The sequence below is a fragment of the Dreissena polymorpha genome, chromosome 15, assembly GCF_020536995.1.
Source record: "Dreissena polymorpha isolate Duluth1 chromosome 15, UMN_Dpol_1.0, whole genome shotgun sequence".
Lineage (NCBI taxonomy): Eukaryota > Metazoa > Mollusca > Bivalvia > Myida > Dreissenidae > Dreissena > Dreissena polymorpha.
Window position 1 is genome coordinate 44,302,543 of NC_068369.1, and position 72,089 is coordinate 44,374,631.

At 36.5% G+C, this 72,089-nt stretch overlaps 3 protein-coding genes across 5 annotated transcripts; all 3 read right to left on the reverse strand.

Moving 5' to 3' along the window:
- Positions 1–6,301: 6,301 nt before the first annotated feature.
- LOC127859904 (annexin A7-like) lies at positions 6,302–25,630 on the reverse strand. The gene is made up of 6 exons (XM_052397507.1): positions 25,540–25,630; positions 22,102–22,297; positions 17,774–17,835; positions 15,929–16,090; positions 13,899–14,043; positions 6,302–7,446 (listed from the first exon to the last, which is right to left on the reverse strand). The coding sequence occupies exons 2-5, from the start codon at positions 22,271–22,273 to the stop codon at positions 13,909–13,911; spliced, it is 531 nt and encodes a 176-aa protein (XP_052253467.1). The 5' UTR covers positions 22,274–22,297; positions 25,540–25,630; the 3' UTR covers positions 6,302–7,446; positions 13,899–13,908.
- A 1,208-nt stretch (positions 25,631–26,838) lies between these two features.
- On the reverse strand, positions 26,839–41,682 carry LOC127859891 (uncharacterized protein DDB_G0271670-like). 2 transcript variants are annotated; one of them, XM_052397477.1, is made up of 12 exons: positions 41,546–41,682; positions 40,104–40,205; positions 38,767–38,866; positions 36,389–36,602; positions 36,000–36,161; positions 35,621–35,747; positions 34,062–34,419; positions 30,283–30,648; positions 29,426–29,555; positions 27,950–28,049; positions 27,408–27,497; positions 26,839–27,008 (listed from the first exon to the last, which is right to left on the reverse strand). In XM_052397477.1, exons 1-12 carry the CDS (start codon positions 41,595–41,597, stop codon positions 26,992–26,994), a joined length of 1,818 nt encoding a protein of 605 aa, XP_052253437.1. In that variant the 5' UTR covers positions 41,598–41,682; the 3' UTR covers positions 26,839–26,991. The 2 variants fall into 2 exon arrangements, with proteins under 2 accessions (XP_052253437.1, XP_052253436.1); XM_052397476.1 differs by having other exon boundaries at positions 35,591–35,747.
- Positions 41,683–53,181: 11,499 nt separating this feature from the next.
- On the reverse strand, positions 53,182–71,366 carry LOC127859901 (metallophosphoesterase domain-containing protein 1-like). 2 transcript variants are annotated; one of them, XM_052397504.1, is made up of 8 exons: positions 71,207–71,366; positions 68,425–68,473; positions 67,319–67,571; positions 64,798–64,911; positions 60,706–60,799; positions 59,179–59,294; positions 55,468–55,578; positions 53,182–53,823 (listed from the first exon to the last, which is right to left on the reverse strand). In XM_052397504.1, exons 2-8 carry the CDS (start codon positions 68,449–68,451, stop codon positions 53,648–53,650), a joined length of 891 nt encoding a protein of 296 aa, XP_052253464.1. In that variant the 5' UTR covers positions 68,452–68,473; positions 71,207–71,366; the 3' UTR covers positions 53,182–53,647. The 2 variants fall into 2 exon arrangements, with proteins under 2 accessions (XP_052253464.1, XP_052253465.1); XM_052397505.1 differs by lacking the exon at positions 68,425–68,473.
- Positions 71,367–72,089: the final 723 nt, after the last annotated feature.

Consider the following 72,089-nt stretch of genomic DNA (forward strand, 5'->3'; position numbering starts at 1 on the left):
CCGAAGGACGTCGAACCACTCTGAGTGATTCCCCTGATACCGGATACAGCTAGACATGTTCGTGTATATAGCACAGAATGCAAGAATATGGCCATTGTGTAGGTAGCCCAAAAAGCGATATATCGTGTTAAAAATATCGTGCGTCGCCGCGACTGTCTCGCAAAATATCGTGCGTCGCCGCGACTGTCGCGCAATATATCTTGTATCGCTTCGTGTGCCATGTGTCGCCCTTGATGAAAGAAGGGCGAGATTATAGATGGCACTATCCGGATTCTGTAGTTTAGAATGGTAACAAGCTTGTTCTTCAGTTTGATATATTAAACTAGTTTATGACCTCACGCAAGCCAGTTCCGACATCGCCCAAGATAGTGTGTAAACAAATGTGTTCATGAAAATTTGACAATAAATATGATATGTAGAGTGTTCCCGAGCTACATGATGACGACAAACAAAAGGCGATCCCAAAAAACTCTCATGTAGCTCCCTCTACAAGTAGGCCTACGGTCCCGATAGTGGAAACAACAATAAGTCAACAACATGTTTTTCGTAAGGCGGTTAGTTTGACCGACAGAATGATGCCACGTATTACGTCATCAGTTTGTATGTATACTAGGCACACGTACATCAACAACAAGCATACAGAATATATTGCAAGTATCGTTGATCTCAATATACAACAAGCATACAGAATATATTGCAAGTATCGTTGATCTCAATATACAGGGATACCGACACGCTGACACAACAAGCATACAGAATATATTGCAAGTATCGTTGATCTCAATATACAGGGATACCGACACGCTGACACAACAAGCATACAGAATATATTGCAAGTATCGTTGATCTCAATATACAGGGATACTGACACGCTGACACAACAAGCATACAGAATATATTGCAAGTATCGTTGATCTCAATATACAGGGATACCGACACGCTGACACAACAAGCATACAGAATATATTGCAAGTATCGTTGATCTCAATATACAGGGATACCGACACGCTGACACAACATGCATACAGAATATATTGCAAGTATCGTTGATCTCAATATACAGGGATACCGACACGCTGACACAACAAGCATACAGAATATATTGCAAGTATCGTTGATCTCAATATACAGGGATACCGACACGCTGACACAACAAGCATACAGAATATATTGCAAGTATCGTTGATCTCAATATACAGGGATACCGACACGCTGACACAACAAGCATACAGAATATATTGCAAGTATCGTTGATCTCAATATACAACAAGCATACAGAATATATTGCAAGTATCGTTGATCTCAATATACAACAAGCATACAGAATATATTGCAAGTATCGTTGATCTCAATATACAGGGATACTGACACGCTGACACAACAAGCATACAGAATATATTGCAAGTATCGTTGATCTCAATATACAACAAGCATACAGAATATATTGCAAGTATCGTTGATCTCAATATACAACAAGCATACAGAATATATTGCAAGTATCGTTGATCTCAATATACAGGGATACTGACACGCTGACACAACAAGCATACAGAATATATTGCAAGTATCGTTGATCTCAATATACAGGGATACTGACACGCTGACACAACAAGCATACATAATATATTGCAAGTATCGTTGATCTCAATATACAACAAGCATACAGAATATATTGCAAGTATCGTTGATCTCAATATACAGGGATACTGACACGCTGACACAACAAGCATACAGAATATATTGCAAGTATCGTTGATCTCAATATACAGGGATACTGACACGCTGACACAACAAGCATACAGAATATATTGCAAGTATCGTTGATCTCAATATACAGGGATACTGACACGCTGACACAACAAGATACCACCGATAGTAATATTTGTGAAGTTAGCCGATGTACCCGCGAGGAGAGTGCGAGGATACGGTATTTACACCCCTCTTTCTGAATTGTACGGCAAAGTCCACATTACAGGTTAGCTGATTGTTCGGACAAGAACATAATACCTTCCCAATCAGACAAAAGAAATAAAAAATGTTCGTCGAGCCTCACACAATTTATCTGTTAGGGCGACTCACAAGTTTGAGTGATCTTTTAAATGTTGGATCTTATCCTTTTATAATTAAATAACCAAGGGGTATTTTGATTGATTTTTGTGATTACCTTTTTAATCATTTCAGCAATCACTTAAATTATAATAAATGCTATCAGATAATCATTGTAATAACTTTCGAATTGTATCTTTGTCTTTTCTGTTATTCTGTAATCATGTGTTTCGTCCGAATACCGCGACAATATGTCCTACAGAATCTGACATCGCGACAACGTTTCTGGTAAATCTGACATCGCGACACTGTGTATGACAGAATCTGACATCGCTACAATCTGTCTGACAAAACCTGACATCGTGACAATGTGTTTGACAGAATCTGGCATCGCGACAATGTGTCTGACAGAATCTGATATCGCGACAATGTGTCTGACAGAATATAAACGTCTCTGAGTTTCAGACAATCGTTACATATATCATTAATCGAAAACTAACAAAGGAACGGAAGTGCAAACGCTTATACTTTACTTTTTAACTATACGTGTTTGATGAACAATTAAAATCAAAGCATGTTCATTTTTTACGGTGTAGAGGAGCAGTTGTTTGCAAAATAGTATCCTTTATTAATAGTTATCATTCAGACAGAGTTAAATGAGATATGTGAGCTAAATGATATATGTTAATTACCCATATCCGTTACACAAAAAACATGAATGAGTATAATCATTTTCAAATGATACCAGAAAACATTGAGGTGAGATTTTTGCAGTTTGTTTGTTTAAATAACCTTTCAATTTTGCTAGTTGTCTTCTTGTTTTACACCAACATTTAAACCTTTTATTTATAACAGCCTAGATACGTATACTTGTAAGACGCATTTTATGTATGTTCTGTTGCTGAAAACCCTTCAGCGCATTACCTATACACCTATGTTGAATGTACGAGCACGTAATTATCAAAAACATACAAATAAAAAAATAGCAGAGCCATTGATTTTCTGTTCTTTGCCACAGCCTTAGTACAATATATATTGCTTTATTATGTTGTTCAATTGTTTGTTATTGTTGTTTTTTCTCGCCACGAACATTTTGATGCAATACAGCAATTTATGAATTTATAAAGAAGTGGGATGAGGAATTTTAATAAATCCCACGGGACGTATAGAATACTTAATGAAATCCCGGGGTTGATAATAAGCGGTTACGGCTCATACAACCTCCGCCCTGGATGCGACCTGATGAAGACCTTTTCCCAGAGAGGACAGGATGTGTACATGGAAGAACTACTTAAACGAACCCGGGTGGCTTCTATGTGGAAATCGGGGTCTCAGACGAGAGTTATCGTCAAACATGATGCTTCTAGAACGCGAATGTGCTTAGTTCGGATTATTGATATGGTAAAACCTACATTTTGCCACTAGTAAATTCAGAGAACCGAAAGTGCAACTTCGTCACCTGCTGTCTAGGATACAGTGTGCATATTCCGAAGTTTATGTAATCTATCCTGGTATCCGGACAAACGGCACCCGGACAATCGACACTATGTGCTTTTTATTTGCATACCCGGACAGTCGGCACCCTGTAAATGTGTCGACCAGGACAATATGAGGACCCCGAGTGTTCCCCAGACCCCCAGCACTCCCACCTACCGTACTTAACGTACTTTACTCATGAACGTTGGAACGAATTTTGAATTATAGCTGCATTTTCCAACTACCGGTATTTCGTTGTTATTGAAAGATTTTCAATATTGGTGTGGTCTTGCGTTGTGGCTGGAAGATGGGTACCCGAAGGAAGCCCATCATAAGCAGTATGGTGACCCCAAACCAAACTAGCATGCTGCCAGGAACGTGGATCGAACCCGGGTTTCCTAGGAGAGACACGCGTTTATCAACCACTGCGCAAACATGCAGCTTGAACTATGATACAGCATGGTAGCGTGGCATTAATTTTAGCGACAGTTATGGTTTGTATACAAGATCACGGGTATCAGTGTAAGGCAAAGCTGATGTAGACGACATATTTAGGAGAACGAAAACAATTACGTTGGAAACTTCATTTTGAAACTTTAATCTGTTAAAGGGACTGTCCAACAGATTAGAGCGTCGTTCGACGCGAATCGATATTTTGGGAAACTACGAGGATTGCTTATATAGCTAAAAAATACCTACGCATTTGATGTGAACGTGGATGGTCGAGTGGTAAAATCGGGAGGCATTTTACTCCAAGCTTCCATGACTCTAGGGGTCAGTGGTTCGAGCCCTGTGGAGGTTAACGTTTTTTCTTCTTTTTTAAAATTGTATACTTATTTTTTACTGGAGATTTTTAGTTCAAATGTTTAAATTTATCAATATAAAGCATTTAAAGTAGTTAATGACAGGCTTTAATACATACCAAAATCTGTTGGACGGCCCCTTTAATACCTATACACCAACTATTACAAAAAAAACTCACAAAAACAATCGGTCTGATAATAATTTTAAAGGATGTTTAAAGCATCGGCAATTTTGTATCTGAATGCGCCGCGCGATTTCTATATATGCCTCTGTTTTGCCACAAACTCAAGCGGTCGTACGACAAATTATGATAACGTATTTCAAGCTGTTTAAGCACAAGTCGTCGGTCATGTGTTGAAAACTGACTTTATTTGGAAGGTAATCTTATTATGCAAGTCACCGGTCGCAGTCCGACAAAACGGTGGTCGAGCGGTGCCTCTGCACGAAATGCCCGACAACCTGACAATGACTGAACGTCTGAAGCTGCCTTTCTGAGCGAGAAACGGCGCCAAGGTGTCGGCACAGTCGTTGAAATGTGGGATATGTTGAAAAATACAAACACACGGACACTGTCACACATATTTTTTCTGATTACTTATATGTTAATTACAGATAAAATTTTAAAGTACAAATAAGATAATGCAAGTAAAAACGAATAATATATTATTAAATATGAAGGCATCTTATTTAAAACATGTCTATTTCAAAACCTTCAGATAGCTGAACGTTATTTCATAATAAATATAAAGAACGCTCCCACAGTGTGAATCAAAACCACGACACCCAATTCGCAAAACGGACACCATATCCACTACACCATGGCGACCGTAGCCTGTTACTTTTGTTGTCGCAAAACGTTTACATTATCAAACGGTGAATATTGGGATACGAATAATGCTCTAGTCATTTTTCAAAACCTACTTTTATCTAAATAAGTATATTTATGATGTTGGAACCAAAACACGATGTTTCTTTTCCGATCGGACAAATACTTTTACCGATGTGTTTTAGATAGGCTACCTAAGGCACCAGTGTTAAATCTATATACTAGTAAATCATGCACGGGAAAACTGAGCTTCGATTGCTCAAGTACAATTTACCCGTCTATCAAACTCGAATTTACTGAGCCACGTGTCCTAAGTACGTCATACGCATGCAATAATGCAGAAATAATGGTCACTTATACGACATATTAATTGAATCATGTTTTGTTTGAAGGGAACAATCAATGTCCGAATGGTTTACTAATATTACTTAAATTCACCAGCAATATTCGCAAAGCATCTTCAATAGTTTCTTTCATTGTCAAGCTTACGTGCAAACGAGAAATGTACAACTAATACCATTTGTATAATGATGTCAACTAATACCATTTGTATAATGATGTCTACCGAGACATTTACAACTAATACCATTTGTATAATGAGGTCTACTACAACTAATACCATTTGTAAAATGATGTCTACTACAACTTATACCATTTGTATAATGATGTCTACTACAACTAATACCATTTGTATAATGATGTCTACTACAACTAATACCATTTGTATAATGATGTCTATGCGAATGCTAGAGCTCAACTGGAAAGATACTTAAGACGTTGATGAAATCTCCAAATTTGTAGAACAGTTATGTTTTCTTAATCTTAATATTATTTGTGAATATCGTCGTTTAACACTTTTTCTAAATACATCATTTTTATCTGGTAGAAAATAACAAAAACAACAAAGCACAGTATATGCTAAATTCAAAATAATGTTTACTTCAATATGTTTCCATCATGTTTTTATTTTAATAATACAAACTGAAGTAAACAGCGAACTTGACCCTAAGGCAACAACTTAAGTTCAACAAGCTGTCGTGAATGGTATGCAGGGACCAAAACAGAGTGCTTTTAAGTTTGGCTGACTTTGTAATGCACCAGAAATGTCAATAAAATTACCTGCGTAATGAAATAAACAACAAATCCAACTAAAGAAATGATTTTTTATTGGAAACATTTAGTCACAAACACAACTACACTTGTGTATTTACAATTTTTAAAACTGCTTAAGATTCTTTTATGTATAATATGACGTTGTAACACATATTAGCGCATGGACAATAGACCAAAAAAGTAACGTAAACGTGATGATAATACTGACAAAAGGTCCTGCCTACATCCAAATAAATATATTAATACATACTTTATTACATTGCCATCACTTTTACCAGAAATAGTATGATACATAGCTTTTATCAGGCAAGCTGTTATGAGTAAGCTGGACTTAAAACAGTATAAGCCTAAACAATATTACACAGAATGAACTAAACACATAAATGGTCATATATCCTTTGTAAAAAATAACAGACAAATAGATTCATACGCTCATGTAAGAGGTATAATCCAGGTAAGTTTGTGAGTCATTTACTGTCAATGTTTTTTATATATAAAATATATGTAAGTTCAACCGACGAAATGGTCGGACTGTGGAATGAAAAATCAACACGGAACATCTACCTAGGTTATTTTGCTCCGTGGCTTTCACCTAGATAACACATTTCTTGAAGCAATTAATGACTTCGTTTGTTACAACGCGACTACGGTATACAGAAAACAATAAATTAACAGATGGTGTTAAAAACAGGTTTGAAGCTCACAGACTCAAAATTAGATAGATCAATCACATCTAGACATTCTCATGTTCAGTGAGTCTACACACATTCCATTGTCACAGAAACACCTACACCCTCAAACAATCTTTACAAAATAGAATTATAAATCTGTAAGTGATAAACAAAGAAAACTGAAAATTGCAGAAAGTTGTTGGAATTAAGAATACATATCAGGGAAGTTTTAAATGTAACGCAATTTTTATTTAGTCTGCCTAATCAAAAGAAAATAAACAACAACAAATAATTGACAAAAGTTAAACTTCATAAAGGCATTACGATTATCAAACCATGAAATATAAAGATAAATAAAATTGAAACCAGGTTAGTCAGTTTTGATCAATTGTGTTTTCATTGCCCATTACTGTGACGTTGCCCCTTTATCCATAAACTGAAAAATCTATGTGCACTTTGTACACTAGAAGCTGGTTGATTCTTGTTTGTTATCACAGATGCAGGATTATCCTGAAAAAGCACAAAAGTTTACAATTTTCAAGACTGACGATGCATAATTCACTTGTTCACCAACAAGCCCAATGTTTACACTTGGGGAAACTTGGCTTAGCCATGTGCGTACAGTGTCATCCCTTCATACCATGTGTGAATTGCACAGGCTAATCTGGGACCATATTTTACGCACATGCAATAAGCCCAATTTTCACAAAATGAGGCATATATTATTACACACACATACATCAATAATATGAAACGAGATGGATAGTTTGCTTGAGAAAAGTATCCAAATAATGACCATTCTTAGTTTGATGTCGAATTTTAACTTCACAGAGTACAATTTTTAGTATTTAAAATAACTATTGGTGAAGGATGGATTGATATTACCTCAAATAAGAACTTCTTAACAAGTGTCTACTAGAATGTTTTCTATTGTGTCGCTAATACCCATGCAACACTGTTTCAATGATGCCTTGGGGCACACAGCCCAAGAATGATTATCATTTAATATAAAATATAGCTTCAATTAATGAGTTAAAAACAAGGACTGTTTGTAAAACATGCATGCCCCCCATATGGGCTCTCCGTTGTAGTGACAGCCATTGTGTGAATATGTTTTTTGTCACTGTAACCTTGACCTTTGACCTAGTGACCTGAAAAATCAATAGGGGTCATCTGCCAGTCATGATCAATGTACAATTATGTTCGGGTCACTGTGACCTTGACCTTTGACCTTGTGACCTGAAAATCAATAGGGGTCATCTGCGAGTCATGATCAATCTACCTATCAAGTTTCATGATCCTAGGCCTAAGTGTTCTTGAGTTATCATCTGGAAATTATTTTACTATTTCGGGTTACTGTGACCTTGACCTTTGACCTAGTGACCTGAAAATCAATAGGGGTCATCTGCGAGTCATGATCAATCTACCTACCGTAATTACTCTATGTTTTCGGACACTTAAAAATAATTAATTTTTTTCGTGTCCGAAAAATTAGATACGAAAAATATTTACAAAATACAGGTGTCCGAAAACTTAGAGTCGAAAATTGAAGTGTCTGAAAATAGCGTCAGTTGTATCAACGACTACCGGTAATAGCACGCGCTTGTAAAATACCATGCCGTTTAGTATAAATTACAGTTATATATGTTTGCACTGCATTTTGAATACTGTTAAATGCTTAATTTATTTGACAGTAAGTTACTACAAGGTTGTACTTTGACCAACGAGTTCAAAGATGAGCATATGATGTACCAATACTCGCTAGTATGAACCTGTAATTAATGCAATAAAAATGCAAATTAAGAATTCTGTGTTTGTTCATTTCCGATAGTTGTTGTTACAACTTCCATTGTTCGTAAGACTTGCAATAGGGTGCATCACACTTTGAAGCGTTTAGTTTTTGTCATAGTTATTTTACTGAGAAGGGGTAGTACCATTGCGGTAGATAAAAAAGCAAATTACATGTAATAATTCTGTGTGTGTTCATTTCCGATAGTTGTTGTTACACCTTCTATTGTTCGTAAAACTTGTAATAGGGTGCATCACACTTTGAAACGTTTAGTTTTTGTCACAGTTATTTTACTGAGAAGGGGAAGTACCATTGCAGTAGATAATTGAACTGCTAATTAGCACTACCCCTGTCATAACGCTTATGCTATCGGGCCAAACCATTGTCTAATACCGGTTTACAAGGTTATTTACCCAATAACGCAAATGTAATGGTCCGTTGCCCCTGCCATGGTTTTTGATGTTAATCTGGTTGTAAAACCCCATAATCGAAGTGTCATTAGATATCGAAAACAGGACCGAAATTTGGTAAAATAGCGCTGAAAAATATACTGTCCAAAAACTTATAGACATTAATTATGGACTAAAACTCGTGTGTCCGGATATTAAGAGTCACGAAAAATAATTATTTTTGCTAAAAAAGGGGTGTCCGAAAACTTAGAGTGTCCGAAACATAGAGTAATTACGGTATCAAGTTTCATGTTCCTAGGCCTAAGGGTTCTTGAGTTATCATCCAGAAACGATTTTATTATTTAGGGTCACCGTGACCTTGACCTTTGACCTAGTGACCTCAAAATCAATAGGGGTCATCTGCGAGTCATGATCAATGTACCTATGAAGTTTCATGATCCTAGACCCAAGCGTTCTTGAGTTATCATCCGGAAACAACCTGGTGGACGGACCGACCAACAGACCGACCGACCGAAGCAATATACCCCCTCTTCTTCGAAGGGGGACATAATTAATAAATCGGGGACATAGCTCAGAAATGTTTCACATTAATATATAATCTAACTTCAATCAATGAGTTAAACAAGGGACACAAAATTGTCACAAAACCAGGTTTTCATTGTGAAAAAAAAATCTGATAAAGGGAGAAAACTCAAACTGAACTTTTGAAATGACCAAACAAAATTAACCCCCTTTCTAAGTTTTTTTTTTTTTAAATCTATTTTTAGTCGTGGCGACCTTGACATTGGAGATATTGACGTGATTCTTTCGTGCGACACACCGTCCCATGATGGTGAACAAATGATTTTAAAATCTCACAATGAATGACATAGTTATGGCCAGGACAAGCTCATTTATGGCCATTTTTGACCTTTGAACTCAAAGTGTGACCTTGACCTTGGAGATATCGACGTAATTATTTCACGCGACACACCGTCCAATGATGGTGAACAAATGTGCCAAATGATTTTAAAATCTGACAATGAACGACATAGTTATGGCCCGGACAAGCTTGTTCCGCCCGTCCGCCAGCCCCCCCGCATTCGCCAATCTAATAACCAGTTTTTTCCTTCGGAAAACCTGGTTAAAAAACAAGAGGGTCATGATGGCCCTGTATCGCTCAACTGTTCTTTTATGCGAAAAAAGCGTGCAATGTGCATTGGTTGAAATGTACTTCAGCATGTGACTTTCTCTTTCTATCCCTCGTCCAACAGCGCTTAAAGTTGGAAGGGTGAGCATTTTTATATATGGAAAACGTTACTACGGTGTTAACTAAACAGACTAAAAGCCTGGGAATAGTTGCACAGGTCCTTTGCTTATAACGTAGGTACATTTATCTCTCCAAAAGATATTGTCGTTCTTTCTATTTCACATATTTTTAGATGCTGAAGATCAAATCTACGCATGTTCTACAAGATTAATGAAAGTTCCTTCATTCAATCATGAATCTTTTCCAAAATTCCAAAAAGAGTTGGTAGGTTTCAAAGTGTCTGTTACTTAAATAGTTCATGACATATGCAAAATACCTAATGACGTAGATCACCTGAACTTGACTTCATTCTTGAGGCATTAGTGAGTGTAGCAGGATTGTTTACGTGGTGAAGAAATTGTTAATTGTACAAAGAAGATATTTGCCTGAGGAAACATAAAGTTACGAGTTTTTCAGGTCCATGAGGTGCCGAAAGGCAGTAGGAATGATCACTTTGTAGAGCTTGTTTGTTAAACTAAGTAAATGTTTATGAGACAAAAAAATGAATAATAATTCATCAAGATGTTGCGATCATGGCAACACTACTTGCATATGGCGTGAGGTTTAAAGAGAAATCGTGACAAACATTTAGCTTGACCTAACTTTCCTTTACTTTTTTCATCTGACGTTGGTTACCTGTCATGTTTGTTTTTAAAAAATACTAGGATTGCCACGTCTCTTTCAATTTGGGGCAGTCCAAAATGTGTCGTTTGGTAAAGGGTTAACATTTATGGATAGTTAACATGTTGGTCTACCTTTCACGCTCAACATGTATGCATTTATCTCCTATAATTAACAAGAGTGCCAAACTGTCACAAGATACGCCCGTTCGAAGGTTTTGGACACCATGCTCAATGCTTGAAAGTGTCTTCAAGACCTAGTTATTGACCCGGCATGACCCATATTTGAACTTGACCTAGATATCACTTAGATGTAACATCTGACTAAATTTGGTGAAGATCAGATGAAAACTACTTCAATTAAAGAGCGGACAACATGCTTAATGCTTGAAATGCACTATGTGACCTCGTTTTTGACCCGGCATGACCCATGTTCGAACTTGACCTACATATCATCTAGACACAACTTCTGACCAAATTAGGTGAAGATCAGATGAAAACTACTTCAATTAGAGAGCGGACACCATGCTAAATGCTTGAAATGCACTAAGTAACCTCGTGACCTAGTTTTTGACCCGGCATGACCCATATTTGAACTTGACCTACATATCATCTAGACACAACTTCTGACCAAATTTGGTGAAGATCGGATGAATACAATTTGAATTAGAGTCCGGACAAAGTGGCGCCGTTGAAAATGCACTAATTGACCCTATGACCTAGTTTTTGACCCGGCATGACCCATATTCGAACTTGGCCTATATATCAACTAGATGCAACTGCTGACCAAGTTTGGTGAAGATCGGATGAATACAATTTGAAATAGAGTCCGGACAAAGTGGCCCCTTTGAAAATGCACTTATTGACCCTATGACCTAGTTTTTGACCCGGCATGACCCATATTCGAACTTGGCCTAGATATCAACTAGATACAACTGCTGACCAAGTTTGGTGAAGATCGGATGAATACAATTTGAAATAGAGTCCGGACAAAGTGGCCCCTTTGAAAATGCACTTATTGACCCTATGACCTAGTTTTTGACCCGGCATGACCCATATTCGAACTTGGCCTAGATATCAACTAGATGCAACTGCTGACCAAGTTTGGTGAAGATCGGATGAATACAATTTGAATTAGAGTCCGGACAAAGTGATGCCTTCCGCCCGCCGCCCGCCGCCCGCCCGCCCGCCCGCCGCCAAGGGGTTTCACATAATACGTCCCGTATTTTATACGGGCGTATAAAAAGTTATTCCAAGTGTATTTTGATAAACTAATAGTTTGAGAAGAAAAATAAAAATAAATAGCAAATCAAATTTTCTTGAACAATTTTTTAATGGGAGCCTTCGAGGGATAAATTTGGCCCCAGGGGCATAATTTGTACAAATTTGGTAGAGAACTATAAGATGTCACTACATACCAAATTTGGTAGACCTAGGCCAATGGTTATGGACAGGAAGATTTGTAAAGTTTGCACAAAAGAGGCTTTATATAAGCATATGTTCAGTTTTGTGACCCCCGGGGCAGGGTCAAATTTGAGCCCAGGGGAATAATTTGAACAAATTTGGCAGAGGACTATATGATGTCACTACATAGCAAATTTAGTAGCCCTATGCTCTATAATTATGAACAGAAGATTTTTAAAGTTTGCACAAAATAGGCCTTATTTAAGCATATGTGCATTTTTGTGACCCCGGGGGCAGGGTCAAATTTGTCCCCAGGGACATAATTTGAACAAACTTGGTAGAGAACTATAAGATACTACATACCAAATTTGGTAGCCCTAGGCCCGATGGTTATGGACAGGAAGATTTTTAAAGTTTAAAGGACTATTAGATGTCAATACATAGAAAATTTAGTAGCCCTAAGCTCTATAATTATGAACAGAAGATTTTTAAAGTTTGCACAAAATAGGCCTTATTTAAGCATATGTGCATTTTTGTGACCCCGGGGGCAGGGTCAAATTTGTCCCCAGGGGCATAATTTGAAAAAACTTGGTAGAGAACTTTAAGATTTTAATACATACCAAATTTGGTAGAAATAAGCCCAATGGTTATAGACAAAAGATTTTTAAAGTTTGCACAAAATAGGCCCAATATAAGCATATGTTCAATTTTGTGACCCCTGGGGAACGGTTAAATTTGATCCCAGGGGCTTAATTTGAACAAACTTGGTAGGAAACTATTAGATGTCACTACATACCAAATTTGGTAGCCCTAAATTTTTAAAGTTTGCACAAAATAGGTCTTATTTTTGTGATCAAATTTGACCCCAGGGGCATAATTTGACAAACTTAAGTAGAGAACTTTTAGATGTCACTACATAACGAATGTGGTAGCCATAGGCCCTACGGTTATGAACAAAAAGATTTTTAAAGTTTGCACAAAATAGGCTTTATATAAGCATATGTTCATTTTTATGACCCCTGGGGCAGGGTCAAATTTGACCCCAGGGGCATAATTTAAACAAACAAAGTAGAGAACTATTAAATGTCACTACATACCAAATGTGGTAGCACTAGGCCCAATGGTTATGGACAGGAAGATTTTTTAAAGTTTGCACAAAATAGGCTTTATATAAGTATATGTTCCAATTATTGGCCCCTGGGACGGCTTCAAATTTGACCCCAGGGGCATAATTTGAACAAATTTGGGAGAGGTTCACCCCAGGAACATTTGTGAGAAGTTTTATCAGAATTCGACTTGTAGTTTAGGAGAAAAAGATGTTTAAAGAAAAAGTTAACACACACATGCACAGAAACACGCACGGATGCACAACGGACACAGGACCATGACATAAGCCCTGCTGGCCTCTGGCCAGTGGAGCTAAAAAATCAACAGGGCCAATTCATCCGTACCTATTGGTGTCTACCAGCCAAAGTTCATGCCTCCGTCATTCTTTCCTCCAGAGAACCAGTTGGCTGACTGCTGGGTACCAACCACATGATGGCCCTGCATGGCTGCCATCTGGGCATGGTTTGGCATCACACCTGGGGGAGGAGGCTAGATGGGAAAAAATAGACATGAGCTTCGCTTTGGCAGAACAGGGGCTTAATGCATGTGCGTAAAGTGTCCTCCCATATAAGCATGTGCAGTTCAAATCTGGGACACCACTTTTGTAAAAACGAAGTCTCTTCTTTGCGAAAAAATCATGTTTAGGGTGAAAGTGTTGACTCTGATTTACCAGTGGTACTGCACTGACTGATGTAGCATGGCACTTGAAGTACATGAAATAAACCCTGTTTTACAAGAGGGATGCTCGCATTGTTTCATAGAGAAATATGGATTTAAAATTTGAATTTCTCTGTTTGAAACAGTGAAAAATAACATAGAAAATTATGGATAAATTTTGTTGTTTTGCAGTAAAATGACGTTATCATTTTGACATCATGACATGATTAGTCAATCAAAGTTGCCAGTTTGACTCTTTTTAAAGGTAAACAAATGACTTAAGTGCATTAAAAACACAAATGGCCTATAAAACCCCTTGAGCGTTCACCTGATTTCCATCAACACCAATCCATGAAGAATTAACCTGGTCATCTAGTTTTCAATCACCAATCCATGAACAATTAACCTGGTCATCTAGTTTTCAATCACCAATCCATGAAGAATTAACCTTGTCATCTAGTTTTCAATCACCAATCCATGAAGAATTAACCTGGTCATCTAGTTTTCAATCCCACTTTACCAAGATTCAAACATGGCCTTTACTTTGGCAAGGTAAAAATTCTGACCTATTTTTATCAAAACTGAATCATAAAGGTAGCCTCTGGAGTGTAAGATGTCTTTTTAAGATTTGACCTGATGACCTTGGTTTTGGATGCATTTGACCCAGATTTAAACTTGGCCGATATATTGTCAAGGTAAACATTCTGACCAACTTTAATCAAGCTTGAGTCATACATGTTTCTACTAGAGTGGTGATATTTTTTTCAATTTGACCCTTTTTAGCCAAGTTTCATCCTGATTGAGTCACACATATGGCCTCTAAAGTGGTTACAAGGTTTTTCTAAGATTTCACCAAATGACCTAGCTTTTAGGAGCACATGATCCAGAATGGAACTCATTCTAGATATTTTTAAGATAAAAATTCTGACCAAATTCATCAAGTTTCAGTAATAAATGTGGTCTCTAAACTAGTTACAAAGATTATCTAGCATTTGACCTGGTGACCTAGTTTGGACACACATGACCCAGATTCCACTTTGGCCTGGACACTGTCAAAATAGAAAATTTGACTAGACTGAGAAAAAAAAGTTGGCCTCTAAACTTTTTTTTCAATAAGATTTGAACATGCAACCCAGTTTTTCTATGCACATGACCAAGATTCAAATTCTGTCTAGATATTGTCAAGATATACATTCGGAGCAAGTTTCATCAAGGTAGGATGTGGCCTCTAGATTGGTACATGTATAGAGCTTAAAGTTGACAACACAAATTGCATGTTTTTGGTATATTGTCAATTTTGTATCCACTTGCATACATAGAAAAAAGCCTTTTTAACAAGCTTGTACATTATCAAATAACTAAACTTATAAAATATACAGTTTTTTTATTAAGGATACTGTTAATTTTTGTATTTCTATAAAAAATGCAATTTTCATACTAAAATCATCTTGTTCTAAAAGAAGAAAAAAATAGAACATATGTGACATTTGAATTGTTTCTACTTATTTATAGAAATTACACATGTACCCACAAACTAATTATCCATTAAATATATGTGTCTCTCATTAATTATCTAATGAATATAATTTTATACAGAAAATACAGGTAGTCAATATTGGCAACTAGTTTTATGTAAAACAAAAAACTAAATAATTTCAAAGCACACCATATCTAAAAAAATGCAAAAAAACATTTTCAGAAAGATCTTAGTACTCACTGGAACCCGTTGTTGTGAAATACCATCAAACCTCGCCCCGGAGTCGAACAGCCCAGGAGCCAGGACAGTCTGGGGTTGGGGCATCTGCTGATAGGGGTAGTAGGAGGCAGGGGGAGGGGCCATACCGCTGGAGGGAGGGTACTGACTGCTGGAGGGCGGGTACTGAAATATACAACCTGCTGTGAACCAATCCTAGAAGGGTTGACCGTGAATTTTGTTCTCCAATCCTGAAAGGGTTGACCATGATGTTTGTGAACCAATCCTGAAAGGGTTGATAATGATGTTTGTGAACCAATCCTGGAGCGGATAACCTTGATATTTGTAAATCAATCCTAAAAGGGTTCATCATGATATTTGTGAACCAATCCTTGAAGGGTTAACCATGTTTGTGAACCAATCCTCGAAGAGTTGATCATGATATCTGTGAACTAATCGTACAAAAGTTTACCATGAGATCTGTGAACTTATCCTGGAAAGGTTGACCATGAGATCTGTGAACTTATCCTAGAAAAGTTTACCATGATACATTTGTAAATGTGAACTAATCCTGCAAAAGTTTACCATGACATCTGTTAACTAATCCTGGAACAGTTTACCATGATATCTGTGAACTAATCCTGAAAAAGTTTACCATGATATCTGTGAATTAATCCTTGAACAGTTTACCATAATATATGTGAATTTATCCTGGAAAAGTTTACCATGATATCAGCAAACTAATCCTGGAAAAGTTAACCACGATATTAATTTTGTGAACCAAATCTGGAAATTTTTACAATGATATTTGTGAACTAATTCTTGAAAAGTTTAGCATGATATCTGTGAATTAATCCTTGATCAGTGTACCACAATATCTGTGAATTTATCCTGGAAAAGTTTACCATGATATCTGTGAACTAATCCTGGAAAAGTTTATCATGATATCTGTGAACTAATCCTGGAAAAGTTTACCATGATATAGGTGAACTAAACCTGGAAAAGTTTACCTTGATAATTGTGAACCAATCCTGAAAAAAGTTTACCATGACATCAGTGAACCAATCCTGGAAAAGTTAACCTTGATATCTGTGAATTAGTCCTTGAAAAGTTTACCATGATATCTGAGAACCAATTCTGGAAGGTTAGACCGTGACATTTGGAGGTTAAATACCCTGATTTTTCTATGGAAACAAAGTTTCCTCGGAATTTGCTGAGAATGATAGTTTTATCATTTAATTGTTACATTATTTATAAACTTTAAAATTTATTGACTAACATTTTTATCCTGTTAAATTTTGTCAATTTCCCTGAATTGTCCCACTAATACTACCCACTGTCCGGTAGGGTGACAGTCATGCAAACTCACATGCCTCTCAACCAGGGATTAAAACCCGGTCACCTTGGCGAGAGTTAATATTTATTGACAAGATCACTTTCAATGTTGAAAGTTTACCTTATAGATTTTTTTTTAATTGGCAAACAATTAAGATTAATACTTATTTTTGCATACAGCAGGGATAATAGTAAATATTCACATAAAAATCTTCTCGCTTTCCTGATATATTTCACTTCTATAGGCTTTCTCAAAGTTTAATTTTTTGGGGGAAAAGAGCTTATAAGTAGGTATTTTCCCATTTTGTGACTTAAATTTTTTACAGCTTTAATTTCAATAGTAAACAAGCAAATTCATTGAATTGATATCGCCTGTCAAAAATAATTTTTTCTACAGACGGACGGATGGACAACACCAATTCTATATCCCTCCACCTTTGGCGGGGGATAGAAAATAAATTCCATTTCAAAACGGGGAAAAGGCTTTTTAGTTGTGAAGAACCCTGTACAATAATAATAATCAACCTCATTTACCTGTTGACTCTGAGCGTAGGGGGGTGGGGCCTCCTGATAAGGTGGAGGTGCCATAGGCTGATCTGTAAGAGAGATTACAACAAACTATATAATAGGAGTATCGCTCTTGGAAGATGGGGTTTTATCATTTAATGCATGTCTGTAATTTAAAGTGTTGTCACACATAACCCTGTACAGTCCGCACAGGCTTATCAGGGACAACACTTGTTGCTTTAATGAAATTTTTCATTTCATGGAAGTCTCTTCAAAAGAAAAATCCAGTTTATGCGGAAAGTGATGTCCACACAAGCTAATCTGGGACGACAATTTACTCCCGTGCATTAAGCCCAGTTTTCACATATAAAAGCTCAAATAATGTGTCACCTGAGGCTCAATCGTAATAATCCTAAATACATTTGTATTTCAGATGGACAAATGATGCCTTAAAATAACAAGCTTAGGCCAAGCTTAAACAAGAGCACCGCCTTGCGGGTGCAGACCGCTCATCTATTTTCTTTTAAAAGGTGAAGGGACTCTCATTTTCAATCACAAAGGAGGGAGGAGTGGAGTGAAGAGGGGTGTATAGTGTGGGGTTGTGGACATTTATTACATTATCTTCCAAAAAAGCGAAAAAAAAAAAAAAAAAAAATCGGGGGGGGGGGGGGGGGGGGGGGGGGGGGGGGGATGGTTGGACGGTATTTCAAACATAACCGTTTTAAAAAAAAAATGGGGGGGGGTATAGTGTGAGGGTGTGGTGATAATTTGTGAGATGATCTATTGTGGTATGTCAGGTAAGAGTAGTTTCATCAAAGTATCAATCAAATCTAATCATAAATAAAGAAGTTATGGCAATTTTAGCAAAATTTAATAATTTGACCTTGAGAGTCAAGGTCATTCAAAGGTCAAAGTAAAATTCAAGTTGCCAGGTACAGTAACCTCATGATAGCATGTAAGTATTTGAAGTTTGAAAGCAATAGCCTTGATACTTCGAGTGGATCGAAACACAAAATTTAACCATATATTAAAAGTTACTAAGTCAAAAAGGGCCATAATTCCGTAACAATGACAACCAGAGTTATGCAACTTGTCCTTTTACTGTACCCTTATGATAGTTTGTGAGTGTTCCAAGTATGAAAGCAATATCTATGATACTTTAGGGGTAAAGTGGACCAAAACATAAATCTTAACCAAATTTTCAATTTTCTAAGTATAAAGTGCCCATAATTCCGTCCAAATGCCAGTCAGAGTTACATAACTTTGCCTGCACCGTCCCCTTATGATAGTTCATAAATCTTGCAAGTATGAAAGCAATAGCTTTGATACTGTAGGAATAAAGTGGACCTAAACACAAAACTTAATCAAATTTTCAATTTTCTAAGTATAAAAAGGGCACATAATTCTGTCAAAATGCCAGTCAGAGTTACATTACTTTGCCTGCACAGTCCCCTTATGATAGTTAGTAAGTGTTGCAAGTATGAAAGCAATAGCTTTGATGCTTAAGGAATAAAATGGACCTAAACACAAAACTTAACCAAAATTGTCAATTTTCTAAGTATAAAAAGGGCACATAATTCTGTCAAAATGCATGCAAGAGTTATCTAACTTTGCCTGCCCAGTCCCCTCATGATAGTAAGTAAGTGTACCAAGTTTGAATGCAATAGCATTGATACTTACTGAGAAAAGTGGAACTAAACGCAAAACTTAACCAAAATTTTCAATTTTTTAAGTATAAAAAGGGCACATAATTCTGTCAAAATGCACGCCAGAGTTATCTAACTTTGCCTGCCCAGTCCCCTCATGATAGTAAGTAAGTGTACCAAGTTTGAATGCAATAGCATTGATACTTTCTGAGAAAAGTGGACCTAAACGCAAAACTTAACCGGACGCCGACGCCAACGCCGACGCCAAGGTGATGACAATAGCTCATAATTTTTTTTCAAAAAATAGATGAGCTAAAAAATTTTTGTTTAGGATAACCATACCCACTACTTGGCAGATGGAGTCTTTAAGTCTGTGTTTTTTTTGTATAAATATTTTTTTCATTAAATATGTAATAATTTATTGTGACACAACATATAACTTCTGATAACAATAAAAGTGTGCGTTAATAATCCTGAAAAAAAAAACATATTTGCTTTGTGTACAGCTTCACGTTAACGTTTCATTCCTGACATGTGACATTCACAAGAAAAGCTTGTCCATTCTGACCACGAACTTAACCACAACGATGTGCTCAAAGAACATTTCGTGCCACTATTTTTAAAAAAACAACCATCATACATAATATAAATGTCATTTGAGAAACTTACAATACAATTTTTTTTCATTCAAATTTGGGGCCTGTAAAAGGACCCATTCCCAATTGAAAAAGTACATGTATATACTTCTCCCTAATGGGACCTTAAAATCCCAATGGAAGGTTTCCAAAAAAAAAAAAGTAAGTTAGTCTCAACATTTAGTTTATCTCCTGTCAAGCTTTATAAGTTGAACCTAAGTTAATGTAATATTGAAATCTCTTTGATACTCAATTTTAAAGCATTTGTTGGTGAAAAAGTACAACACTTATTACCCCATTAAAGTCAAAACAACGCGATTTTTCCCTATTCGAAGGAACCCGGCCCATTCTAAAACTGGTGAAATGAAAACACTGCAATAAACACACTGACAGTTACATGTTCTGCACTTTTGAAACACTGTTGAATATCACTTAGAAAACTTGAAACTTGAGCATTTGATTTTACGCCTATTTCTACGTATAAAACCTATTCAATGGTGTTGTACAATAGAAATAAAAAAATCTAAACACAAATTAAAAACATACACAGGTACATCGCGTATTACCTTAAAAATATGCAAAAAAGTCACCGAACAAGTATGTCTTAAGTTGTTTTTTGAAAGTGTCTATTGAAGTACATTGTCTTAAACTCAAAGGTAGGTTGTTCCATAGTTTTGGACCTACAGTGCTGATCCTTCTATCACTGAATGATCTTTTTTTGTTGAAAGGTACATTGAAACAGCCTATTGATGAAGCTGATGATCTAAAATTGTGTTAAGAAATCGGCGTGGATAGAAGTTCGGTGAAATAGGCAGGGGCATTACCAATCGAACAGTTAAACATGTATGTAAGAATTTTGAATTCGATTTTAGCCTTGATTGGCAGCCAGTGCAGGTCATGAAGTGATTGTTTTGAACTGTCACTTTCTACGGCTCAAAACCAATTTTGCGCACATATTTTGAATAAGCTGTAATTTTGCCAATTCACTCTGGGAGATGCCGTACAAAATAACGTTGCAATAGTCCAAATGGGAAATGACTAAATAGAGAACTAGTGTTTCTGTGGCGTCTTGTGTTAAGTATTTACGAATGCTTTTTATTTTGAAATTATTCAGCATTGCAGATCTACACTTTCGCTTAATGTGTTCCTTAAAGTTCAGGGTTTCGTCCAAGAATGCGCCCAAATATCTTATGCTAGTCTACTTTGTCGCTTGATCTTGTCACCACATACATCAATGTCCTGAGTGTTACACTTATTTAATTCAGGGTGACTTCCAAACACTATGTATTCAGTTTTTGAAGTGTTCATTTTGAGCTTGTTACTATTCATCCGTTTGTTTATTTCTTGTGCACATTCTCAGAGTTTGTTGATGGCTTCAGTTTCTTCCGATAGAATCGGCTTGAAACGTTTGCTGGCAGTATGGTCGTCTGCGTAGCCATAGACAGAGATGGAAGGGGGTACTATGTCAAAAATTGTTCATGCATAGGTGAGGTAGAGCCAAGGATCCAAACAACTTCCTTGTGGGACACTGCATTTCAACTCACGTGGTTTTGACATGCATCCGTTCACACTTACACAACAACTTTGCGGCCGCAAGTGTGATTCCATCCAGTCCAGCGCCACATCACAAACGCCATATTGACTTTTCAAGACATCTAAGAGTATGTCATGATCTACGGTGTCGAAAGCAGCACTAAGGTCAAGTGCAACGAGTGCTGTTACCTCTTGGTTTTCCATTGCAGCTAGGAGATCATTAACAAGTCTTAGCAATGTCGACTCACAAGAGTGATATTGTGTGTAGGCAGACTGGTTCTTAGGGAGAAGATCATTTTCACTAGCATGTTTGTTTAATCTGTAGAGTGCTGATTTTTCAATTAATTTTGACAGAAATGGAAAATTACTCACTGGTCTGTAATTTGAAAAGGTCAGTTTAAGGCCAGCTTTTTTTTTAGATTCAGATTTTAGATTTTTTAGACTTAGATTCATGACTGACCAAAGCAATAACTATTTCCATGGGTGGTGGAATCTTAAATCAATCCACTCTGATAAAAAAAACTGTGTCAGTACTACTCACCATAAGGGGATTGCTGATAGGGATACCCAGACGGGTACTGGTTCTGTGGGTAGGAACCCCCAGGGTACGCCCCCTGCTGTGGGTAGCCGGCCTGTGGTGCCTTGGGGTAGCTCCCAGGCTGGGTGGGGTAGGACATGTTGGGCTTGCTGCACGAACTACTGGACGATCCCATACACTTCACGCTATTACCTTGAGACTGTTATTTGGAAGAAATATGACTGCCATTAACAAAAAAAAATTATTTGCATATTTTTTAAGCAATAAGCAGAGCATATCGGCAGTATTTGAACAAGAATATATACATTTATAAAAACAATGTGAACGATGTTTTATTACTGAAAAAAAAAATAACAAGAGCACTGCATAACGGGTGCCACTCTTGGCTGCAAAAGCTTGTTAGATTTTTTTTAAAGAGGTCCCAGTGACCTTGACCTTTGACCTAGTGATCCAAAATGGGTGTGGCGTGTAGAACTCATCAAGGTGCATCTACATATGAAGTTTCAAAGTTGTAGGTGGAAGCACTTTGATTTTAGAGCCAATGTAAAGGTTTTAGCATGACGCCGGACGGCGAGCAGGCTATGACAATACCTCAGGTTTTCTCCGAAAACAGCCTTGTTTATAAAATAAATATAATGCTGCAAATAATTTAAAAAGATTTTTGTGGATTGATCCTCTCGTGGGAGGCTAGTAGTCTAGCCTATAAATATTGCTTCACAACAGTCTCGTATCGCTAATGCTTTTGAGTAAAGCGGTACTTCATGTCTTTTACAATTAATTAATAACGATTTTACTACTATTAAGTTGTGTGTGCCCAATAAAAGTATCCCTGTAGACATCTTTTTATTTTAACTTACGAACTACAGTAGATAACATGTTGATAATGACATTTCACCAGAATAATGTCCTAGTTCAGAGATAGGTTGTCAAGGAATCTGATAATTTCTTATTTTGTTTTTTATACCGGTAAGTCATGATTAGGAACAACTATTTGAAAGGGTTGTATAATATTTAAAAAAACAAGTACATCATTATTATACAGTTGTTGATAAGTAATGTCAACTTCCTTTTTATCAAATATTTACTACAGTGGATGTAAAAAGATTGACATGAATACAAAGTTCACAATATTTGTTCCTTTGATTGATTGGTCATTGTCAGCTCGAGTACTACTTAAAAGTACCCCGGTTACTCTCAAGTATACTACAATGTATTCCTCTTCAGGGTTCGACACTAAGGCACGTCTGACAGACATTGTCTAGTAAGATCGTTGGTCGGGCTAGTAAAACTGTGGGCTAGCTTGTCCGACTGGTCTTACATAACAAATCTATACTGATTCATATAACTATACCTAACCGAAAACCTTTTTCTCTTAATGTGTAAAATAACTCTCGTATCCGTTATTTACATCAGAACAAAACTAGCGTATATAAATAAACGCGGAGAATTCACATGATTCATCGCTATTTTTAGACGCGAAGGAGAGCTTCCCGCAGAAATTGCTTGTTTCCATTGGTCAAGTTGTCATGAATATTAATGATTTTCTGAAGTGTCTTAGAACTTTACATCATGTTTTTACGACTTCTATTGACAATCGGTATCATCAATGTAAACATTTTGGCGTAGCAGACGAGAGAATGTTATTTAAAGAATGGCTTTGTTCAAGATTGGATTTTCATCCGACAAATAAGTTAATAAAGAAGAATCCGACGGTAAAACCGACACAGATTATGCTGGAAAAAGGGCCTTGGAGCTGTGGTTGCATGGAGCACAGCGGTCAAGGAGGCCAGAATTTGGTGACCTTGAATAAATGTCACCTGCTGTACAGACATCATTTATTTAACTGGTGATAAACAGTGAAATGATAGCAAACAATTTATGTTGTTAAATAGTTTTATTTTATTTTTTACTCTTTGCATCAAAATGACTTTCTTGTGTTCACTAATTATTTACTGATAAATAATTGATTAAACAGTTACACGACACAATTGTGTTTATTTGTTATGTCATTTATGGTCTAGTAGACATCATATTCGGGCTAGTACATTTTAAGGAGCTGGTCCGATGGTCTGGCTGTAAAAAAAGTTAATATCGAACCCTGCTCTTACGGACAATATACTAAAACGTACCCGGAAATACTACATGTGTTGTTGTCAGATCAATTTTTCAAATATATTATTTTCATATTTGTGTCAATATTTGTTAAATTGTTCTTCTCTACTTCTACTTCGTACTTCCTACAGTCAATTGCCGACTATTACAGGAAGGCCTATTATAGGCAGATATGAACACTGTTGAGTCCGTTTCCTGGGAAATAACCAGAACTTAGTGTCTATTGAGGAGATAATGAGATTGCTCCCCGTGTAGGAAGCGAGCCCACGTATTCCAAATATCTATGTACATACTAACATAGTCAAACTATCTTTTTTTAAGATGACGTTTTGTCGGAATATTTTTAATAATTTAGTATGTGTATGCATTATAATAAACAACGGGTAACTAAAAAATAAATAGAATAATAAATTAAACAAAAACGTCATTGACATCAAGCGCCTATGGTATTATTACTAATAATGGACATAAATAAATCACTTTAAAAAGTTACCCACGGCTCAACATTAACCTAAAACCCAACTTGCCCTGCCGGGCAAGTACTTAAAAAATCTACTTGCCCTGAACGTAAAGCCATTTGCCCAAACATGAAATATCACATTAACTGCAAACCTCATATTTTTTAATAAAGATCAAAATGATACACCACAAAACCTGTTTTACTTCTGCACATTTAACAAAATGATAACAGCAATTAAAGTCTTATTTTAGACAAAATTTAATGCTCTTTGTTCTTTTTTGCACTTGCCTGGGCGGGCAACTAGATTATAAAATAACTTGCCCGGACCCAACATTTACTTGCCAGGGGCAATAGGACAACTGTTAATGTTGAGCCCTGTTACCTATTTATTATAATATAATCCTGAATCACAATGAGTGGATATTCTTGTAAAATTTTAATTTCTTCAGAATGATCAAACAAACCACTAGATGACTAGTCAATGTCTACAAATAAAAATGAAATAACACCATAACAAAGAATAAATAAAAAAGCTTAAATAAACGGCTATTTTATAGTCTAAATTTGATTCAAATCCACGAAATTTCTAAAACACGTCAAAGCATTGCTATATTTATAAACTTTTTGATTTCGAAATGTCAACTTCCTACTTTAAAGTTTGGCCTGTAAAGTTTGGGTTCAATCGGATCAAAAAGTAGGCCATAGAAGATTTAAATATATCGATACTTTCCGTCGAAAATGTTGTAAAATAGATCATTTCCAATATTAACAATGAAAGTTAAGCGTTGATAACGTAATTGTATAGTGTAAAACGTCATATTTATGGTGAAAATTATGCAAAATATACGCCAATTTCTGTTGTCGTTTACCTGTCGGTTTGTTTATACGCAAATGGACACGGCTTGAGCCTCTTCGTTGCATGTAATCGGTGAAAAAATCGGAAACCACTATTGTTAGACGGCTACACCATACTAAACAGTATATTTGTTCGTTCAAATTTCACCATGATGGTTGCTTGGACATAGATTGATATGGGTTCATGTGTTCTCCAAATGCAATTAAAACCGTACAAACTGTGCGAAGACTGTATGAACGAAGATCACCATGGGTTAATTTCTTATATAATACAAATAAGACCGAATATAAGCATCCCATGAATGCACTAGTCCTGACATAGGTACATTCATTCTTTAATTCAGTAACGATCACATAATCTCAAATTCATTCATTGGATACACGTTAGTGAGTGTGTGTTTATAAGCTCCTTCCGCGCCTGAGGCTGTGGCATCGTGTGATTCCGCAGAGTGTGTATCAGCACTCATTACCTATTAACCTTACCTGACTAACACAAGTTCTGACGAATTTTGAATTGTAGTGGAAAATTCCAGATATTTTATTTGTGCTGATATTCACTTTTGGACTCGTCTTGTGAACCGCTCGCACGCGCGTGTGGGTATGTGTGTGTGTGTGTGTGGGGGGGGGGGGGGGTACCCGGGGCGGGAAACTCAACTGTCCGGTATTGCGAACTCTTATCAAGCTTACATGCGCCGGGAGCAGGCATTGAGGGGTTACGTAGATGAGAAGCGCCTGTACAAACGAGTGCGGGGTGCACACTTATAGGGGTATATTCCTTATAATACCCACGTATGACATGACCTTTGAAGCGTGTCTGAAGGTAACGCTTCATTACTTCTATAATTCATACGTCTACATACACGCAACTGCATTTAAAGGATGTCGGAATTCAGATAAATAGGAGCTCATAACTTGGTTAGTAGTACTACTAACTAATCACAAGATGATTATATGATTGTTCTGGGAAAACTTGGCTTAATGCATGTGCGTAAAGTGTCATCCATGATTATCCTTTGCAGTCCGCATAGGCAATCATGGGCGACACTTTACGCCTAGAACGGATTTTCGTTTAGATGCGAATTTCTTAGAACGTATAGCATTATCTCTGATTAGCAAATGCAGACTGCACTGGCTTACTTGGCATGACATTATACGCACATGCATTAAGCCCAGTTTTCCAAGAAAGCAACTCACATAGCCTTGATATATTAAAACACACGACTTAACTAGTGCCCCCCCCCCCCCCCCCCAAATGGGGCACCCTACCTGCAACGAGAGAGAGGTCAGCTGGCACATTCAGTGCAGAATAAATATGCAATTCATATTTTTATTGGTAAATAAATTCACAGACTCAATTGATTTCTTGCTATCAAGGTTCTATTTATCACATCACATTGGATGTTACGAAGCGCTGCAATAGGCCCAGATGGCTTACAGGATGCATGGTTTGTGGTGGATCGTTAAAGTTATTTTCTCCCGGAAGCTGAAAAGTAACAAATAAATTCTTAAAACTCACGAAAAGATTTAATAGTTAAGAAAACAATAAACATCATCCTATTTTATTTTAAATTTAGTCATTAATATCGAATATGTGGAATAAAATTTTAAAATAACTTTTTGCGTTATTAACCCATTTATGCCTAGCGTCTAGAACAAAGGCCTTGCCAAACAGCGAAGACCCAGATGAGACGCCGCATGATGCGGCGTCTCATCAGGGTCTGCGCTGTTTGTTTAAAGCAATATCTGTAAAAAATATTCTAAATCTATAAATAAATATACTAGACATCCCTATTTTTTGGAAATAAATTTATACAATTTAGAAGGATGGGAGAGTCCACTAGGCATAAATGGGTTAAACGTATTCCTTGACGGCGATACTTACTGGGACAGACGCAGATGGGACAGTAGTTCTCATCGAAGGTGGCGCACTGTGCGGTGGGCGGGCAGTCCGGCGGGAAGTCTGGGCAAATGCCTGCAGAGGCAGCAAAGACACAACACATATCACAAAACATAACACGACTGAAGTAACCTGCAGATTACAGAACAGGACGCACGTCACGCGTAATTGAGTTATTTAAGTACACACACTGTGACGGGCGAATACAATCAATCAACATCAATGACTTATGTTGTTTTGTTTTCAAAAGAAATTATTGTTCGTATGCTGTTGCTTCACAGCTTAACCCATTTATGCCTATTGGACTCTCCCATCCTTCTAAATTGGATCAATTTATTTCCAAAATTAGGGATGTCTAGTATGTTAATTTCTATATTTAGAATATTTTTTACAGAAATTCCTTTAAGCAAACAGCGCAGACCCTGATGAGACGCCGCTTCATACGGCGTCTCATCTGGGTCTATGCTGTTTGCCAAGGCCTTTTTTCTAGACGCCAGGCATAAATGGGTTAAGTATACCGCACTCACCGTTCCAGGTGGTGGTGGGTCCCTGCGCCACAGTTGTCGTCTGCACGTGGTTACCGGCCTTGGCGGTAGTGGGAGTGGTCACGTGATGCGGCTGGGTCGGCTGGCAAACACAAATCTTTCGTATAAGACATGAGTAACATGCAATTTCCAACGTCCTTTGGGAGTAGGGCTCAACCGGGCCGAAATAATTCCTCCGCTCAGTTCGGCGTGTCAAAAGAAAACTACCCGAGAAAATTCGGGTCGGGTATTTAAAACGTTAATTTAAATAAAACTTCATTAGATTTACAATATTCATAAGTTCAACTGTTTGTCACGTCATATTATATAAAATGTTACTTCTTCTATTAGTTTGATTTATTTAATTATGAATGACACGCTGAAGAGCATATATGTATTTATGAGGTATACAGTATTTGTTGGACGTAATCAGCAAATGTTAGTTGTGCATGTCAAGAATGACTTTATTTAGACATCTTTTACTTGAAATGGCGATACAAGGAAAAACAATCATCTCGTCAAGCAAAACTAAAATAAAAGCTTTTACTTTGAGCTTTAAGGGGACTGGCCAAAACAACTTTCACTGTTAAAGCTCTTTTTGCTGTTTGCTGTTACAACTTTGAATTAGATCTTTTTTAAATTTGTTATACTAGTATCAAAGTTTCGTTTTGAAACGTCGCCATAATTTGGATATGAATAACAAATAATTCTCGACGTTAATGCTCATACGTCATATCTATTTATATATGAACATTTGGAATAAGAACACAATGCTCAAAATGATACAGAATATAATCTTCTACGTCATAAACAGCGACTCGAACCGGTGTCGTTAGCAGAAACTTTTACCTGGATCCGCGGGTATTATTTCGACCCGCGGGTTGGTTTTTTTTCGGTGCCACATTTGAGCACTATATGGGAGCTTCATTGGAACCGCTTTTTACTTAGTTAAACATTTTTTAACATGTCTACCGTCACAGGAAAATAACGACTCTTTACTTTTATATTTCGCAAAAACAGCCGTTCAATGGTTTGTTTTATAATTGGACTTCATTTTCTTTATGTTACTCAAGCAAAACGTATCATGCACCATACTAAAGTATGGTTTTATATATCTAAGTATTCTATCATAGTCACAATTTATTTCGACTTAACACGAACGGAAAATAATATCTATATGATAATTGTTAGAACGCTCTCAGTTATCCGAGCTTCGATAAGCCATTAATGTTTATTCGTATCCATCCATGATCGACCAGAAATAAGGAAGGTTATTTAAGAATCACATCAAATCGACAACATTGGCGATCGAACTTTTACCATCCTTTGAAAAGATTATGTAAATCGTGCGCAATAGTTGCAAAAATCCTGTCAGAGTCAGACGATGAAATCAAACACTATGAAGGCATCATTTCGCTTAACAGTTTTAAGCTTAGAGTAGTTCGAACTGAAATTGTAAGCCAATAATGTGCTACCCACTCTGGTCAGTTTTGCCGTGGTTGTTGACGGCGCCGTCGGTCTTGTGAACGTCTGAGGCTTGGTGGTGGGCTGCGTGGGGCGAGTGTTGGGCTGGGTGGGTCGGGTCATGTGCTGGGTGGCGCCGCCGGAGCTGCAGCGGAGACAGGACCACACGACATGAGGTTATATTTAGCGTGTGTCTAGTCAATTAATCTTTTACACAATGCACGTAGTGGCGATTGAGCTGCAAGTTGTTGTGTGTGGGGGTGGGTAGGGATGGGGGCATTCACGTTTTACAAAGAGCTATTGTTTATATTTGCTTCTTTTTATATGAGCTACACTTTGTTTCATTATGATAAACACACCTGGCATGTCATATGATTTAAAAAACATGGATTCATATTTTGAATTGGAAATGTGAATAATATTTTATTAATGTTTTACTCAGCTAATACTTAAATTCCTTCTTGAACAGTTTCAATTATCAAGTACTTTTTATGTTTACAAAATACATAAGACAGTTGTGAAACCAGTGCCTAGTATGGAGAACATTCTCAATTTTTAGCTCCACTCAGAATATAAGATTTGAGCATCCCCTTAGCCGGGTATTGAGAGTGTCTGTCACCTCACGAACAATCTCAAATCTCAGTTATAAGAATATGTACATATACTCCTCAAACTCTGGATTGGGTCAGACTCAACACCCCCAAAAAGCTTTCATGAACACCAAATTCGGCATGGTGGTCAAATTCGTGTCAAAAATGAGAAAATTCCCAAAGTTTAGTCAAAATATTGACTTAAGTATGATTGTGATACTTGGCCCTGGGCATGGTACCCTCTCACACCAGATTACAGCCGTTTCAATAAAGCTGACTAACCTGCTGTTGCTGTCATTTGATCCACTTCCGGAACTTTGCTGGTTCCCTGACTGGTGTGAGCTGGAACTACTTGAGCTTGAACTGGAATGGGACCCAGACTGCTGGGAGGAACTCGAACTTGAGTTGCTGCTGGTTGTAGTCGTTTGTTTGGTTGTGGTTGTGGTGGCTTGGGTAGTGGTTGTCGTGGCTTTGGTGGTAGTTGTCGTTGGTTTGGTTGTAGTTGTCGTTGGTTTGGTTGTGGTTGTTGTGGCTTTGGTTGTGGTGGTGGTAGCATGAGTGCTCGTCGTCGTTGGTTTCGGGGTGGTAGTGTGCTGGCTCGTGTGTGCCTCGTGCGTGGTTGCAGACATACCGGAAGTTGAACCGGCACTGGAACCGGAAGTAGTGTTACTAATTTAATGTCCTTTAAAAAGGTATTAACTCAGTGTTCATGTTTATTTTATATACATCGTTGATTACACCTTAAGCTTTGTTTATTCTTTTCTAGATAGTTATATTAAACCGTCAAACAGTGAATGCCGAATGTGGTTATGTATCATAGCTATAGCTATAACGAACCCGCCAATTGATTTAAAATACGTAAATTGATAACCATACAACATTAAAAACTCTATAGTTTGCAATTTTCAAATAACAACACCTTAACACTACAGACGGGCCATTTAGTGCTCATCATGAAAGTACATGAATGTTATGATGGGCTTGAGCAACTATGTCAGCATCGTCATTTTTATTCGTGCCGCGAAAACAGACCAAACATAACATTTTAATTGTCATAATATTGACGTTCCATGTTCCCGCAGAATAAATATTTTTAAAATCTTGGTCAAACGTGAGCCTAGACAGCTACGCCAAAAACCCCGTAAGCCTCTCTATGTTGAGAATACGAGGTTGGTGGAATTCTTACGAGAGAACATGTTAACGTTTTTGATTTTGAAAGCACAGAACCCATTTGGTGCGACAATAAAGGTTGAAGGTAAACTTTCAAATACACATAAGCAACAACGACCAGAGCGGTTACGGTCCGTGTACATACCGTCTTTTCGTTTTTCGTTTTGCATTCGACAACACGAAATACGAAAATAAACGCATATTAGTTCATATTCCGATTTTCTTATAACCGAAACAAATACAAAAAACAAAGAACAAATCGACTTATTTATATCGTTTTTCGTTTTACTAATTACAACACAAAACACGAAACGTGTATGTTTATTCCTATTTCGTTTCAATTAAAAAAAAATCAGTATTTGAAAATTGAAACAAAGCGCCTGCTCTCATTTATCGTTCTTGATTTGATAAAACGATACACGGAAAACGGAAAACGAGGGGCGCTGCCCAGCTTTATTTGGATGATAACTCATGATTAATCTTAGTGCGCAGTTTCCTCCCTTTGAAACTATTATTTTGAATAATAAAATGTTCACTATTACATGTATTATAGAGGAAGAATAGACGAGTCTTGGCACAGCTTTTTTGGCTAGTCTAATGGAACTAGTCTTTTGTTTCAAGTCATTGGATTTGATTTAATGTATAACATGCATTACAATAATCATTGCACAATAAAATATCTTTGTTCGGCGTAGCCTTTCTCTTCAAGTAATAAACAAAAATCGAATTATTTACTACACTGTATTCATATCTGTTTAAGAAATGAAATAAAAATCCACATTATTGCTAAATATATACACATGTACATTCAATTAGTATGGTGAATTATTCCTACGAGCATGCACGGTCTCATAAAGCCCTGTCATGGCACGTCATGTGCCGTCCTGGCTCATACACTTCGTGTAACTGGCTGGCGGTGGGCTCTCGTATCAGGTGTCCATGCAGTTCTTGCATCGAACCAGTGATTTGCAACAAGTTGCAAATGTAGGGTGCGACACTGGTCTCGAATGTAACAATTTATGTTGTTATATAGCTATCGGTTCACGCACTGAGTTCTTTTTAAATTTTATCAGCATGAATATATTTGGTGCTCCCTTTATAGAATAAAGAAAATTTGCTTATAACAATTATAAAATTATTTGAAATTCTTTGCGAGAACACATCATTCAAATAACAGAAAAATCAACGCTAAGTATAGTATATTATGTCAATGGATTTTATATTATAAGTTACAACTCTGACGTTGTTACAAATTTATTTATTTATTTTTAATAACGTTTTTGTTTGGTGTACAGATTTTGTCCAATTTTTGAAGGACTGTTAAAATGAACTGGATGTGTATACAACGAATAAAATAATACACTTTTCGACTAATAAATGTACTTTAACAGATCATGCAATCGAACGGTTGATGGCGCGCTCCTCATATATATCATTGACTCAGCAAATCATACACGTATTGTTACAAATGTAAACACTTTTTCTATAATGGCATTCGAGTTTCATTTTAGGAGACAACTGTGGTCTTAAACGGAACATTTCAACGAGTGCAAGTAGATTCTATAGGCGTGACGCATGATATTCGCCTTTTTTAAGTAACGTAACGTTTATAGGAAAAAGATTAAACGGTGTTATAATATCATTGGAATGTATATATCTTGTTAGCATTAACTTAATCTTGGGCGCTCTTTCGGGAACATTAAATATGATGTTTAATAAGTTATTAAATTGGCACATTTATTAATTATATTTAAGTTAATTTCATTTTCTTCAAGCGCAAAGCGGTTTCATATAAGGTGTTTGGTTATAACTCTTGTTTTAGAGCTAAAATCGCTAGACATATCACAATGCAGTTGTTAAATGCAACATGTATTTGTTATTAATCGAACGAATTGGAAATTATATATTAGACACCGTGCACTTTACCGTTCCATATGATTAAAACATTTTTTTAAATTTATTCTTCTTTCGTCCTGTTCTTTCTTTCAATAGTGGCTGTACTAATACAGCTTTGACATTCTATTATGTAAGGTGACATTAAAAGTAAAACATAGGGAAATTTTAGCAGTCGCCGCCGATTAGTGTGTCCTTAAAATGTCATGCGGGTCTAACGGGTAATAAAAATAGGAATACGGGACTCAGGGGACGGGGTATTGCAGCTCTTAAAATGTAAGGAACTCCCCCATGATAATAGGATTAAAACGAGTTGTTTTTTTGTAAAATAAGTACTGAATTTACATAGCATAGGGGCAAAGAACAAGAAGTGTCATAAGAGGCTAATTATAGCCCTATCTAATCGGCTGGATCGGCATGAAATACCGGTACGTTGGAAAACCTTTCGATGTCAAGAGTATGACCATTTCAAATTGGAAAAATACAATACCTGGAAAAACAACTGAAAATATCCAGGTCTCTGTCCCTTACGGGCGTGTCTTTACCTCCACGAAAAAAGCACATAGGAAGCCATGCTGATGGAAATAAGTGATTAAGTCTTATGTAAGGGAGAAAAATACGCACAAAAAGCAACTAATGAGTTACCTCCCCAAGACAGCAGCACGTCCCGCAAACGCCACTCGTTTTTCGTTTTTCGTATACCGTTTTTTTCAAACCAAGAACGGTAAACGGGATCAAACAATCCGTTCCAATTTTCAAACATTTATTTTTGTTATATGAATTGAAACGAAATATGAACAGGGGAATCAATTTCGTTTTTTGTTTTATAATAAGTACAACGAAAAACGATATAAAGAAGTTAATTTTGTTTTCGTATTTTGTTAAAGTTTCGGTTATTAGAAAATCGGAATATGAACTTATATGCGTTGATTTTCGTGTTTCGTTGTTTCGAATGTTAAACGAAAAAGGAAAAGACGGTATATACACGGACCGGTTACCTCGAGGAGCCACCTGACTGCGAGGAGCTGGAGTGAGAACCGGAACTAGAGGAGGAGGGAGCAGCCGTTGAAGAGGCGCCCTGTCCACCGGAACTGCCCGAGCCAGACTGGTTACCGGAACTGCCAGAGGAAGATGATGTCGATGTAGAGTGAGAAGATGTATTATTTGTTGAAGATCCGCCGTTACTCTGGTTTCCCGACGTACCAGAAGTTCCGGATGTTGAATTACCGGTGGTGCTGTTACTGTTGTTACTCGACCCTGACGATGTGCTGCCGCCACTGGTTCCATTACTGCCGGAATGACTCGAGTGACTGGAGCTCGTGGACGATGTTGAGCTGTTTGAACCCCCTTGGCCTCCTGTATAGAAACATGATGGTTCATTTACATGAAAGAGGTTTTCGCCGGTACATGCACGCCTCTTTAGGACTTTAGTATATTAATAACTTGTATATGCATTTTGCTACAGTCAAAATGTATATTTGTTTCCTGCATTTACTGAACAAAAAACATCGTTCGTTTTTTTTTCAAATGCTCTTTTTTCAGTCCTTACATGAATATTGTTTTTTTTTTTAGTGTATCTGACAAGTGATGTCAACTTTTTAAAAGTTATTTTTTATGATTTTTTTCTTATCTTAGAATCGGTGTAACAGATCTATAACGTTTCCAAATGGCGGTCGGTTTCGTAGAAGGCTGTTTAATAAAAAAAAAGATTGCAAAGTCTGTTTTTTTTTTAATGTTACACAAAATATGTATGCAAATTTTAAGGAAATAATTTTTCCGTTGACTTTTGCATTTTCCAGAACGGCTTTGTTTTCAATCGCGCACCTTGTCGTAAGTAATGTAAAATGTGTGTGCTTTTTTCCAGGGGCGATAAAATAAAGGTGGTCCTTCGTGTCATCTCTCATGTTAACAGTGAATCTCTGTTTCAATAAGGATTAATATAGCATATACACGCTGATAGTACTGCTTTAATATAGAACATTTGTATTGGTTTCAGTAGATTTAAAATCACCGGTGATAGGAGATTAAGGATAGATGTTATTTTCCGTCGATTATAGATGGCAACTCAGGAGTTATCTGGAAAATGATATTTTCACGAGTCGCCAAGTGTTTAATAAGTGCACCTTTCTTAACAATCATGCGAACTTGAGTCACTATGTACATGCTACTAAAATTGTTACTGCAATCATAAATCGTATACGATATCCATTTTTTTGGACGAACACTTTCATTCATTAATCAAAATGCCTCTTTGAAATGAAAGTACTCTTTTTTACGATAGTTATATTAAAGATATTTGTTATTGATAACAAAAATGGCGAGGTCGCCAAGGCGCAGTGGATAAGGTGTCCGCCTAGTGACCGGCAGCTCACGAGATGGATACCACTGTGGGAGAGTTGTCTATTTGAGTCAATGAAATATCATTTTAAAATAATATATTTTTTCTTGTAAATCACATGGCCGCGTACGATGTCTAGTTAAACATCATCAATCGGATATTTCCTTAACCCAAAACACGTCTATGTACCTGTCCCATTGGTGCCTGATGAGTTGTTACCGGATGTTCCCGATTGTCCTGACGACGTGTTCATGGTGGAGCTGCTACTTCCGCCGCCGCCTCCGCTCGAGTGCTGGGAGCTATTGTGACCGCCGTGGCTTCCAACCGTCACGTTCGAATCAATGGTCTAAAGCAGGGATACAAATTATCAGAAGTCAACAACCCACATGGCTCCCGAAACAAATTATGGTGGTCTCCTAGATTTTCAGAGAAAACGTCATTGCATTCTATTCACGGAAAATGTGGTCTACCAGTAACGGTAAATTTTTTGAAAGGGTAGAGCAATCCGTCCTTTACAGAAATCTATAATAATAATACTTCTACTATTAATAATAATTAGAATACGAATAATAGTAATAAAGTTTTGTAGAAATCGAACCTTGACGTTATGGCCGGTGACCTTTCCGTGTTCCATGACGGTCGTCTCTATTGTGCGGTTGACCTCGACGCCGTCGGCCGTGGTGACGTTTACGGTGACGGTGGTCTCCTTGTTGCCCTCCGTCGTCACGGTGGACGTGGACGTGTACTCCCAGTAGGGACCCTGCAGGAAATAATTCGAGTCGCGATTGGAAAACTGGGCTTTTTGCGTTTTACGGAAGTCTCTTCTCAGCGAAAATCCAGTTTAAGCAGGAAGTGACGTCCAAATTTAGACAGTATGGACGACACTTTATGCAAATGCAATAAGCTCAGTTTGCCGAGAACGAGGCTAAAATAAATAGGCAGCAACGCGGCATTGAAGACATCGTTTTAAGCTTCACGGACTTATACCTGAGTCCAGTTGGACGCTGTGTTGTTATTCGCTGTGCCTTGATGGGAATCCGACTTTCCTGATTGGTTCATCTGGGCGGCCGTTGTGGCAGCAGTCGACTGGGTTGTTGTTGCCTTTGTAGTAGTTGTTGTCGGCTGTGTTGTCATTGTTGTTGTCGGCTGTGTTGTCGTTGTTGTTGTCGGTTGTGTTGTCGTCGTTGTTGTTGTTGTCATTCTGATTAAAAAAACGTTCTGAAATCTTTTGAAGAAAACAACAAAACCTAAACGGAAAAATATTCACGGTAATTATCGATGCAGTTTCTGTAAATTGAATTTGGTTTTGCGGTTGCGCATTTTACTAACACTTTTTATAACCAGCCTTGTTTTATTTTTTAATCGGGAAATACAACAACTTAAGGAATCTACAACCTTTCCGTTCAGAAATTCCGCCCCCCCCCCCCCCCCCCCCCCCCCCGCCGTCTATCATTCAATATCAGGAATCGGTTGGTCAATCCTTTTACGGCTGACTGTATGTAAATATTCAGTGTAAGTAAAATTAGATGTGCTACTAACTTGTTATCGACCGTTGTGAAATTACTTTAGAATTACTTTTTTGTAAGGAATACATTTAAAAACAAGAAATGTATTTTTCATATTCATTTTGCGTAACATGCACCTTACAATTTTAATGTTCATATTTATTTTGTAAATTTTAATAATCACTGTAAGAACTTCATGAAAAAAAAAATCTAATCGATTGTACAATTTAAGTCACGAGCTACTGCTTAAATTGATCAATCACGTTCTTCTACGGCAGTTTTCGATTTCAAATACGGAGTCGTTCTTTTTATTTGTGTAATTTAATCATAACAGCATTTACTTAAATAAATATTTAATTAAAGATTTCTTTTTTAAAAGCACTTGTCATAGAGTTTGTTCTAAAATTAATCTTTTTTGGTTACCCCGATTGTTTCTTTTCAAAATTGATAAGAGTCGTGTTCTGAGAAAACTAAGCATAATGCATGTGCGTAAAGTGTCGTCCCATATTAGCCCGCGCAGTCCGCACAGGCTAATCAGGGACGACACTTTCCGCCTAAATTGGATTTTTGCTAAGAAGAGACTTCATTTTAACGAAAAATGTCATAAAAGTGGAAAGTGTCGTCCCTGAGTAGCCTGTTCGGGCTGCACAGGCTAATCTGGGACGACACTTTACGCACATACATTATGCCCAGTTTTCTCAGAACGCGACTCATAATAACATAAGAAACTGCAGTTGGCATGTGGTTTGTTCTGATAACGACTTGATCTGGCGCTGTTTTCCTTAAGACATTCTCCACGAAATATAAACAATAATGTATCGAAATTTACTTACGCAATTCCTTGTATTTTAATAGAAAATATTATAAATTGGTTAATGTTGTGCAAACCAATCAAATACGGACTTAAACACACCTAAATACAATATATTATGCCGTTGTTCATTTTGATTTCCGATGACTGGAAGTTAATATATTTACGCCTTGCACGAATACCACACCATGTACACATGTGGCGCCTTGTACAATTATTTCATTGTATGTACAATAATTATACCATAAACAAAATGACACTTTGTACATAAGGGACGCCTTCATAAAAGTGACGCCATGTGCAAAAGTGACGCCGTTTACAATACAGAGACAATCAACAATAGTACTACAATTGTCACACCATGTACATACAATAGTGACGAAATTAACATACACTCGTAAAGCCGTGTTCAAAATTGACGACTTGTACGACAGTGAGATTATGTTTAATAGTGAACTCATGTACATTTGTTACGCCATTTATAATTATGACGTCGTGTACAATACTGACGCTATATGCAAAGTTACTGTGTATATATAACAGGGATGTCACGTATATAAATAGTGATGTCGTGTGCTACAGTGATGATTGTAACAAAAAGTGTCAGAATGTGGAATATTGACATTATGTAAAATAGTGAAGCCTTTTACAATAGACACGCCAATACAATTATAAAGCATGATTCAATAAAGGCACCATGTGTAATTGTGTGGCTTGAACAATAGTGACGCTTGAATTGAACAATAGTGACGCTTGAACAGAGGAAATTTACATATTTCAAGTCTTTCAAAGTAAATAAAACCTCCACGAAAACACACTTAAATAAAATAATTAACACTTCAACAAAATAATTGTGGGTTCAATAAATATTCATCAAAGAAAAAAACGCATATGGATTTGAGCTTTCATCATAATTTCAAGAATTAATACTAATTTATTATGTACATTCGTCTGATACCTGTACGCAAAACAATGACGCAATCAACAGAAAAAAAACGTGTACACCTATTTTTATTTGAACCAAACGGTACGCGATATAATATATTTACCCGTTAGTGGCGCCTCCCGAGTTGCATGTGCAGGGCTCGTGAATAATTTGCACCTGAGGGGCGGGGGTGCTGGGCGGTAAGCATGTGGTCGCGGGCGTCACTGAAACAAGGAAGCTGTGCATGAGTCACGTGTAGCGCCTTCTGGTACCCGAGCTGTATTTATTTTAGTTGTAGAGGCGTGGCGCCATCCAAGTTAACTACCGATACTTGTATAATAACACCGGTTCTTTCAATATGAGAAAGTAAGTTTTATTATGAATACGAATCTTTAGTATTGTCAATGTTCAATGCTGTTTATTTGACATGTATTCATTGTCTTTGGGGCTGCGGTTTGTAGTTTGTTTCACATTCGTCTTTCAATCACTCTGATGTAAATTTCGGATATTCATGCCAAGGTTCGTGAATTAGTTCTAAATATGAAATTAGTATTCGGCCTAAATTGACGTCAGATTTATGACGTACTGATCGTATGAGGCCTTAATTGACGTCAGATTCATATCGTACTGATCGTATGAGGCCTTAATTGACGTCAGACTTAATTGATGTCAGAATTATGCCGTACTGATGGTACGAGGCCTTAATTGACGTCAGATTTATGACGTGCTGATCGTATTCGGCCTTAACTGAAGTCAGATTCATGACGTACTGATCGTATGAGGCCTTAATTGACTTCATATTCATGACGTACTGATCGTATGAGGCCTTAATTGACGTAAGATGCATGACGTACTGGTCGTATGAGGCCTTAATTGACGTCAGATTCTTTACATACTGATCGTAGGAGGCCTTAATTGACGTCAGACTTATTTGACGTAAGATTCATGACGTACTGATCCTATGAGGCCATAATTGACGTCAGATTCATGACGTACTGATCGTATGAGACTGTACGAATTTTCAGACCCCAGTCCAGAGCAAGATGAATACAAGATCTGCTTACGAATAATTATAACCGAAGACCAACCTGTGCGCTAAGGCAGTTGTTACTTTGTCATGAAGTATAATTATAATTTTGTTCCAGATATAAACAAGACAACGTTTTTAAGTTTCAATGTTGAACAAAAAAGATTAGACAAACACAAACAAATTGCACATACTATAAAATTCAGACATGTTTGTGATGTGAACTTTTGTAAAAGAAAAAAAGGTTCGTTCAGTCGTGGTTCATGTTACAGTAATATGCGAAGATTGCGACGCACGTGCTCTACCAGAGCGAGGCAGCTCTAGCTAGTCGGCCACACTCGAACGCATGTGTTAAAGATGTACATTACATAGTTTAATGTTTAGCTTCATCCTTAACAACATAAAATAACAATTATAGAGCAAAACTCATTTACCTTTTGTCATGCACATTTTACAAGTGTAGCAGCCATTTTCGTCCAGATTTGTGCACGTGCTCATAGGTTGATAGACGAGCCAGTCTGGCGCAGTGGCGGCCACTACCAAAGAGGGACGACACATTAAGTCTACAATATCCTTTTGGAGCGACGACGACGTTAGGTTATTTATCATTGGTACTTCGGTAATCAACCATTACCCGAGCAGATTACTTTATATATACATTTATCGTTAATATATCTATAAATTAAATGTAGAAAGTATGCCCTCGGCGTATTGACTAATGACCTGGAGCGTGAAATTACATTATACAATATTAGAATTTGGGTTACGACTCACGTACATCATGATGTTTATAATTGAAATTGGCGTTCTTCACCAACACTATAAGAACAAAATAGATATATTGAGAGATATTGATACATCAGGTAATTACAATTGTTTTGCATGTAGTATAACTTATTATTTGGCTGCATTACAATAAATGGCTTAATGGCTGGTCTGTTATTTTTCTAACATTAAAGTTATTTATTCATCGAGAATGTTTGTAAGATTTGTAAGATTTATTACAGTTTTGGAGAAAATGCATGTTAACGGAACCATATTTTGCATTATTTGAAAGGCCATTTTTGAATATAATTGAATCCAGTACGCGCATGTAAATGCCATCTTATGGAGGTGAACAACAACCTCATAAAAATAATACGATGGGTTTATTGCGTTGACTGGAATAGTATTTTAAACGGTCTCTAGAAAAAAAATAACAACAAAAACTGCGAAAACCAGAATTCCAAACAACCATCAATCTTATGTCATAAAAGTTTCATTTTCCGTTGATTTTCGTTTTTTTGATCAATGTATCTTATTATTTGATTTTCACGTGATATGATGGATATTAATTAAATATGCACATGTTTTCTTTCGGACCCTGAATTGTGAGTTATATCCCTTCGTGAGTGTTCATTTTAAAGCAATATATGGGGCGTGCTCTGGGGAAAAGAGGCTTAAAGCATGTGCGCAAAATGTCACTATCCGCTTTTATGATGTTTTCGCGAAATTCCATACTTGGAAGAGAATGTCGTCCCTGGTTAGCCTGTGCGGACTAAACAGGCTAATCGGTTGATAATTTTTACGCACATGAATATAGCCCCATTTTCTCAGAGCGAGAATCATGCTGTTTCTGTTCAACGATAATTTGAGGTTCCAATGTTAAATTGTTTTGTTAGCTTTATTTTAGTAAGACTTTCATATCTAAGTTCTTGCATATTTCAAAAGTTAAAATGTATAAGCCAGTAAATAGTTCGAAAAAATTTAATGATAAAGAAAAAATAAAATAAATAGATAAATATATCATTTTGCATAGTCAGATATATACTCACTCAAGCGGCGTTCATATTCCAACGTTTGCTTGCTATATTTCAAACCAAATGGTGAACATTACCTGCTAGACTCAGCATTGGCACCAGGCACGATAAAACAACAAAGAGCTTCATTGTAACGACAGGGTTATAGGACTTCAAAAAAGTGATGGTCTTTTAATTATACAACTCGTTTTATAGAGGATCTGATATCGCGCCCACGTATCTCTGGGTCTCGGCGGGCGGTCATGAGGGGCAGGCGGTCCGCTGATAACAGCGCTGTTCCGGCGATATGCTCAGCCTTTTGCGGTCGAACATCTGCAGGTCAACGAGTCGCGGTCCTCATCGAACCCGAGCTTGAAAATGCTTATCATAGGCTGTTTATAAAACTTTCAATGCATTTACCAGAAGATAAGTCCTGATAATATTGGTTAAAAAACGACTAAACGCAAATGGTATGTGTTGGTGGTAGTGTTTTGTTATTGATTACATGTATATATGTCGTCGCCAACACATTAACGAATAGAATATGACCTTTGTTTCTTTAAATCTCCTGCATTCACAATATCATGTGTTTTTTTGCCTTATTATAAACATATAAAATAACTTTAATAAAGATAAACCAGACTGCTCACACAGGACACACACAAAGCTACATCAATCAGTTCATAGAACACGCACAGCCAACATCTTACTATATCACTAATAAAATACATTCTACAAATCAACGCTCACAACACCATTCTAAAGACAATTCACTACTAAACACAATTAATTAGATTTCTCAATTCTATTCACTAAACACAATTAATTAGATTGCTCAAACCCCATTCTCAAGACAATTCACTAAGCACAATTAATTAGATTGCTTACAAACCATTCTCAAGACAATTCACTAAGCACAATTAATTAGATTGCTCACACACCATTCTAAAGATAATTCACTAAACACAATTAATAAGATTGCTCACACACCATTCTAAAGACAATTCACTACTAAACACAATTAATTAGATTGCTCACACACCATTATCAAGACAATTCACTAAGCACAATTAATTAGATTGCTCACACACAATTCACTAAACACAATTAATTAGATTGCTCACACACCATTCTTTAGACAATTCACTTCTATACACAATTAATTAGATTGCTCACACATCATTCTCAAGACAACTCACTAAACACAATTTATTAGATTGCTCACACAACCCTCTACATGTTTTACAAACAACATAAAACACAATACACAATTCACGTGCCGAACATATACATTCCACTAGACCAGTCAATTCACATGACAAACTTCATAAAATCAACTGCACCAGTCAATTTTGTGGCAAAACATCGTACTGCACTCAGCTCACATAACACACTTCACCAGATTGCCCATACAACCAGCAACTCAAGTAAAATCACGTAACAAACTACATAAAACGCAATACACTAATCAACTCACTTGTAAAACTACAATAAAAGAAAAATATACCAGTCAACTCACATAAAAAACTACATAAAATGATCTACATCAATTCACACAAGTGACCAACTTCATAAAATCCACAACACCAGTAAACTCACGTGACAAACTACACAAACATGGAACACCAGTCAAATCACATAACACTCTTCCAAAGATAAGTGATGGTTAGTTTGATTGTGTTAATGATGAGGCTGAACAATTTTGCAGTACTCATAATTTCAATTTGCCAAATTCACATTTCCCCGAACTAGATCAGCCATATATGAGATGGGGTTAAAGTGTCTGTCCCCGAACTAGATCAGCCATATATGAGATGAGGTTAAAGTGTCTGTCCCCGAACTAGATCAGCCATATATGAGATGAGGTTACCCCGAACTAGATCAGCCATATATGAGATGAGGTTACCCCGAACTAGATCAGCCATATATGAGATGAGGTTAAAGTGTCTGTCCCCGAACTAGATCAGCCATATATGAGATGAGGTTAAAGTGTCTGTCCCCGAACTAGATCAGCCATATATGAGATGAGGTTACCCCGAACTAGATCAGCCATATATGAGATGAGGTTAAAGTGTCCCCGAACTAGATCAGCCATATATGAGATGAGGTTAAAGTGTCTGTCCCCGAACTAGATCAGCCATATATGAGATGAGGTTAAAGTGTCTGTATTCACATTTCCCCGAACTAGATCAGCCATATATAAGATGAGGTTAAAGTGTCTGTATTCACATTTCCCCGAACTAGATCAGCCATATATGAGATGAGGTTAAAGTGTCTGTCCCCGAACTAGATCAGCCATATATGAGATGAGGTTAAAGTGTCTGTCCCCGAACTAGATCAGCCATATATGAGATGAGGTTAAAGTGTCTGTAAAACGATTGAAACGCAGCAAAGCTATTTAAAAACGAACATTTTATTGAATGTATTTATATTTAAGCGTTGCATAGATGTGATTTGTTTAATGCTGTGTTGAACTCTGGTAATTTTCCCGAGAAAAAACCCAGAATAAATTAAAATCCCTTTACATAAGAAGGGTGATCAATCTGATATGAACCATTATAGAGGGATTACTTTTCTTAGTTGTGTACTTAAAATATTTAATTCAGTTTTTAACAATAGATTAGAATTTTTTTTGATTAAGTAAAGGGCGCTTAACAATTGACGCTATGTACGTCCTCATGCCTTTGTGCAAAACATGTAAATGAAAATAACAAACTTTATGTTATGTACGTTTACATCATGAAATGCTTTTATACTGTCAATTGAAAAGCATTATGGCTTAAAATATACAAAGCCGCATAGAAGGTAAACGGCTGAAAATAATAAAACAAATTATGTATTAAAATGTTAAGTAACGTGATAAGCGTTGTTCATCATATTCGGAATAGTTATACTATGCTGTAGGTTTACGGCAAGGTGCAGTTATGTCTTATTTGTTGTTTTCACTATGTTTAGAGGACTTATTTACAAATTTTTGTATAGAATGACGCATCTTTCGGTCTAAGTATTGATTACATTGTATTGATATTGTTGATATTTGCAGATGATATTGCGATAATCGGTAAATCGCCCAGGGAAGTGCAGAAACACTTGGATCTTTTACCAAATTACTATAATACTGGGGATTAAAGTTAAAAACCGATTCAAGTAATGGTTTTTATTTCCATCTGAAACATGGACGGTTAAAGGTCAGCAAATAGAAGTAGTAAATGATTTTAATGATCTTGATTTGGGAACCGTTTTTAATAATACTGAAAAAAATCAGTTAAATAAAAAATACGTATGTGGACAAGCACTTAAAGCTATGAATATTTTATTTAACAAATGTACAGTGTTTGACTTGAAACACAATGCCAGCTATTCGATGCTTTTGTTGGATGTGTACTGAATTGAGATATTGGGTAAAACAACGTCAATTGAATTGGAAATGGAACATTTAATTTGAGAATAGAACGGCGAGTTAGGAAGATACTCACTAATAATTCATAGATATGTCAAGATGATCAAATATAATGCTTTTTAACTTATTCCATATGATGTCGAAGATGAGTTTCATTGTGTTTGTAAATGTAATTTTTTACGTTGGTAAGACACTGTTTTAACATAAGGCCTTCTGTTTATAAATTCCATCAATTGCTTTATACAACTTTACATTTGAACTGATTAAACTATCCAAATTTTTAAACAAAGCTCCGACTAAGAAATAATATTTCTTATGTTGTTACTTAAGTTTACATAGTAATCCTCCATATATTACAAGTAGTTTTCCTAGCCGTTTCGTAACCGTATACGATGCTGCTTATTTATCTCTGTGACATAATTGTATGTGAAATATCTAAAGCTAAGACGATGCACACTGTGCAAGTCTAAATTCAAAATTGTATTGTCTTGTCTTAGTGAATGCCATGGATAAAAGAATTGCGTTTTGCATACATGGGTATTGCACCATATTATCTTTAATAAATACATATCATTGTTTATATAAAGTAAACAGATTAAATACATATCATTATGAAGGCAATTGATATCATAAGAGTAAATAGTAATATACACGTTTATTATATACATGTTTAATGCTTTTAACAAAATACAGGTTGTATCAATCGTTGAAATAAAAAAATCCCGTATTACGCTACTCGCTGTTTCCAATTCCGTATTACCATACTAGCCGGACTACTTCGACCCATTTAATGACGTCACATTACACGCACCGAAAATACAAATATCGGTGGTCACATGACGAGACTTACATACCCTATTACGAAATATATTACGTAGTACATCGTTTGACGTCATTTCTGTGACAAAACACAATAGTTTTATCTAAACTCTGTAAGGATATGTCGGACCTGGTGTTTTTTAGCAGTAAACTATGTGTTAAAAACGTATTTTGGAGGGTGTGCTATTTCGCATCACACTCGAGGCTCCGCCTCTCGTGTGATACGTCATCACACAAGCCACTCGAGTGATACAAACTCTTGGAACAATTGACTAGCGTAATATTCCGTATTTATTTAAAAGGTGAAATGGACGTAGGCATATTTACGTACTTCTTATTAGAAAAGAGACATGCTATTAAAATTATTTTATTGTTACATCTCATGGAAAGTGAAGTGGCTAAAAGTAATAAGAACCCATTCTACAATACTAAGGTGTACACGTATAATTTATCCATCAAAACATGCATCAGATGACACAAGTCCTTAAGAGCTGATATAAGTGGTTAATGTCTAGTTTGAAACAAATATATACTATGGTCCGTGACCTTTCTTGATACAAAGCAACAGATACTACAATAATCATAAAATGGTCCGTTATCAATGTCAGCTAACCTTTGTTCGCTGACCATCTGCGATTTCGATAACAAGTTGAACATAGTTGTATAAGAGAAGTATTTTCTGTCACGCTTATACTTTGTCGAGCTATCGAGCTGCGTGTTTAGTACATTATTTTTATTGCACCGGGATTTGTAATACATGGCCATGACCCACAAGAAGCTTGTTAGTTATGGAAGGGAATATCCGCCAGTCCATGCATGTTGTTAAATGACATTCTCATTTTAACTACTAGCATATGCTTTCTGATACATGGTAGTTGCATTTTGCCTAGTTACATTTGCGATGCAAACACTCTCAATGTCACATATTGATGTGTGTGTGTATCAGAGTTTATTTACAGGTCCTACCGGCCTCTTCACGAGGTCTTTGAGGTCCGACCTGAATCACATATTGATAAGTTTATAATTACTTCATATTTATTTTTACTTCGTGTGTGTTATTGACAACTGCAGTTAAACTTTTGGAATTTGTGTTAATGCTTATTTAACGGCGTTCTTTGATTAACTATGATACATCCACTATCTCTGGAATCCTCTGTATAAAAGTGGTGATATGGTAAAAAAACTTACCCGTCTACATAATGCCTATTGTTTTGCTTGGAGGTCATAATATACTAAATAGTTTCCCTTTATAATTCAATGTAAAAGCGACAACTTTAAGCGAAAATAAATGCAATATTTTGCACATAGAGACCCCCATAACCATACCTTTTCTTAAAGGCCATTCTAAGCGGAATCGATTTATGCAATAAAAAAGATATGTCATGTTCAAACGAAGACATTAACTTCTTCATTTCTACACCGATTCACTTCCAATTGATACGGAATATCTCTTATGACAATACGGTCAATCTCAACTATGCATGGCCCCATTACCATTATCTAGTGTGAATAGCTTTTACATGAAATGCCAATTGTGTTGTTGTTTTGGAAAGATAATTGCATCTTGTTGTAAATAATGAATAAATCTTTTTTATTTGAGAGAGATGTACTGGTAGAGATGTAGAGATCTCTAGAGATGTGCTGGTATGAAACCCAGGTAATTCTCGCGTGTATCGGTGCTATACACTGAGCACGTAAAAGAACCAAGGTATCTATTCGCAAAGAGCTAGGGTATCGCATCCGGATTCCTTGTATCCCAATACTGTCTCTTCTGATTGCTGTCTCTACAGCAAAATCAAAGGACCCCATTGGAATTAAGTACTTGCACTTTCATGGGTTATCCTTGACCGCAAGGTCAAAATAAATACATATATATTTGAACAATTATGAGATTTTCAATAAATAGCAACCCACTATTTTGTCATTGGATATATTTATTAATTTAACGAGCATTGCTTTAACATTTGAGTCTGGCTCTGGGAAAATTAGACTCAATGCATGCGCTCAAAATGTCTCAGATTAGCCTGTACCGTCAGCACTGGCTTATCAGGGACAACACTTTCCGGCAGAGACGTTTGTTATCGAAAAATTCCATTTAGCGAAAATGTCATCACTGATTTGCCCTGATTAACACATGCATTAAGATCCATTTTCTCAGACCGAGGCTAAATTATGTTGTTGTTGTGTGTCTTGTAATGACTGTGGATGAAGCCATCCATCATGAAATAGCGTGTCAAAATAATCTAAATACTTAATAACCTTTTTTACAATTTTATTAGAAAATATATGTATTACATGGCATACTGGTTAAAAAATTATTAGGATGAAACACACATTACATAAACATCATCTGAAAACAAAATGATCCCTCTGGTCCTGTTGCTAGTGTATCCCACACATACTGCTTACGACTAGACATATGCAACTTTACCATGAACATACAATTGTTTTCAAAGCAATCTATAAACTGACGCAATATAAGTTAAAAACCTACATATACATGTGAGATTGCACTACTGTCTGGTTATATGTAAATGCCTGGATGCACAATAAATAAACTGATTGTTACCTGTCATTTTGTTTGCCAAACTTTTTTTTCGCGTGTTACCTTCTTTCATGTCAAAGAAGTAATATATGGAAACATTTTTGGTAGCAAATTATATTGTTGCTTGTGTTCACCTTTTACTTATAAAAGACATAGAATAAGTGTGGAAAAGCACATAACCTCATTAAATGCTAGAATTCAGGGTCCTGTCTTAACAAAGATCTTAAGGTACTTTTTAGTTATGACTGAATATTTAGCTTACAATAAATAGGCATTTAGAATCTGCATGATCCTAAAATAAAAAGCATGTGAATATTGAAAGGAAATAAATACAATTGACCTTTGCCCTGGGAAAATGGGGTTTAATGCATGTTCCTAAAGTGTTGTCGCAGATTAACTTGTACAGGCCGCACAGGCTAATCAGGGAAGACACTTTCTGGTTTTATGAGATTTTTTGTTTAAAGAAAGTATTTTGAAAAAGAAAATCCAGTCTAGGCCGAACGTGTTGTCCCAGATAAGCATGTGTGGACCACATAAGCTAATCTGGGACGACACTTCACACACACGCATAAAGCCAATTTCCACAGAATGCGGCTCAATTTGACTGAATACCAGGCCCCGTGTTCACAAAACGATTTTGCAATCAAAAATCGATTTTAACTGACATCGATTTTCACTTTTGCCTATCAACTACAATCGAAATCCATTTTCAATGACAAGCAAAATCGATTTTCGATTGCAAAAAATGTTTTGTGAACACTGGGCCAGGTCTACTAAACCTAGGCTGTTCACTGCAAACAAATTATCACTAATGTCTAAATGTCAGCACACCAAAATAGAATGGCAAGAATTTTTTACTAAAAAACTACGCCATTGAAATCTAGCAAGAACAAAGCTGCTTACCAATCTGCAAGATATGTGAATAAGATGCTTGTAAAGTAATGTGAAATAAATCAATTTCTCTAATATTATGTTGAGCTTAAGCATGCAAAATGCACAAATGGCAAACAACAACTTTCTGCATGATTGAATAAACAGTTCAATTGTTCCAACTAGCAGAATGTTTCTTATTAAGATTGGCCTTATTTGTTTTAAATCTTAATAAAACACCACTTCGGATATTGGATACAGAGTAGCCAAAATTCTTAGCATTAAAGCACACTCTATTATCATTATCAGAACATTTAGACTGGTCCCTGAAGTTTTTCCTTAAGCTGCTTGTAGCTCCAGTTAATCTGATTCACCTCTGTGCTGGTGTCTCTCCCCGGTCTCATCTAGCTCCTTCAACAGGTGGTCATTAATTATAACCATTGACCTGCATTTACAGTAGGGAAGTGAATGCAGCACATTTGTCATGTTAAGGTTGAAATCTTTTAATATTTAGCTTGACTTATGCAAGAGCAAGAGCTTAGGCCTTATTAAGAAACCTTAAGTATATGCAATTGTATAACTGATTTAAGGACAAAAAAACATTTTCATTCTAAAACTGATACCAGCAGATTTACCGGTATAACCGTTGCTGTTTGAACCTGACTCAACTAGATACACATGTTTATTTGTATAAAGTACTTATAAGTGCGGTGTTGTGGAATATGATTTTCTGTATTGCAGCAATGTCTTTACCCAATTAGAAAAAGGGCGGGTACACTTGGGAATTTTTTGATTATTCAAAAGTGTTTGATATATCCTAAACTATGGAACTCAAACCATAAACCTTTTTGGAGTTAGCTGCTAAAAGCATTTTTCCTCATCATTAATTATGTAGGGGGTTTCCAGAACAAATTGAAAGTACAGGAAGGTCTTGTAAACAATAATTAGGAAGTATTCAATAATAAATGACCTCTTTAAGTTTGCACAGTAAAATAAAATGTACATGCATGAATATTATGAATCAATAGAGATCTTTACATTAACAAGCGATGTGTTTGTCAGAAACACAATGCCCCCTACTGCGCCGCTTTGAAGCCATATATTTGACCTTGAAGGATGACATTGACCTTTCACCACTCAAAATGTGCAACTCCGTGAGATACACATGCATGCCAAATATAAAGTTCCTATCTTCAATATTGCAAAAGTTATAGCAAAATGTTAAAGTTGGAGCAAACAAACAAACCAACCAACCAACAGACAGGGCAAAAACAATATTTCCCCCACTATAGTGGTGGGGACATAAAAAGCCATATAAGGCGGTATTGCCAGTAGAGATTTTCTCATAAGTTATGAAATGTGAAATAGTACCAAAATACAGCATGAATATCTTGCACCACGGTAACATGTGTTTGTGACAGCATGGAACGGCAATTTTGCGTGCAGATTGATTCAGCATTTTCACTTAATTTTCATTTTTTTGTTGTTATAACCACCACTAAAGTTTCACCAACAATCGTAAAAATATGTTTTGTGTACATACTGCGCCTTGTGAAAATCGACGACTTATATCCCAGTAATCAGGGGGCTAATGTGGAATTAACTTATCATTATAATTTCAGTAAGAATGGCCAGCATGCGCTTTTCGGTCTGCAGAATGGTCAGTTCCGTATCCAGAACCGCGTTCACCAATTCGACATCTCCGAGCTGGGCGCCTCCTGAACCCTCAATGTCCACGACAACGTGTACGGTCACATTACGGGGCTGCTGCAGAGTCACGACGGCACCGTGTTCATCTCGATCGGCGCGGACGGAAACTTCTTCCAGTTCACCGTCATGGGCCAGGAGCAGCTGGATAAGAAGATCGCTGAAAACAAGGCTCAACTGCCGTCAGCTAAGGTGTGCTTGTATAGAAAACAAGGAGTGTGGAGCTAAACAATTTTTGTTAGCAAAAAATTGTGTTTATTGTTAATGACCACGAAGCCGGAGGCTTGTCAGAATAGTACCTATTTTCTTTTCCCATTTGTACGCAAAGAAAATCTTAACAATATTCGACAAACGCTTAAAAGGCTGATATAACATTGTGTATTTTGGTTATTGCAAACAGGTTTTGGACTAACTATTTTTCAGCAGAGCAGATTGGTGCCTGTTCATTCTCTATACGAGGGTACCACTGATAATGTTAAGGACAATTTTGCTTATTGTTCCGACCTGTTAAGAGTACAAACTTATTTACCAACCATTGCGTTGACCGGACAGCAGCATGATGTGATCCTAATTGAAGGTAAGCTGTCTATATATAATGCGTGGAAACGGTTTCATGTTACCAGCTTATGTGACCTTTACCACTGATTGGCTGACTTTATAACACGACACACTCCTTCATCACCCCATGAAACCCGATACCTTTTGAGCAGTGTAATACCATTGGAGCAGTACTCGTTATTTTAGCATTAACTAACATAGGGTAAGTAAATTGCAAAAAAATTTAAAAAATTCAAAGTCTAATTTGTAACAACTGTGTATTAACATTGATAACTACATGGCCTACATGTAGAAAAAATCCTGACAAAATGAGCGAACTGTGGCTCCCTGAAGTATAAGATCGGCCAAAAAGGGCCATGTTCAGGCATTTTGGGGAGTAAAACTGCTTTAATTTGCAAGCCACTACAATAATTAAAGGATTTATACAAACTTACACGGCTGCCATAACCTCTCAGCAGGGTTTCTCCATAAAACTATTTCTTGTGGAGAAATTCGCGTTTTTAATGACCATGTTGGGAAAACATCTGGAGAAGACCAGGAATCCCTATGTGAGCAGTGACTTTATAATTCTTTTTGGTGACAAAAACCTAATTTGCAGCCATTTTGTTGCAATTTCTTTACTTTGTAGAGGAATAGAGTAAGTGTATGTGGGCACATATGCATAAAAATGTACTTTTAACTGCCTTATGTATTATCAATAGTGCCTTTTCAACATTCTCGGGTTTTATTTCTTTTTACCAACACTATTTTGGAAAATATAATGAAATACTTGACAGCTTTGTCACATAAATTAATTGGTTACCGGTATGTACATAGAATGATGTCTTAATAAGTGTATATGGGGGTTGTATATATACTATTTAATTAGTCACAGTTTTACCCTATGTAAGTTCATGCTATAATAACGAGCACTGCTCCAATTGTATTACACTGCTCACAAGGTATCGGGTTTCCTGGGGTGTTTATTTCATTCTGAGTACCGGGCAAATGAACGTAGACGATCGATGCTCAAAGCTTTCACTAGAAATGCGGCGGAAACAAAATGGTCTGCAAAGAAACAACTTTGTATAATAAGCCACATTGACATTGACCTTCGATTGATTGTTAATTTTAAGTGACAGATTTTTTTCTTTCCTCGCAATAAGGCTTGCCAATTTGGATGATTGCACTTTCACAAGGTCATTGACAGAAATATACACCTGTAATAAAAATTGACCCAATGGGCTGCATGTTTTGGCTCTTACTGAAAACTACCTCCATTTTATGGGAACAAACATATCAGAAATAAGTGGCGAAGATTCTGTGAAAAGTGAATGATTCAAATAAGGGGTGCTTGAACGGCAAACTATGCCATTAGTCTTCAGTGTCTGGTGTGAATTGGCTGGTTATCAAATTGTCCACTATTTTATTTTTACAAACATTTTCAAAAGCTTAGGTCAAAAGGACTTAACTATAGTCCACTACCCCATCCATTCATATATATATACTATATAGAGAAGGGTATGAAAAACAGTTTTTGATGAAAATGGTACTAGGTCCTAACTTCAGTACATCTCCAACTCAACAAACATATTAATTCCAAAGCTAAAATAGCCATTATTCACATACATTACAGTTTAAAATGTTGAAATACACTCACACAGGTTAAGAAGGACTAACTACTGCAAAAAGCTCATTTAAATTATACCGATAGGTAAACTTGCTCGCTATGATTACATAGTTCTTGAATGGTTTCAACCGGTTATTAGATGGGAAGTTGATCCGAATACTAGTTCCTATTGCAACTATGTATCAGTGCTCACGCGAGACGCATCAAAATACAAATTGGAGATCTGTAGGCTATTATGTATTTAATTATGTCATTTAACGTTACAATCTTATATAAAACCTGTCATATGGAAAAAATACCCTGTCAGCATGCTGGCTTAATAAAATAAAATAGGCCTCTTATTCGAAAGAGGTCATAAATAGAATATAAAACATAAACACATACATGTATACACTTGAAGAGAGTCTAAAGACAGCAAATGTGGACAAAATGTAAAATACATAAATAAACCCATCCATACTAAATGAAAACCAACAAGATCAACATTAGAATATATATATATAAGTAAAAATGTTAAAACAATGCTTTCAAAATATCTTTCTAAAAGAAGACACAATGTTATTTTACATAAGACTAGTTGAAGGTTCAGAAACACTTATTAAATATTTGCAACAATATAACATAATATCACACTTTGATCAAGTTATCTCACTATGTATCACAAATGCAACCTATATTCCATCGGTTTTTAATCAATGATTAATTCCATTCGATGCTGAAGCCAATCCTTTCACTGAGACACGTTCCCGCAGTTTGTACGCTGGATTATCGATTTCAAACACCACTGGAGGATTGTCAGGTTTGTACTTCCTCGTGCACATTGAAGCGTTAATATACTGAGTGCCATCATGTTCCATTCTACCATACCCTGCAATATAACAACAAAAGTTATTTTTTATTAAATTAAATTTTGTATTACCGTACTTTAAGCAGTTATTTTGTTCCTCAGGCTGAATTATATTAATACCAGGCCCGAATTTCTCGAGAATCTTTATATTGTTTTAAAGAGTATCTGGCTTAGGTTGCTAATTGTATGGAGTCATATTACTGTTTTGCATTGTAAGGTTTTGTATAAAATTGTACTTATGTTGTTTATTTCATACACAATTTAACTTGTAAAACTTTAAAATTACTTGTTTGTAAACTTTGCAATTTAAAAGTGAGCTAAAGCTAATCCTGAAAAGACAGAATTTTTTAGGAATTGTCACTGTAGACCAATGATAGTTTTGACTCCTTTTGAATTTTGTCTACACTTTCAAGCTTTTAAGAGTATATATTCATTTATTTTTGTCCTGAAAATCAACTTAGTTTGGGATGATTTTCTGTTGGCTTTATATGTTGGCCATGTTTGTCTGTTCATATATTTATCATGGTATATGTTATACAACTTTTTTTTCAATACAGGAGAGTGACCTGGTAAAAAGGGATTTAAAAAGCTTCTATTAAGGCATAAGCTGTTTGCAAGCCAGTTGTAAGTTTCCACTAGATTACTTAGCTTAATGCATAAACATAAGGATATCATTAAAACTGATGGATGCTCCCCAATGATGCTTTGTCAATATATGGTTTGTGTGGAAAAAAAGAATGACCTTGAGAAAATCTATTTTTAGTCTTGTTGACCTTGACCCCAGTGACCTCAAACCTCATCAAAAGGTAGAGGTCCATGCAAGGTACCTACATCCCAAATATATAAGAGATCGATCAAATATTGAAGGCGCTATGAGAAACTTTAACCAAAGTGTGACCTTGAGAAAATCTATTATTAGCTTCGGTGACCTTGACCTTGACCCCAAACCTCATCAAAAGGTAGAGGTCCATGCAAGGTTCCTACATGCCAAATATGTAAGAGATCGGTAAAATATTGAAGGTGCTATGAGAAACTGTTACAAAATTGTTACCGAAAAATCTATTTTTAGTCTCGTTGACCTTGACCCCAGTGACCTTAAACCTCATCAAAAGGTAGAGGTCCATGCAAGGTACCTACATGCCAAATATGTAAGAGAACAGTAAAATATGGAAGGCGCTATGAGAAACTGTAACAAAATTGTGACAGAAAAATCTATTATTAGCCTCGGTGACCTTGACCTTGACCCCAGTGACCTCAAACCTCATCAAAAGGTAGAGGTCTATGAAAGGTACCTACATGACAAATATGTAAGAGATCGGAAAAATATTGAAGGCACTATGAGAACCGGTAACAAAAGTGTGACGGAAGAAAGTAAGGAACCCCAAACTGGCAACTATATTCTCCCCATATATATATATGGGGAGCATAAAAAGTCATCCCAGATTAGCTTGCGCAGTCAGTCTGCACAGGCTTATTAGGGACGACCCTTTCCGCTTTCATATTTTTTTGTTTAACACAAATCCAGTGTAGGCGTAAAGTGTCAGCCATGATTAGCCTGTGCAGACTGCACATGCTAATTGGGGAAGACATTTCATGCACAGACATTAAGCCTAGTTTTCTGAGAATGCAGCTTGTAAGAGCCCATTGACATTTTGACACTCATACCTTCATGTATATGTCCAAATACATGGAACTTTGGCTTCAGTCTTGTTTGCAGCTCATGTAGTAACGCTTCACAACCACAGTTCTGACCTTGTATATTCGTGTCACATATACCTACAAGTATAGAGGGTCACATATACCTACAAGTATAGAGGGTCACATATACCTACAAGTATAGAGGGTCACATATACCTACAAGTATAGAGGGTCACATATACCTACAAGTTTAGTGGGTCACATATACCTACAAGTATAGAGGGTCACATATACCTACAAGTATAGAGGGTCACATATACCTACACGTATAGAGGGTCACATATACCTACAAGTATAGAGGGTCACATATACCTACAAGTATAGAGGGTCACATATACCTACAAGTATAGAGGGTCCTTCATCGTTTGAATTACCAATATGAGTCACAAATTCCTAGAAGTAAACAGTGTGTTTGAGTGTTTGAATTCATTTAATATGACAAATATACCTGTTAGTAAAGTATGCTTTTCTTCAAATATGTGTCACATATACCTGCATGTTTAGTGTGTATTTGTCTTCATTGTGTGTCACACATACAACAAGCTCTTTTGCATACATTTTTTTAAGATAAAAAAGAAATTATGATAAGTAACATAAGTAGTATAATTTTAACAGTCATATTGATAAGTATTCATCTGACATTCTGACAACGACATCATAATACATAAATAAATCCTATTTCTTTCTAAATTATTGTTAACAGTTTGCATTTTAAGATATATTTTGAAATATTAACGATTGTTTTAAATTTGAGTTTGCATTAAAATGTAAAATTTGTCAGTAATGTCATTTACAACAAGAGCTGTCTCCATAGGATGACATATGCCCCCAATAAACGCTTTGATAGAAGTTATTGAAATGCACTAAGTGACCCCATGACCTAGTTTTTGACAAGGCATGACCCATATTCGAACTTGACCTAGATATTGTCTAGATACAACTTCTGACCAAGTTTGGTAAAGATCGGATGAAAACTATTTGAATTAGAGAGCGGACACGAAAAGTGGTTATTGAAATGCACTAAGTGACCCCGTGACCTAGTTTTTGACCTTGCATGGCCCATATTCAAACTTGACCTAGATATTGTCTAGATATAACTTCTGACCAAGTTTGGTAAAGATCGGATGAAAACTATTTGAATTAGAGAGCGGACATGAAAAGTGTGACAGACTGACAGACAGACAGACGGACAGTGCGAAAACTATATACCCCCTTTTCTTCGAAAGGGGCATAAAAATGATGAACAGGATGCTTGAATAAAATGAGTATGAGTTGATAAATTTGGATGTTATATTATTTGACCCGTTTCGGCCACATATAACATTTGAGGATAATCAATAACAAGATGGCTTAAGTCCCTATGTTGCTCACTTATGTAACTGAACAAATCTATGCAACTTTTTGTGTGTGTGCATAATGAAAGGGTCTTCTGACCTTGCTTCCAACTTGCAATAATTTGTGTATGTTGCTGAGATATCATAAGAACAAATGTTTTGCTAGCTTTAAGCTAACTGGGCAAAAACATGTGACTTCTTAAGTCTTGACAAGGCTTCACTGTGGCCCCTTGAAGCCACATTTTTCAATTGACTAGAACAATTTTCAAATTAGGTTGAGCTATAATAAGAACAAATGTTCTAACCAAGTGTCCTGAAGATTGATCACCAAAATGTGACATCTAGAGTGTTCACAATGTTAGGCTTTAACCATATAAGGAACACATATTTGTTAACATTAATTTAAAAAACAACATATGGTGGACTATTAACTAGCGCTCCATTGGTCATTGTCGGCTCAGGTACTACTTATAAACCCCGGGTACTCTTAAGTATACTTACATGTACCCCACGTATGGTTAATATACTTAAACGTACCTGGTCGATATATTAGACTGTACCCCAGTTGTATTCCTGCCCCAAATCCGATGTCGTAAAACGCGCTACCGATTACTGTAAAACGATATTCTTAAACAAACTTCTCTTTTTAAAAAACTGCATCAACATGCTTTTTGAGTATAAGTTTCAATAATATAGAGGCCATTTAACAGAAAATTTTACATACAAAAAAATAGCCGACAACGAACGATTAAGCGTTAAACTTCCCGGGTATGTTTTAGTATATTTACCATACCTGGGGTACATGTAAGTATACTTTAGAGTACCTGGGTACATGTAAGTAGTTCCCCGAGCTGACAATGACCAATAAAGCTTAACTAACCATATGATGGAATATTTACTTAACACATCATGGACTATTAACTAACCATATGGTGGAATGTTATATGACCACATGTTTGACTATTAACTCATCATGTGGTGGACTATTAACTAACCATATAGTGGACTATTAACTAAACACATCATGGACTATTAACTAAACATATGGTGGACTATTAACTAATCATGTGGTGGACTATTAACTAACCATATGGTGGACAATAAACTAACCATATAGAGGACTATTAACTAACAACATGGTGGACTATTAACTAACAACATGGTGGACTATTAACTAACAACATGGTGGACTATTAACTAACAACATGGTGGACTATTAACTAACAACATGGTGGACTATTAACTAACCATATATTGGACTATTAACTAACCATATAGAGGACTATTAACTAACAACATGGTGGACTATTAACTGACCATATAGTGGATTATTAACTAACCATATAGTGGACTATTAACTAACCATATAGAGGACTATTAACTAACCATATAGAGGACTATTAACTAACAACATGGTGGACTATTAACTAACCATATGGTGGACTATTAACTAACCACATAGTGGACTATTAACTAACCATATAGAGGACTATTAACTAACCATACAGTGGACTATTAACTAACAACATGGTGGACTATTAACTAACAACATGGTGGACTATTAACTAACCATATATTGGACTATTAACTAACCATATGGTGGACTATTGACTAACCATATAGTGGACTATTAACTAACAACATGGTGGACTATTAACTAACCATATATTGGACTATTAACTAACCATATGGTGGACTATTGACTAACCATATAGTGGACTATTAACTAACCATATAGTGGACTATTAACTAACAACACGGTGGACTATTAACTAACCATATGGTTGACTATTAACTAACCATATGGTTGACTATTAACTAACCATATGGTTGACTATTAACTAACCATATGGCTTACTATTAACTAAGCCTATGGTTGACTATTAACTAACCATATGGTGAACTATACACTAACCATATGGTGGACTATACATGGTGGACTTTTATCTAACCATATGGTGGACTATTAACTAACCATATGGTCGACTACTTACTAACCAAATAGTGGACTATTAACTAACCATATCGTCGACTTCTTACTCACCATATGGTGGACTATTAACTAACCATATAGTGGACTATACACTAACCATATGGGTGGACTATTAACTAACCATATGGTGGACTATACACTAACCATATGGTGGACTATTAACTAACCATATGATCGACTACTTACTAACCAAATAGTGGACTATTAACCAACCATATTGTGAACTATTAACTAACCATATGGTGGACAATTAACCAACCATATGGTGGACTATAAACTAACCATATGGTGGACTATTAACTAGCCATATGGTGGACTATTAACTAACCATATGGTGGACTATAAACTCACCATATGGTGGACAATGTGTCATGAGAATGTCCACATCATCTGGTATTTTTCTCCACTTCCTTGCTAACATTTCCCCTCTTTGCAGCTGGAATGCAGTGCTGTAGAATAACGGAGACCTACAAAGATAAACCATACACAAAATCAATGTTATTTCACTTCAATTTAAATATATATAGGATTTGGCACAAGTTGTCATATCATACCATATTTTATTGAACGAGTTCAGAAATTTTGTTAGTAAGCGAGCCTTTGGCAAGCTTACTAACGAATTTCCTGGACGAGTTTAATAGAATATGGTATGAAATGACAACGAGTGTCAGATCTTTTTTATCACATGATTTTAAATGAGCAAATAAAAAAATATTTACACAAACATAATGATAAATCCTGAATGTTGTTTACATTTCGTGATGTCATTTGATGTTGCAACGTCATTTCAGCAAAATAACAAAATGCGATTGTCAATAGAACGAAAATAAGCCAATGAAAACAATTAACAAGGGCTGTTTGTAAAACATGCATGCCCCCATATGGGCTGTCAGTTGTAGTGGCAGCCATTGTGTGAATATGTTTTTTGTCACGGTGACCTTGACCTTTGACCTAGAGACCTGAAAATTAATAAGGGTCATCTGCCAGTCATGATCAATGTACCTATGAAGTTTCATGATCCTAGGTGTAAGCATTCTTGAGTTATCATCCGGAAACCATTTTACTATTTCGAGTCACTGTGACCTTGACCTTTGACCTAGTGACCTGAAAATCAATAGGGGTCATCTGCCAGTCATGATCAATGTGCCTATGAAGTTTCATGATCCTAGGCGTAAGCATTCTTGAGTTATCATCCGGAAACCATTTTACTGTTTCGAGTCACTGTGACCTTGACCTTTGACCTAGTGACCTGAAAATCAATAGGGGTCATCTGCCAGTCATGATCAATGTACCCATGAAGTTTCATGATCCTAGGCCTAAGCATTCTTGAGTTATCATCCGGAAACCATTTTACTATTTCGAGCCACTATGACCTTGACCTTTGACCTAGTGACCTGAAAATCAATAGGGGTCATCTGCCAGTCATGATCAATGTACCTATGAAGTTTCATGATCCTAGGCCTAAGCATTCTTGAGTTATCATCCGGAAACCATTTTACTATTTCGAGTCACTGTGACCTTGACCTTTGACCTAGTGACCTGAAAATCAATAGGGGTCATCTTACAGTCATGATCAATGTACCTATGACGTTTCATGATCCTAGGCCTAAGCGTTCTTGAGTTATCATCCGGAAACCATCTGGTGGACGGACGGACCGACAGACCGACGGACCGACATGTGCAAAACAATATACCCCCTCTTCTCCAAAGGGGGGCATAAAAAGTATATTACACATGTGTAAGATAAAAATATTTGTAATGGTTATATTACATGGGAAACAGGGTAAGAGATGTGATAAAAAAGACTTCATAATGATACTATTGCTTCAAATAAGCACTCAATTTCAGTTAAACATGTAAAGTAATATCATGTTCTACCAGGGTGCTCCGTAGATTTTGAGTCCGGACACAATCACAGACTGATCCTCAAGGTATATAAAGTTGCTCAATATCTGATGGGGTTCACTCACACCTGAAATACAAATATCACAACATCCAACCTTCTGGTGAAACCTCTGAGAAAAACTCCATTTACCAAGAGATTTCTGTTCAACATGTATGGTTCTTATAAAATAATCGACGATTAACAATTACCGAATCAATCTGACCATTTTAAGGGTTGTATTTTTTCATGTTGATTGGTCAAATGTCAAAGAAGAAAACTGTCAGCAAAGCTGATTTTTCTGCAAGTCATTTTGGACATGAGCTTTAAACATTACACCATATTGGATTGGGCAATTTCATACCATTACATCATAGTTGATTGGGGAGTGGCTCTTTTAACATACCATTATATCAAAGTCTATTTGGGAGTGGCCCTTTAAACATACCATTACGTCGTAGTCAATTCGAGGGTGGTGCTTCAAACATGCCATTACATTATAGTTAACTTGGTAGTTTCCCTTTAAGCATACCAATACATCATAGTCACATGGGGAGTGGCCATTTCAACATACCATCACTTCAGCGTCAATATTTAAATCTTTTGCATTTTTTTAACAAAACTAATTTAATACTATTCTGCATATAACACTTTTGATTCAGTTAATAACAAACATATATTAATTTAAAAATATTTACAAAACTAGAAATGGCGCGGCAGAGGCCGACGCGTATCCCCACGCCGAATGTTTGACCTAGGTGTGCCCCAGGGTTGGTAATGGGGCCATGCATAGCTGAGATTGACCGTATTGTCATAAGAGAAGTTCATCATCAATTAGAAGTGAATTGGTGTAGAAATGAAGAAGTTATAGTAAAAGGCAATTTTGGGTGGGTGTGACATATGTGGGCAGGGCGCCCCAGGGTTGGTAATTGTGCCATGCATAGTTGAGATTGACCGTATTGTCATAAGAGAAGTTCAGTATCAATTTGAAGTGAATCGGTGTAGAAATGAAGAAATTATAGTAAAAGGCAATTTTGGGCGGGTGTGGTCTATGTGGGCGGGGCTCAAGGGTTGGTAATGGGGCCATGCATAGTTGAGATTGACCGTATTGTCATAAGAGAGGTTCAGTATCAATTTGAAGTGAATCGGTGTAGAAATGAAGAAATTATAGTAAAAGGCAATTTTGGGTGGGTGTGGTCTATGTGGGCGGGGCGCCCCAGGGTTGGTAATGGGGCCATGCATAGTTGAGATTGACTGTATTGTCATAAGAGAAGTTCAATATCAATTTGAAGTGAATCGGTGTAGAAATGAAGAAATTATAGTAAAGGCAATTTTGGGTGGGTTTGGTCTATGTGGGCGGGGCCCCAGGGTTGGTTATGGGGCCATGCATAGTTGAGATTGACCCTAATGTCATAAGAGAAGTTCAGTATCAATTTGAAGTGAATCCGTGTAGAAATGAAAAAGTTATAGTAAATGGAATTTTTTGGTGGGTGTGGCCTATGTGGGCGGGCGCCCCAGGGTTGGGATTGGGGCCATGCATAGTTGAGATTGACCCTAATGTCATAACAAAAGTTCAGTATCAATTTGAAGTGAATCCGTGTAGAAATGAAAAAATTATAGTAAATGGAAATTTTTGGTGGGTGTGGCCTATGTGGGCGGGGCGCCCCAGGGTTGGGAATGGGGCCATGCATGGTTGAGATTGACCGTATTGTCATAAGAGAGGTCCAGTATCAATTTGAAGTGAATCGGTGTAGAAATAAAGAAGTAAATGTAAAATAACCTAAAAAAATGAGTGATAATTTCTGACGCGGCCCCACCCCAACCGCTATAACTTTTGACCCAGGGGTCAGATCAAAATTCCAAATAGTGCAGGGTCGCGCATATGCTCATAGCTACCATGTGTGTAAGTTTCAAGGTTCTATTGCTTTTAGTGTAGGAGGAGATAGTGGCCAGGACGGATGGACAGACATACGGACGGAAGGCGGAGATAACCACAATATCCCCACCTTTTTTTCAAAAAGCGTGGGGATAATCACCAGTCTCATAAGAGTACAAGGGCTGTTTGTAAAACATGCATGCCCCCCATATGGGCTCTCCGTTGTAGTGACAGCCATTGTGTGAATATGTTTTTTGTCACTGTGACCTTGACCTTTGACCTAGTGACCTGAAAATCAATAGGGGTCATCTGCCAGTCATGATCAATGTACCTATGAAGTTTCATGATCCTAGCAATAAGCGTTCTTGAGTTATCATCCGGAAACCATTTTACTATTTCTGGTCACCTTGACCTTTGACCTAGTGACCTGAAAATCAATAGGGGTCATCTGTGAGTCATGATCAATCTACCTATCGAGTGTCATGATCCTAGGAATAAGCGTTCTTCAGTTATCATCCGGAAACGGTTTTATTATTTCGGGTCACCGTGAATTTGACCTTTGACCTGGTGACCTCAAAATTGATAGGGGTCATCTGCGAGTCATAATCAATGTACCTATGAAGTTTCATGATCCTAGGCATAAGCGTTCTTGAGTTATCATCCAGAAACCATTTTACTATTTCGGGTCACCATGACCATGACCTTTGACCTAGTGACCTCAAAATCAATAGGGGTCATCTGCAAGTCATAATCAATGTACCTATGAAGTTTCATGATCGTAGTCATTAGCGTTCTTGAGTTATCATCAGGAAACCATTTTACTATTTCAGGACACCGTGACCTTGACCTTTGATATAGTGACCTGAAAATCAATAGGGGTCAACTGCGAGTTATGATCAATCTACCTATCAAGTTTCATGATCCTAGGCATAAGCGTTCTTGAGTTATCATCCGGAAACCATTTTACTATTTCGGGTCACCGTGACCTTGACCTTTGACCTAGTGACCCGAAAATCAATAGGGGTCATCTGCGAGTCATGATCAATGTACCTATGAAGTTTCATGATCCTAGGCATAAGCGTTCTTGAGTTATAATCCGGAAACCATTTTACTATTTCGGGTCACCATGACCTTGACCTATGACCTAGTGACCTCAAAATAAATAGGGGTCATCTGCAAGTCATAATCAATGTACCTATGAAGTTTCATGATCGTAGCCATTAGCGTTCTTGAGTTATCATCAGGAAACCATTTTACTATTTCAGGACACCGTGACCTTGACCTTTGATATAGTGACCTGAAAATCAATAGGGGTCAACTGCGAGTCATGATCAATCTACCTATCAAGTTTCATATCCTTGGCATAAGCGTTCTTGAGTAATCATCTGGAAACCATTTTACTATTTCAGGTCACCGTGACCTTGACCTTTGACCTAGTGACCTGAAAATCAATAGGGGTCATCTGCGAGTCATGATCAATGTACCTATGAAGTTTCATGATCCAAGGCATAAGCGTTCTTGAGTTATTATCCGGAAACCATTTTACTATTTCGGGTCACTGTGACCTTGACCTTTGACCTAGTGACCTGAAAATCAATAGGGGTCATCTGCCAGCCATTATCAATCTACCTACGAAGTTTCATGATCCCAGGCATAAGCGTTCTTGAGTTATCATCCAGAAACCATTTTACTATTTCGGGTCACTGTGACCTTGACCTTTGACCCAGTGACCTGAAAATCAATAGGGGTCATCTGCGAGTCATGATCAATCTACCTTTCAAGTTTCATGATCCTAGGCCTAAGCGTTCTTGAGTTATCATCCGGAAACCATTTTACTATTTCGGGTCACTGTGACCTTGACCTTTGACCTAGTGACCTGAAAATCAATAGGGGTCATCTGCGAGTCATGATCAATCTACATATCAAGTTTCATGTTCCTAGGCCTAAGCGTTCTTGAGTCATCATCCGGAAACCATTTTACTATTTCGGGTCACTGTGACCTTGACCTTTGACCTAATGACCTCAAAATCAATAGGGGTCATCTGCGAGTCATGATCAATGTACCTATGAAGTTTCATGATCCTAGGCCCAAGCGTTCTTGAGTTATCATCCGGAAACCACCTGGTGGACAGACCGACTGACAGACCGACATGTGCAAAGCAATATACCCCCTCTTCTTCGAAGGGGGGCATAAAAATAGCACTTAGCCTACCATAGTTCTTCTGTAAATGAAGCCTTCGACTGAGTTTCAAGGATGCTGAAGGGACTTCCAAACAATCCTCGTGGTTGCCTGCTATCACTATCTTCACTGGGTGAGGTAAGTGGCCTGAAGTTGTACAATCATGTTACCTATGCTCTGGGAAAACAGGGCTTAATGCAACCGACCAAATCATGGTGACAGATTAGCCATTGCAGTTTGCACAGGCTTATATGTGATGACACTTTCTAAGTAAACTAGATTTCTGCTAAAAAAATGTGGATATTTGTTGGATTCGGTGGAATATAGATTTTATTTCACAAGTGATCATAAAAATATATATTTTGTATGATCAAGAGTGAATTAAAATCCGTATTTCACAGAATCCAACAAATTTTCTTTTTATTTTATGCTTTTTTTCACTGTTTTTTACATTGTAAAAGTTTAACTGGAGAATGTTGCTTGAATAATGATGTCATTTCGTCGAAAAAAAAATGACATCATTTCACAGTAAATCAGTGAAGAATATCAATATTTTTCACTGTTATTTTTCACTGTTTGAAACATTGAAATATCAGTTTTATTTCACTGATATTTCTCTATAAACCACCGGAAAGCATAAAATAAGAGACTATCTTAAAACAAATAATACCTTAAAAGCTGAAAATATTTTACCATGCATTACGCCACCCTATCCAAGAGTGAGGTTCATATTCTTAAATGACTGCCCATGAATTTTCTATGGACAAAAGAACAAACTGTTGCGGTTGTTTAACTAGCTGAAAAATAACCCAGACGATACATTTCAAAATAAATAGCAAGTTAATATTACCAAGACATGTTATGCCTTTTTTGAGCATAGGTGCATAGTTTTCAAACACTTTGTACAGGACCGCTGTAGATGTAATATGACAAATAGTACTCTGTGGTTAAAGAGGAACCATTTCTACAGTGTTATGATAAACGAGTGTAAATAAATCATTAGACCCCTAGGGTATGGCCAGTGTGACTCTAGGGGTACGTGCTATATAAACTTAATGTAAGGCCACCATAACATTTCAAAAATTAAATCTGTGCCAGGTCCCAATTGTTTCAGAGAAAAATATTTATTCATTGTGATATACAAGTTTATATAAACCTTTTGATTCCCAGAGCATAAAACATTTACCATGGCCAGATCGAATCTAAGTGAGTGATTTGAGCAAATTCTGTTGAGGACTGCAATGTGATATTATTACCAAATATTAAACTCCTTTGCCAAGCTGTTTCATAGGAAAAGAATGATATGAGAAAATAGGACTTATGCCATATGCAGCCAGCCTAGCTCCACATCATGCAGCGCATTCAAACAGACTGGTCAGAAGCTACCTTGTCTGCTAATGAGACCACAACCATTAACAAGGGACAAAATTGTCACAAAACCAGGTTTTCAGTTGAAAAAAAGTCTGATAAAGAGAGACAATTCAAACTGTGTATTGTTAACCCCCTTGTGTAAAATTGACCTTGATTTCAATTATAAAAAAAGTCTAATAAAGAGAGACAACTCAAAATCAAAATGTGCATTGTTACTGATTGTTCATAGTTACATAGTTGTTTCAAAATCAATCTATTTTTAGTTGTGGCGACCTTGGCGCAACACACCGTCCAATAATGGTGAACAAATGTGCCAAATGATTTTAAAATGTCACAATGAATGACATAGTTATGGCCCAGACAAGCTCATTTATGGCCATTTTTGACCTTCAAACTCAAATTGTGACCATGACCTTGGAGATATTGACGTAATTCTTTCGCGCGACACACCGTCTAATGATGGTGAACAAATGTGCCAAATGATTTTAAAATCTCACAATGAACGACAAAGTTATGGCCTGGACAAGCTCATTTATTACCATTTTTGACCTTCAAACTCAAATTGTGACCTTGACCTTGGAAATATCGACGTAATTCTTTCTCACGACACACCGTTTAATGATGGTGAACAAATGAGCAAAATGATTTTAAAATCTGACAATGAACGACAAAGTTATGGCCCGGACAAGCTTGTTCTGCCCGCCAGCCAGCCCGCCGACATTCGCCAATCTAATAACCAGTTTTTTCCTCCGGAAAACCTGGTTAAAAACAACCTCAGCCAAGACATCATAAGAACAAATGTTCTGACCAAGTTCCATGATGTTTTGATAATATATGTGACTTCTAGAGTGTTAACAAGCTTTTTCTTTAATTTGGCTTTTTCTTTAATTTGAACTTGATTTGACCAAACATGACCCAGTTTCAATCATTGCCAATATATCCATGAGACAGTTGTTTTGACAAAGTTTAAAAAAGATTGGAAAATAAATCTGGCCTCTATAGAATCTACAAGCTAAATGTTGACAGACCACGAACCACAGACATATTGTGACCAATACAGTTTTCATTCTTATTACAAAATCAGATTGCATGTGTAACATTAAATACCCGGTACTGTTATAAAATATTACCCAACTCTTCAAACAGTAAAACAGCCCTTTAAATTCTAGAATATGCAAAGTACCTAACAAGATATTGAATTCATGAACTTCCCGTAGACTGCCACGAAGTGTGAAGTCCCCAGCGTGAAGCAGAATGTCCCCTGGTGGGATGCGTGACAAGTCGGATAGCTGTAGCTTGCTGTGTGTGTCGGATATACAAACTATGGTTAACCTTTTCTTGTTGAAAGTGACCTCACATTCTAAATCCACCTTATCAGTTGTTGTGCAATAATTTGAAGATGCAGTTAGTTCTTCTGATGTGGAATTTTCTGGTTCCTGCAAAGAATAACTCATTTAACGACAATTTTCTTACTTAGTTCTAAATCATGTAAGGATAATAGTTAATAGACACAGACAAATCTTCACTCTTTCCTGATATATATTTCGATTCAAAAGTTTAGTTTTTTTTAATACATTCTTTTGAATATACAATTTTATTGTTGAGTTACATATAGAAAATGCAGTCCACTTATAAAAACAAAAAATCTTATTCAAGCAAAATATATAAGAAAAGAGTTTGAATGTTCCAAATTCTATCATGTGTCTCCATGACAATGCCCACACATATGCTGACACAGTGACACACAGACAGATAACAAATGAGCACCATTATGTCGGAGGCATACAGAGTTACATGTATGATTTTTCTCATACGCATACATTCCATATTAAATGTTATTTCTTTCAGTATGCAATTCATGATTATCCTTTCTTCTCATTTTGACTCTTTGATAAAAGGAAGCATATGATTTTGCCAATTCAGATGGACAATATTGAAGTCGCAATATTCATAGCCAAAGTTAACATGTATGTGAGTCTCGTTCTGCGAAAACTGGGGTTAATGCATTTGGGTAAAGTGTCAGGTTAATTAGGTTCAACACTTTCTCCCTACATCATAATTATGTTTGCCACTAAGAGGCTTCTTTTAAACAAAAAACACCACAAAAAAACAAAAGTATCGGCCCAGATAAGTCTGTGCAGACTAATCTGGGATGACAATTCACTCGTATGCATTTAGCCCAGTTTTCCCAGAATGAGGCTGATGTTTTGAGTCAAGAAAATGAGTTGCAATTGATTGTATCCGTCTCCTTTCACAGAAAATAATGTAAACTGAATATTTAAGTCTTACCTCAGTATAAGCACCTGAATTTGCCATTTGTGTTGTTTAGTGGTTTCATCTGCCATGATGATAATACAAATGGTTATTGTTTTTGTTCAAAACAATTAATGAATAAATGAATAACGTAATTCACACAGCGGAAATAAAGATACAAATGCATGGTTTATAAACGGTTGATTGCAGTAGGAATAATTTATTTATATATTACTTTTACTATTTATTATTTATAAGTATCTGGTGTCTGATCTAACTTGTATTTACTGCCTTTCTATCCTTGCTACCAGTCTATTTTGAACTACATTAAATAATTGGGCCTTTGTTCCTCATGGATTTCATGGTGTTTACTGGGTATCACTTGGAGCCTCCGATGCCCATACATTTATTAAATTTGGCGTTAAGATTATGTTGTAAAATTGTTATCATGTGTTGTAGTTCTGGCTACCATAACTTTAAATGTCGCTTTTTATGATTTTTGACTGGCGCGACTTTAAAGTTATGGACCAACCCCATTAGGAAAGTCAACCAGAAATTCCCGAAAAGTTGACAGTTAACAAACCCGGTCCAAAACAGCTGTTAAATGCAGTTATTGGCCCAAATCAACCACTTGACCGGAAAGATTGACATTTTTCACATTTAACTGATATATTCTTTCACAAAATACTATCTTAAACATTTAAAATTTATCTTTTCTGCTCTAACATATCAAGAAAAACAGCGATGCGAAAGACATTTTTGAAATGCGAATCTCCCGAGATTTCACAGTCATATGACGTTATTTCTATTTTTAGTAACATACCCTTTGCTCAAATGTTTTTAAATTCAGAATGACATTTCCCGGTATTTTAAATTATTCTTGCTTGTTTTGTCAACAAATTGTAGTGTAAATACAAACTCAAAGTAAAAATTATTTAAAATTACCAAATTCACTTTGAAATCAGTCTTTTAATCCACCAGACGTAAGTTGTTCATCACAAATAATAGATTTCAGAAAATGAAAGTAATGTTTACAATTTCATAAAAAATGTCAAGGTTAATCCGAAAGTATCCAAATGAAAACTCGTCACTTGACAATGCGACAATGGCGTCAAAATTATGAATTTCAGGCTGATGAGTTATTTTCATCTATTGTAAGATAAATTTGAAACATTTGAACCTTAAAATATGCCCCGATGCAGTAATTTATATTCATTTACCAATATATGTAGAAATGTATCCAAGAAAATGAACTGTCTTTGATTTAAAGCGTGACATAAATATGTTACGACTCTGGTTGACTTTCGATATGGGATTCCCTTCAGCGTACAGGTCTGTCAATACACTGTACTATATGTACGCTGAAGTTTCTTTAGCTACATGTGTTGTAATGTCTTCAGTTAAGACAGGGCTTTCATTTTACTTATATACATGAAATTCTGATGGGATCTATTGTTTCAAACAGTGTAAAAGCCACTGTGTAGGCTGAAAACCTCTCTCTCTCTCACTTGCTTTTGGCTCAAGAACAATAAACGTAAGTCTAATTTACGTTAACGAGTAAACGCTGTTTCTTTTCTCCTTCTAATTTATCAGCTAGGTATTGGACAGTTTAGTGTAAATCTATTTAAATAAAGGTTAATTGAATAAGTAACATGTCATGGCAAATGATGGCTTATGTTTTATTATTATCTCGGGAGTAACATTGAAAAAAATATAGCCTCTAAACCTTTAAGTTTGTGCACCTTAAATCAAAATGGCATATCTTTCATGAAAAATCAAAAGACAATAACTAAACTTGATATATCTTTATGATTTATCTTTTGTTTAACAAATAACGAGTGAAATATGTTGGTTGACAGCTAATAATAATGGAGTTACGTACCTTTAAACATTCATGTATATGGTAGTCTGCGTCACACAGAATTACCCTATAAGATCGTGCACCGATTTTGGTGACATCACAGCGAGGCCCTGAGATGTGTTTATAATAGCCGATATATGTTTTTGTGAATATGTGTTTATTTGTATTAAATATGTGTTGTTTTAGATGAATTTCGTGAATAAACTGTATTGAAAATAATGGTTTAAACAAAACTGGTCTTCATAAAAACGAAATATGAACTGTGATAACTGTATTCAGAGGTCTAGATAAAGTGTATTTACTAACGGAAAATAGCTAAATAAAATTCTATTCACAATGGGGGCATAAAAGGCTGTCACCCCTTCTTATGACAGTTGTTTTGTGACAAAATCCCAAATTGACGCAGTGAGAACCTTTATGGCAATAGGCCGGACACGATCTTAACGTATGGTCTCGTGTCATCATTTGGGGGTAAAATTTTCCGCATACACAGCATACTTTAATCGTATTGTAATGCAAAGTACAGAGAGCACAATACAAATTCGAGACGGGCTTCCAAGGGAAACTACTCTTATTACAACATTTTACGATAAAAACATTGACAAACATAGCCGTCTGGTGAAGGAAATGTGCAGATTTTAAGCGCTGTTTAGGCTTTTTCTTTGGAACGAGGTCAGAAAAACGGACAATTTATATCATATTTATTGTTTTTTCCTCATGATTGTTGTCTTATAGGCTGTGGAAATTCTCGCGTTACAAAAGTGAACAGTTTTCGGGCACGTGCGTTCGAATGTTGCTTAGAAGTTTACGTCATAAAAAAAGTACACGATCTTATAGGGCTGCACGAAGTTATAGGAATAGAGGATAAGGCTATATAGTCCTGTTACATTATACAGACTGTCCGAAATACTGGTGTTCTCCATTTTATAATAATACCAAAGCGAAGCACATACTAACCATTAACTAATACGTATGTTTGTTGTAAATGAAACTTCCAGCAAGTAAAACTAATTATAATTATTTTCTTGATAAAAGAATATATTTTTTTATGTTGATGTTTCCTTCCGTGTTGCAATTGTTTTTGTTGTTGTAGAGCTCCTGATTTTAATTACCGGTAGCGAACTATTTAATCGATTACATCGCTTATAGGTTAGAAAGTAGTAAATGCAGGGTGCAGGATCACGTGACTGTGTGAGGTTCATTATTATGGATGTAAATACAGCGGTATGTTAAATTACATCTTTAAACATTTTTTTTTTTAAAGAATTTCAACGAGTGCATATAAAAAAGTTACATGCTGATAATTGCAATGTGAAATACATCAGAATTAATTTATTTAATAAGCCTGTGTTCTTGGCCAAAAATTCGACGTGTTAAGCATCCATGTACACGGATATGCTGCAAAGAACGGGAAATTTTGGCACCGATTTCAGACGTATGTAATAAATTATTGTTAAATCTTAAGATATTGACGAAAACGGCAAGAAAAACTGTCTTAAATCAGAGACGTAGTTATCTACGTCTCTGCTTAAATGCACTAAATATATTGCAAATGTATTTCAATAACTTTGCAAAAATAAAGTTAATAACGGCGATATTTTTGTAATGCGGTTTGGAACCCTGTCGTTTTACTTAAAAAAAACAACAACAAGGTGTTGCAATACAAGAGCAGTTCATGTTATTTACATTGTCTAGGTCACACATTAATGTAGTTAAGTTTTTAATATATACTTTTGTAATATTATGACACCCTGCTTTTTTTACAACACTACATAAGGAAACAATAGAAAGAAACACTTTTGTGAAACAACACAGACAATTTATGAACGGAACCATAAAC

Excerpts from the sequence above, each read along its gene's own strand:
- LOC127859904 (XM_052397507.1), bottom strand. The coding sequence starts at position 22,273 with ATGGGATCGTCCAGTAGTTCGTGCAGCAAGCCCAACATGTCCTACCCC. Across the intron at positions 17,836-22,101 it reads CTATCAGCAATCCCCTTATG|ATCAGCCTATGGCACCTCCA; the intron begins GTGAGTAGTACT and ends TCTCTCTTACAG. Across the intron at positions 14,044-15,928 it reads TTTCACAACAACGGGTTCCA|CCTCCTCCCCCAGGTGTGAT; the intron begins GTGAGTACTAAG and ends TTTCCCATCTAG.
- LOC127859891 (XM_052397476.1), bottom strand. The coding sequence starts at position 41,597 with ATGAAGCTCTTTGTTGTTTTATCGTGCCTGGTGCCAATGCTGAGTCTA. Across the intron at positions 36,162-36,388 it reads CAGCGTCCAACTGGACTCAG|GGTCCCTACTGGGAGTACAC; the intron begins GTATAAGTCCGT and ends TATTTCCTGCAG. Across the intron at positions 34,420-35,590 it reads ATCAGGCACCAATGGGACAG|GAGGCCAAGGGGGTTCAAAC; the intron begins GTACATAGACGT and ends GTTTCTATACAG.
- LOC127859901 (XM_052397504.1), bottom strand. The coding sequence starts at position 68,451 with ATGGCAAATTCAGGTGCTTATACTGAG. Across the intron at positions 64,912-67,318 it reads TGAATTCAATATCTTGTTAG|GCCACTTACCTCACCCAGTG; the intron begins GTACTTTGCATA and ends GTACAACTTCAG. Across the intron at positions 55,579-59,178 it reads GACACATTGTCCACCATATG|GTATATGTGACACGAATATA; the intron begins GTGAGTTTATAG and ends CTATACTTGTAG.